We start from the raw sequence: 72,089 nt of genomic DNA on the forward strand, positions 1-72,089 counted from the left end.
AACATGGTATAATACAGCAAATAGCAATAAAAAACACAGTAATCACCCTCACGATTTACCTTTGAGAAATAAACTTGCAAGCTATATGGGGATTTTCAGTCTGTGCTTACCCTTTTTCAAAAGAGAAAATAAGAGAGAAAACAAATAGCTGTATGATTTATTGGTGCCCTCACATATTTAAAATTCTAAGATGTTGCCTTGTCCAAAACTTTCAAAGCTCCCCTGGCTATATCACTCATCCTCCCATCCCTCCCTCCCTCCCTCCCTCCCTCCGTCCCTCCATCCCTCCGTCCCTCCATCCCTCCAACCATCCATCCATCCATCCATCCATCCATCCATCCATCCATCCATCCATCCATCCATCCATCCATCCATCCATCCATCCATCCATCCATCATCCATCATGTTACTCCTATTATGTGCATTTCTTCCTGTTTGCTTTTCTAGTTGTGAGGCTACAGCAGGTGACTGTTCATACATCCTAGGTCCATTAGTCTTTAGCCTTCACAAAATAAGCATTCAAAGTACAACAAAGGGAGAGTACCTTTCCTGCAGGTAGACAGTGACAAAATGACAGTCTTTTTTCCCAGGGCTCAGGTCACATTGTATGTGAGCAACCTGTAGCTGTGGTGAGGATACTGAGTACTTGTGGGAGGAATGGCACACCCTACACTCTCATTTCCCTACTTTATATATCCTAACCTTGGTTTCTAGATCTCAGGGCAGAAGGGGAACTGGGCCCTGGCTGTCCAGCAAAGAACACATTGTGGCAGAGTTGACGGCGTGTTCGCCCTTTGGTATGAAAACCATACGCTCTTAAAATATCAAGAAAACATCCTAAAGAAGGTTCCAATTAGAGGCTATTTTTGCACAGATTTATTGGCCCTGGAGGAGCACCACTAAATCCTAAACCAACAACGTCGTGCAGACGGGGTGAGGCCAAGAAATTCAAGAAGATGAAAACATTTTATTCTTAGAATTAAAAATGTGTTCTTTATTCAAATCTCATTGGAGCTGATGTGTAAAACAATAGGAAGAAATACAGTGGAGCACTTTTCATAGACCCATGTGTGCAAATGATCAGTCATGGGTATAAGACAGGAAACTCTGGGGATCTGAGTGCAGAAAGAAGAGATTTTATAGAGAAAATAATTGTGGTCTTGTCAAGGTAACATCAGCCTGATTCAGGAGGAGGGGAGCCCACTTCTTACAACTGCAAGCAGTAGAAGTTATTAAACATGCATTTGCACTTCATTAATCTTACAGATTTCGTAATGGGCAGCTTTTTTTTTTTTGGTTTGATTACATGTTTGCTTAATTTCAAATGGGAAATTTGATCAGGAATGGCAATTGTAAGCAATTAAATAGCTGAGGTTTTACAGGGTGTAGTTCTTGGAGTAACTTCATGTCAGTAAACTCCAGAGCACAGAAAATAGAATTGGAGTTCATTACAATTAGAGAAGGAGCCCTGGTAGCGCCATGGTTAAAGTGCTCAGCTGCTAAACAAAATGTAAGTGGTTAGAGCCCACCAGCCGCTCTGCAAGAGAAAGATGTGGCAGTCTGCTTCTGTAAAGATTTACAGCCTTGGAAACTCCATGAGGCAGTTCTACTCTGAGTCAGAATCGTTATGGGTCACTACGAGTGGGAATTGACTGGACAACAGTGGATACCATGAGAAAGGATGCATTTACAGCAGTCTGAGACCTAAATCCCTCAAGGTCCTTCAGACTTTTTAGGTTGCCTTCCTCTTTCCCTTGGAGCATTAGTGGCGAAGTGGTTAAGAGTTCAGCTGTTAAACAAAAGGTTGGCAGTTTGAATCCACCAGCCACTGCTTGGAAATCCTATCAGGCAGTTCTACTCTGCCCTATAGGGTTGCTAAGAGTCAGAATCAACTGGACGGCAGTGGGTTTGTTTTGGTTTCGGTTAGTAGCAGAGTGCTTAACCATTGTACCACCATGGCTCCTGCAGTGATAGTAGATATTACAGGGGTATTTTATATCTCTCCTGGGAGGGACTGAAATGTTCAGAGTCAAGATGGTTTTATGTTTATCTCTGCATCTTCAGAATCAAGATCAGGGTTGGGCACATAGTGACCTCCTAAGAAGACTTGACCTTCTGTGGTCTCAGCAGTATGTCCCACATCCACCCATTAGTTGTGAGTGGTCTGCTCCTGGCTGTTTCAACTTCCTCCATGCTTGGGAATTGCTCCTTCTCTAGTCCTTCTTTTGCCTAATGGCAGAGATGCTGTCCCTGGCTGAGTCCTTGCTTGTGTCTTCCTGGCTTCTCGTGATTGGCCTTTCTGGACACCAGAACTTCTGGCCATGCTTTCTCATCAGAACTACTTCCTGCTCTTCCTCCTAGTCACTAGAGAGGACTCTGCTCAATGCCAAGTGGGGGAGTGAACAAGGGTATCCTCTACAAGGTGAATTGTCTGGTAATGGAAATGAAAGCTGGTGTAGTGTATGTTTTTTTAAGAACCTGAATGGTTTGTGAGCAGCAAAAGTCACTGCACAATCTACTATGATGGCTCACTCTTCAAAAAGTGAAACAGTTCCAGCAATGACCACTTCCAGAGACTGACGTGCATTAACTTTGAGCCAACCAGGGAAATCTTATCATGAGCAACATTTATGGAGCAACTACTAGGCCCCAGGCAGCATACATGTAAAATTGCCCCTCATTTAATCCTCTAAACAACCATGTGAGATAGGTATAGGTGTAGGTGTACATATACGTGTAGGTGTAGGAGATGTCTTTTTTTTTTAATTTAACTCTTTGTGAAAATATACACAGCAAAAATATTCCATTTCAATAAATTCTACATGTACAGTTCAGTGACATTGTTGGCATTCTTTATGTTGTATAACTATTCTCTCATTCCTTTCCAAATTTTGCTACCACCATCAACATGTAGTCACTGCCTCTAAGCTTCTCATCTAGCCTTCCAAGTTGGCAAGTTGATCCCACATAGGTAAATCTTTGAAAGATCACAACACTCAAGGCAGACATACTTTACTAATTAAGCTAAACTGTCATTTGGTTCAAAGCAGACTTCTGGGAAAAGTTTTGGTTTGAGGTTTAAGGCTTAAAGATTATCTCAGGGCAGAAATTTTGAGTGTTCATCCAGCCTCAATGGCTCCAGAAGTTTTGGATTCCATTGAGAATTTAAAAAATCTGCTCTATTCCCACCCCCTGGCCTTTTTTTCAATCAGGATTCTTCTATAGAATCTTAGATCAAAACATTTAGTAAATACTGTATGATCTCACTTATATAAAATGACACCTGTTAAACTCATTGTCATTGAGTTGATTCCAACTCATAGAGAAAAAAAAACCAACTCATAGAGACCCTATATAACAGAATAGAACTGAGCTATAGGGTTTGCAAGGCTCTAATCTTTATGGAAGCAGGCTGCCACATCTTTCTCCCCTAGAATCACTAGTGAGTTGGAACCGCTGACCTTTCGATTAGAAGCCAAGCTCTTAACCACTGTGCCACCGGGGCTCCTTTTACAAAATGACAAGAATACGCAAATACACAGAGACCACAGTCTATTGGTGGTTACCAGGGGTGGGAAAGAAGGCAGAAGCGGAGCCATGACTTGAAGTTTATTTTGATGGAGGACCTTGTACAAATAAGAAATGGCATCATTAAGTGTGGGAAAGTGAGAAATATATCTCCCCATGCCCATGACACAAGCCCACTACAGAAACATAATTTCTCTCATTACAATAAAAGGCTCGTATCAACTTGGTTAACAAGTTAGTCCTTACAAGTGACCAATTTCCTCGAACTGGCTGAAAATCAGTTAGCCTCTATTTTATTTGCTCATTACTGGGATATTTTCCTAACATCACCTGACTTTGTTCATGAGTACTAATTTTGTTGTTGTTGGTATTTTCTTCTTATTTGTTAACAATTTATGAAAGCTAGGGGCCAAGATAACACTGTTACCCACATAGTGTAGTAAAGTAGAAGCTGAAATACTCTTAAAATTAGTCATAAATTATAGATGCTTCTAGAATACAAAGCTAGAAGAGAAGTTATTTCCCATTGGCCTCTGACTCTTGCTGTAAATGCTGGTGTTTAACAAACTCCTTGTAATTTATATAGTGGGAGCAATTTTAATGCAAGACGATATGTAATTTTGAAGCCAAAATTGTCTGAAGACTTGTGAATAACCTTTTGTTCAGAATGAAAAATTGCTATTCTACTCTGCTATATGGGTGGTCAAAATTAAAATAAAAAATATTCAGTTTAAAGCTTGTAATGGAACATTAAATATTGTTTTTAACAGAGCTGTGCTAAATTTATACTTTTTGGCCATTTACATTTTAATGTTTTTAATAATTCTTAATAATATGAATTTTTAGTGACTCAAATCACTCATTACGAGCATATAGGGCATCCCTCCTATATTTAATTCTAAAGCACACTTTAATGTTTTCATGTTTCTGAGCGTGAAGAACCTGTTGTACTCAATCCATTTCACATTTCTCATTTTTCCTAAAGAACTATTGTTAACTGAGCATTGAAATCAAATGATACATGGGATACTTTTCCTTGTGAATACAGCTGATGAGATCTGCACTAATTTTTAACAATTTTAGCACGTTTACTTTACACCTAAATGATATTGCTGTAGTTAAATGCCATTGAGTTGGCCCTGACTCATGGCGAATGCTGACTCATGATGACACCATACACAATGGAACAATATGCTGCCCAGTCCTGTGCCATCCTCATAATCAGTTACAAATTGGACCACAGGGATCCATAAAGTTTCACTGTCTGATTCAGAAATAGACCACAAAACCTTTCTTCCTAGTCCATCTTAGTCTGGAAGTTCCTCTGAAGCCTGTTCAGCATCACAGCAACACCCAAGCCTTCACTGACGGACAGGTGGCTTTTGTACATTAGGTGCATTGGTTGGGAATCAAACCTTGGTCTCCGCATAAAGGCATGAATTCTACCACTGAATCACCACTGCCCCCCTGAATTAGTACATATTATAAAAAAGCTGTGTAGTTGTATGTCATTGTGTAATACATCTCTGCTGTTCTAGAGTAACTATTCATGCTCATTATAAAATAGGATAGGCTCAATATTTCTGCAGCTAATTCTATAAAATTAATTATTATTCTAACAATAATTTCATGTAATTATTGAAATTTTTTATCAATAATTCCACCAGGTCATATGATCATTTTCAGGTTAACTATCAGGAGAGAAGAGAAAGCAAGGAAAGAGCTGCTAGCTTTCTATTCGTTGGTTTAAAAACTCCAAGATAGGTTTATGAAGAGAGAGCTTTGGGGGTGGTCAAGAAACCCCTAATCAAAAAGGGGCTCAAATGAATAGCCAGTGAAAGGAAGCAGGGACAGCTGGCAGAACTGAGACTTGTTTTTACAGACAAGTGCCTGTACATTAAGCACCTGAGGAGGGGAGTAGAAATCTAAATGGAAAAAAAAGCCCAGCTGAGTAACTTCGTTACAGGTAGTCCCCAACTTAAGGATGTATTTGAGTTATGAGGAAGTGCTTACAACTGTCAGTGTACCTGGAATATTGCATCTTCTTGGAGTTTTTCTTTTTTTTCTTTTAACTAAATCAGGGACTTCCTGCTGAAAACCCTCTGCCATCAAGTCAGTTCCGACTCATAGCGACCCTATAGGACAGAGTAGAACTGCCCCATAGGGTTTCCAAGGGGCGCCTGGTGTATTTGAACTGTCTGCTCTCGTAGCTCTTAACCACTACACCACCAGCTTTTCCTCAGGGACTTCAGATGCTTGAAAATATGGACACAAACACAGATCTCTTTGCCTTCTTTTATGCTACAACATGGCAAAAAAAATTGCAGGTGGGCAACTGTCTTAGTCATTTAGTGCTGTCTTAGTCATCTAGTGCTGCTGTAACAGAAATACTACAAGTGGATGGCTTTAACAAAGAGAAATTTATTTTCTCACAGTCTAGTGGGTTACAAGCCCAAATTCAGGGTGTCAGCTCCTGGGGAAGGCTCTCTCTCTCTGTCGGCTCTGGAAGAAGGTCCTTGTCCTCAATCTTCCCCAGGTTGAGGAGCTTCTCAGGCACAGGGATCCTGTGTCCAAAGGATATGCCCTGCTTCTGATTCTAGTTTCTTGGTGGTGTGAAGTCCCTAACTCTCTGCTTGCTTCCTTTTCATTTTATGTCTTGAGAGATAAAAGCTCGTGCAGGCTGCACCCCAGGGAAACTCCCTTTACCTTGGATTAGGGAGGTGACCTGAGTAAGGGTGGTGTTACAATCCTACTCTAATCCTCTCAACATAAGATTACCATCACAAAATGGTGGATAACCACACAATACTGGGAATAATGGCCTAACAAAGCTGACATATTTTTGGGAGGACACAATTCAATCCATGACAGCAACGTAAAACAAGTGTCCACTGGAGTCAACTAATAACTGCCTTGGTATTTATGCTAGAAACACCCTTTTTCCTCCCACTTCATTGGAGCTTTGTCCCTGGGTGTTATTTTGTTTGCTTTAAAAGAAGGAGGAGGAGTAGGAAGAGAAGAAAAAGAAGAAGTCATCATCTCAGGCTGCTCTTTAGATTTCACTCATAATGCAATTCTTCCAATGTAATGGGGAAAAAGCTCTGGCCATTTATAGCATCGTTTGAAGAGTACATTTCAACCAAGGTGCATATGTCACAAAAGGCTTTCATTTCAGCATTTATCAGTCCCACCTGGTTTCACACCTTTGACATTCTCCACAACAACCCCTTAAGTCATAGCAAACAATGGGGATATTCTCAGGAGAGATGAAACAACATACCTTGAGCCATTCCTTCTAGTTTGGAGATCTCACATAATTATTTTCTTCTTTGAGTCCTTACCATCTGTGATAGATGATGTTCTCATCTTCAATTTCTTAATCCTTTCCTGTATCTGAGCCTTTTTCTATGTAATTTTGCAGTGGTTAAGCATTTGGCTGCTAACCAAAAGGTCAGTGGTTTGAACCCTTTAGCTGCTCAGCCAAAAAGGATGTGTCAATCTGCTTCCATAAAGATCACAGCACTGAAAATCCTACAGGGGAGCCCTACTCTGTCCTATAGGGTCACTCTTAGCTGGAGTTGACTCAGAGGCAATGGGTTTTGTTTTTCTCCCCATAGAAATAAACCTCTCTGCCTTTTGGATTCTTGCATATGACTTACTTTGGGCAGTATAATGCGATAGAAATGACCTTGGTTCAGTTTTAACCTTTGGCCTGAAGAGAATTTCCATGTTTCTGCTTACTGTTTTGTGCTCTGACATCACCATGAGAAGACATGCCTGTGCTAGTACATTCATTCCAGGAGAAGGATGGGAGCTGCATGGAGTTTAGTCAAACTCCACCAAGCCCAGTGTAGATAAGCTAATGCCCAGATCACTCAGACATATAAGGAAGCCAGCAAATTCCAGCAGAACTGTCCACCCAAGCCCAGCACAGATCAGCCAACACTGAAGAGCCTGCAGACTTGGGAGATAAATGGATACTTATTGTTGCTTGTTGCTGAGGTTTTTTGTGATTACTGCACAGTATTATCGTGGTGGTGGGTAGTACAGCATCACGTAATGCTCACCTTTCATCCATGCACATGGAGGAATGACCAGATCATCCAGGCTTTACTCAGCTATTTGCCCTGTGAGTTTGGCTTGACCCTTTCTCCTTATCCAGCATTAAACAATTGAAAAGAAAATTGTGTTAGTTTTCTATTGCCGTATAACAATTGACATAAATTTAGTGGCTTAAAACAACACCCGTTTATTAGCTCACAGTCCTCTCCATCAGATATTTGAGCATAATGTGGCTGGTTTCTGAAGTCAAGGTGTAAGCTGAGCTGAAGTCTTTCTCCAACTTACTCCAGCTCATACTGACATTTCCTTTCTGGAGTCTTGGAGGAAGATTTTATTTCCAGGGTATTTCACGTTGTTGGCTGAATTTGATTCCATGTGGTTGTAGGACCGAGGTTTATGTTTTCTTGCTTGTTGTCAGCTGAGGGCCACTTTCAGCTCATTGAGGCCACCCACATTCCTTGTCACATGGTCCCCTCCATCTTCAGAGTCAGCTGTGGAGGATATCCGTAGCATCAAACCACTCTCATGCTTTAAAATACTTTTTGCCAGAAAGAGATCAGTTTCCCTTAAGGTTTCACATGATTATGTCAGGTCCACCAATAATAATCTCCCTTTCTTAAAGTCAACAGATTTGGGTCCTTAATGTTGTCTTAAAAAAATATTTCACTGCAGTACCTGGATTAGTAATGAGTCCTGGTTGTGCAACAGTTAAGCACTGGACTGCTAACTAAAAAAAAGTTGGTGGTTCAAACCCACCCAGAAGTTCTATAGGAGAAAGACCTGGTGATATATACTCCCATAAAGACTGTTGTTGTTGTTGTTAGGTGCCGTCGAGTCAGTTCCGACTCATAGCGACCCTGTGCTCAACAGAATGAAACACTGCCCGGTCCTGCACCATCCTTACAATCGTTATTATGCTTGAGCCCATTGTTGCAGCCACTGTGTCAATCCACCTCGTTGAGGGTCTTCCTCTTTTCTGCTGACCCTGTACTTTGCCGAGCATGATATCCTTCTCCAGAGACTGATCCCTCCTGACAATATGCCCAAAGTAGGTAAGACGCAGTCTTGCCATTCTTGCTTCTAAGGAGCATTCTGGTTGTACTTCTTCCAAGACAGATTTGTTTGTTCTTTTGGCAGTCCATGGTATATTCAATATTCTTCGCCAGCATCACAATTCAAAGGCATCAATTCTTCTTCGGTCTTTCTTATTCATTGTCCAGCTTTCACATGCATATGATGTGATTGAAAATACCATGGCTTGGGTCAGGCACACCTTAGTCTTCAAGGTGAGATATTTGCTCTTCAACACTTTAAAGAGGTCCTTTGCAGCAGATTTACCCATAAAGACTACATCCTTCAAAACACTGTGGGGCAGTCTGCTCTGTCAAGTGGGGTTTCTATGAGTTGAAATCAATTTAATGGCACCCAACAACAATGACAACACTTAGATGAGTGCTTGACTGTATAACTGGGAGAGGGTGTGTATACACTAGGGGTCATCTCATAATTCTACCTGCAACAAAAAGCAAATATTACCCCCAAATTTACACACCCATCACTTCATTTTGTAGTTGTGTTGTTTGGTGTCATCAAGTTGCTTCTAACTCATATCGACTCCTTGTACAACACAATGAATTGCTTCCCAGGCCTAAGCTATCCTCACAATTCTTGTTATGCTTGAGCCCATTGTTGCAGCCACTGTGTCAGTTCATCTCACTGAGGGTCTTCTGCTTTTTCGCTGACCCTCTACCAAGAATGATGTCCTTCTTTGGGGATTGATCCCTCCTAATAACATGTCTGAAATATGTTAGACGTAGTCTCACCACCCTTGCTTCTGAGGAGCATCCTGGTAGTACTTCTTCCAAGACAGATTTGTTCATTCTTTTGGCAGTCCATGGTATATTCAATATTCTTTGCCAAAAACACAATTCAAAGGCATCAATTCTTCTTTGGTTTTTCTTATTCATTGCCCAGCTTTCCTAAGCATATGATACAATTGAAAATACCATGGCTTGGGTCAGGCACACCTTAGTCTTCAAGGTGACATCTTTGCTTTTCAACACTTTAAAGAGGTCTTTTGCAGTATATTTGTCCAAATCAATGAACATTGGTTGCGGATCCAAATAAAATTAAATCTTTGACAACTTCAATTTTTTCTCCATTTATCATGACATTGCTTATTGGTCCAGTTGTGAGGATTTTTGTTTTCTTTATGTTGAGGTGTAATCCATGCTGAAGGCTGTGGTCTTTGATCTTCATTAGTAAGTGCTTCAAGTCCTCTCACTTTCAGCAAGCAAGGTTGTACCATCTAGGTAACTCAGGTTGTTAATGAATCTTCCTCCAACCCTTCTTCATAGAGTTCAGCTTCTCAGGTTATTTGCTCAGCATATAGATTGAATATGTGTGGTGAAAGAATACAACCCTGTTGCATGCCTTTCCTGACCTTAAACCATGCAGTATCCCCTTGTTACGTTCATACAACTGCCTCTTGATCTATGTACAGGTTCCTCAAGAGCACAATTCAGTGTGCTGGGGTTCTCATTCTTCGCAACGTCATCCATATTTGTTATGACCCACACAGTTGAATGCCTTTGCATAGTCAATAAGACACATGTAAATGTCTTTCTGGTATTTTCTGCTTTCAGCCAGGATCCATCTGACATCAGCAATGATATCCCTGGTTCCACATCCTCTTCTGAATCTGGCTTGAATTTCTGACAGTTCCTTGTCAATGTACTGCTGTAGCCACTTTTGAATGATCTTTAGCAAAATTTTATTTACCTGTGATATTAATGTTATTGTTCAATAATTTCCACATTCAGTGGGATCACCTTTCTTGGGAATAGGCATAACTTTGGATATCTTTCAGTCATTTGGCCTGGTAGCTGTCTTCCAAATTTCTTGACATAGAAGAATGAGCACTTCCAGTGCTGCATCCGTTTGTTGAAACATCTCAAGTGGTATTCCATCAATTCCTGGAGCCTTGTTTTCCATCGAGGCCCTCAGTGTGGTTAAGACTTCCTCCTTCAATACCATTGGTTCCTGATCATATGCTACTTCCTGAAATGGTAGAACTTTGACCATTTCTTTTTGGTATAGTGATTCTGCATATTCTTCCATCTTCTTTTGATGCTTCCTGCATTGTTTAATATTTTCCCTTTAGAATTCTTCAATATTACAACTTCAGGTTTGAATTTTTTTCCTCAGTTCTTTCAGCTTGAGAAGTGCTGAGCTTATTCTTACCTTTTGGTTTTCTATCTCTATGTCTTTGCACATGTCATTATAATACTTTGTCATCTTAAGCCGCCCTTTGAAACCTTCTCTTCTGCTCTTTTACTTCATCATTTCATCCTTTTGCTTTAGCTATTTGACTTTCAAGAGCAAGTTTTCAGGATCTCTTCTGACATCCATTTTAGTCATTTCTTTCTTTCCTTTCATTTTAATGATCTCTCTTTCTGCCTGTATGATATCCTTGATGTCATTCCACAACTTTCCTGGTCTTCTATCATTAGTGTTCAATGTGTAAAATCTATGCTTGAGATGCTCTCTAAATTCAGGTGGGGTACACTCAAAGTCATATTTTGACTCTTGTTGACTTGTTCTAGTTTTCTTCAGTTTCAACTTGAACTTGCATATGAACGATTGATGGTTTGTTGCACAGTTGGCCCCGACCTTGTTCTGACTGGTGATATTAAGCTTTTCCATAGTTGCTTTTCGCAGATGTAGTCGATTTGATTCCTGTGTATTCCATCTTGCAGGATCTATGCATGTAGTCACCTTTTATGTAAGCATTTACAATGAAGAAGTCACTGGTCTTACAGAATTCTACCACGTGATCTCTGGCATTGTTTCTATCACCAAGGCCCTATTTTCCAACCTCTGATCTTTCTTAGTTTCCAACTTTCACATTACAATCACCAGAAATTATCAATGCATCCTAAATGCATGTTCAGTCAATTTCAGACTGCAGATGTTGGCAAAAATCTTCAATTTCTTCATCTTTGGCCTCAGTGATTAGTGGGTAAATTTGAATAATAATCATATAACTGGTCTTCCTTGCAGGCATATGGATATTTTCCTGTCACTGATGGCATTATACTTCAGGACAGGTCTTGAAATGTTCTTTTTGATTATGAATGCAGTACCATTACTCTTCAAGTTGTCATCCCCAGCATAGTACACCTTATGATTGTGAGATTTAAAAAGGCCAATATCAGCCTATTTCATTAATGTCTAGAATATCAATGTTTGTGTGTTCCATCTCATTTTTTGCCTGTGAAAGAAAAATATTTCTCTTCGTTAAAACCATCCACTTGTGGTATTTCTGTTACAGCAGCACTAGGTGCCTAAGACAGAATTTGGAACCGAGACAGTGGGGTGTTACTCTAAAAGATACCTAAAATGTGTAAGCAGTTTTGGAACTGTGAATGGATAGAAGACTCAGAAGGAAGAGAGGAGAACTGTTAACACCAAAGATGGCACAGATGATGAGAAGCAGCAGCAGAAATACAGCAGCAGCAGAGGACCAGAAACAGCAGAGAACAGGCAACAGCAAAGAACTGGCAGCAGTAGAAGCAAGAGACCAGCACCAGAGAGTGCTGGAGCTGACCAAAGGAGTGAGAGAGAGCTGAGTGCCTTTGAGTAGGAGGCTTCCTGGAGAAGTGTGGTGCCTCCAGGGACTATCAGTGGGGCTAGGCTTGCCAATCCACAGAGCAAGACAGCTGAGTGCTTTCTGGCTAAAGTTTACTTGTGGAGTGGAGTGCCTCCAGGCACTTGCTGGTGGAGCTACAGAGCTTTGGAAAACTTGACCCAGTAGGGCAGATATGGTTGGAGAGTCCCAAGAGAAAGAGGCCAAGGAACCAGAAAGCAGAAGTTGAAGAGACAAAGAAAACAGGAAGCTGAGCTGCCTCAGTCTGAAAGGGTATGGCCATGATCTTTGGGGTTTCAAAGGGTGGAGTTATGGCCTCTGGTGTTTCTAAGGGTGGAGTCACCACTCAGAGAGACCAGGAGAATGATACGCCTAAAGCCAAGGGAGCAGAGTTGCCCTCACAGTGGACCTGGAAAGTGGAGCTGAAGCCCAGAGCTAGGGGCCTCCACCCGGAATCCAGAGAGTTTGGCCAATACCTAAAGCCTAGTTTAGAGGGCAAGGCCATTGTGGAAATGGTCTCAGAGAACAGAGGATTATTTTTAAGCCTTGATGGCTAATGTAATGTGTTCTGCTGACTTGCATGGTGCCTCTTATACCTTCTTTCCTTCCAGATTCTCCCATTTGTAAAGGAAATGTCTAGCTTGTGCCTGTTCCACCATTGTAATTTGGAAGCAGATAATTTGTATTCTAAATTTCACAGATGAAGAGGAAGTCTTGAATTTTGGACTTGATTTAAGACTTTTGCTATGATATGATGGGGTGAATATGTTTTCTATGTGACAAGAATGTGAATTTTGGGGGACCCAAGGATGGAATGTCATGGATTGAATTGTGTCTCCCAAAAAGTATATGTATCAATTTGGCTAGGCCATGATTTCCAGGGTTGAGTGACTGTCCACCATTCGTCATCTGATGTGATTAATGAGGTAGGATAGGCAGCAGATATGTTAGTGAGGCAGTACTCAATCCACAAGATTGGATTGTGTCTTGAGCCAATCTCTTTTGAGATACAAAAGAGAGAAGCGAGCTGAGAGACATGGGAATCTCATACCACCAAGAAAGCACTGGGAGCATAGCGTGTCCTTTGGAATGAAGGTTCCTGAGCTGAGAAGCTCCCAGACCAAGGGAAGATTGATGACAAGGACCTTACCCCAGACCCAACAGAGAGAGAAAGACTTCCCCTGGAGCAGATGCCCTAAATTTGGACTACTAGACTGTGAGATAACAAATTTCTTTGTTAAAGGCATGCACTTGTGGTATTTCTCTTACAGCAGAACCAGATGACTAAGACATTTGGAATAGGCATAAATATGTATCTCTTCCAGTCATTTGGCCAGGTTGCTGTCTTCCAAATTTCTTGGCTTAGATGAGTGAACACTTCCAGTGCTGCATCCATTTGTTCAAACACTTCAGTTGGTATTCTGTCAATTTGTGGAACTTTATTTTTGCTGATGCCTTTAGAGCAGCTTCAACCTCTTCCTTCATTTAGTATATATTTATTATCTACCATATACACACCGTAAGACAGATTTATTAAAGCTTCTTGAACTCAAAGTATTGTATAAGTAAGGAACATGCAAACACAATAATTAAGCAGTGTGATGAATGATATACTCTACATAGTATGGAAACCCTCGTGGCATAGTGGTTAAGTGCTACAGCTGCTAACCAAGAGGTCAGCAGTTCGAATACGCCAGGCGCCCCTTGGAAACACTATGGGGCAGTTCTACTCTGTCCTATATGGTTGCTATGAGTCAGAATCGACATGACGGTGGTGGGTTTGGTTTGGTTTTTCTGCAAAGTATACTCATTAAGTAGTAGGAGTCCCTGGATGGTGCAAATAGCTAATGCACTTGACTCCTAACCAAAAGGTAGGAGGTTCCTGTCCACAAAGAGGTGCCTCAGAAGAAAGGCCTAGTGACTTCTGAAAAATCAGCCACAGAAAACCCCATGGAGCACAGTTCTTCTCTGACACACACTGGGTCGCCATGAGTTGGAGTCAGCTGGACGGCAATTGTTTATTTATACTGGGTTAGCAGAAACAAAATTGGTGTAACCTGACCCATAAGACATTAATAAAGCCAAAGCAATATCACTTGGTGATTAAGGAAAGGAAAGGGAGGCATTTATGATTCTGACCATTAACTAGAAGCCTGTATCTAAGAATCAAGCCCATAAAATGTAATGAGAGTGCAGAATGAAGATGGATTTGGGGCAAAATAATCAATTTGGCATGCTAATTTGAAACACCAAGGGGACATGCAGGGACATATTTTCTGCAGGTACCCTTAGCCCTCAAGAGTGACTTGGACTGTAAGATGTTGGTGTCATTATCCTAGAGACAGGGATAGAATGATGGGTTAGAATGAGATAACTCATCTAGAGGGGATGTGTTGGAAAAGAACAGACAAGGGTCAACAAAATTTCAGGCAACACCAGCATTTTTCGTGAAACATGAATATTCATGGCTGTTAGTTTTAGCCTCCAATTTGAAACTTCTTTCAGCTCATTCTATCATGCTATTTGTTTCTTTTCCAATCCCCTCCAGTTTATGCCATACCTCAAGCAGTGATTGGCCTTCAGTAGCTACTCAGTGACTGTTTGTTGATGGGTTAAGGATAGACTTGTAAATCAGAGTTCCCAGATGGTTCTTGATGCTGCACAACAGTGCCAAATCCTTGGGCCAGATGAGATAATGTATTTGAAAACATTGTAAAGTCAAAAGTGCTCCAGTAGTTCAAGTTATTGTAAATAGTGGAAGTACATGCAAACAGTTCAGACAATATGATAAAAGTAAGTGCAGGAAGGCTGTGAGGCTGACAAGGGTGTTACTGGTTATGGCACCAATTTAAAAACAAGAACAGGTTGGGAAATAATTGCCAGTCGAATTGTAGAGTTGGGGGCGTATTAGTTTGCTAGGACTGCTGTAGCAAAATATCACAAACTGAGAGACATAAGAACAGAAATTTGTCATCCTACAGTTCTGGTGGCTAGGGGTCTGAAATCAGGATGTTGGCTGATTCGATTCCATCTTAAGGCTCTGAGGGAGAATCTGTTCCATTCTTCTTTTGTACTTTCTGGCGCTGGCTGGCAATCCTTGGCATTCCTTGCCTTGCAGATGCGTTTTCACATGGTTGTCATTTCCATCCCTACTCTCTTCTCTGTTATAAGAATGCCAATCATACAGGATTAGGGTCCACTCTTCTCCAGTTTGCCTTCGTGTTAACCTAACTGACAACATCTTCAAAGACCCTATTTCCAAACAGGGCCACATTCATAGGTACATGGGTTAGTACTTCAACATACCTTTTGGGGAACACGATTAAATTCATAGCAGATAGCATTACAGATGCAAGGGGTAAAAGCTAGTAAGAATCATGACCCCACTGTTGTTGTTAGGTGCTGTTGAGCCAGTTCCAGCTCATAGCCACCCCATGCACAACAGAATGAAACACTGCCTGGTCCTGAGCCATCCTTACAATCATTATGCTTGAGCCCATTGTTGCGGCCACTGTGTCAATCCACCTCGTTGAGGGTCTTCCTCTTTTCTGCTGACCCTGTACTTTGCCAAGCATGATGTCCTTCTCTAGAGACTGATCCTTCCTGACAACATGTCCAAAGTATGTAAGATGCAGTCTCTCCATCCTTGCTTTTAAGGAGCACTCTGGTTGTATTTCTTCCAAGACAGATTTATTCGTTCTTCAGGCAGCCCATGGTATATTCAATATTCTTCACCAACACCACAACTCAAAGGCATGAATTCTTTTTTGGTCTTCCTTATTCATTGTCCAGCTTTCACATGCATATGATGTGATTGAAAATACCATGGCTTGGTTCAGGTGCACCTTAGTTTTCAAGGTGACATCTTTGCTCTTCAACACTTTAAAGAGGTCCTTTGCAGCAGATTTGCCCAATGCAATGCGTGTTTTGATTTCTTGACTGCTACTTCCATGGCTGTTGATTGTGGATCCAAGTATAATAAAATCCTTGACAACTTTAATCTTTTCTCCATTTATCATGATGTTCCTCATTGGTCCAGTTGTGAGGATTTTTGTTTTCTTTATGTTGAGGTGTAATCCATACTGAAGGCTGTGGTCTTTGATCTTCATCAGTAAGTGCTTCAAGTCCTCTTCACTTTCAGCAAGCAAGGTTGTGTCATCTGTATAAGCAGGTTGTTAATGAGTCTTCCTCCAAATCCTCATGCCCCGTTCTTCTTCATATAGTCCAGCTTCTCATATTATTTGCTCAGCATACAGATTGAATAGGTATGGTGAAAGAATACCACCCTGGCCCACACCTTTCCTGACTTTAAACCAATCAGTATCCCCTTGTTCTGTCCGAACAACTGCCTCTTGATCTATGTAAAGGTTCCTCATGAGCACAATGAAGTGTTCTGGAATTCCCATTCTTCGCAATGTTAATGACCCCTTAGAGAAGAAACTCTTTGGGTGCAGTGCAGTTTTCCATTCATTGCAGTCCTCCGGACTGTTCTGGTGTCTAGAGCCTGCACAGGAATTTTCAAACAAAATTAGAAGCTTCATGGGGTTCTAGAATTTTCCTGTCTATTAAGCATTGGTTAAAGTGCTTGGCTGCTAATCAAAAGATTGGCTGTTCGAGTCCACCCAGAGGTTCCCTGGAAGAAAGGCTGCTGGTATGTGCCCAGAAAATAAGTCATTTAAAACTCTGTGAAACATAGTTCTACTCTGACACACATAGGGCTGTCACGAGTCAGAATCTACTCAATGGCACCTGGTTGTTGTTGTTGTAATTATTATTGGAAATAACCTAAATTCAGATCTAAAATAAGCTTCACATCAGGTTGGTCTTCCAAGGTACTAAGTTTTGCCACTTGGAAAATGTCCCTCTTCTCGTGCAGTTACCACATTGATGTTCAGCTCCATGCAAAAGTCCTTCCTCAGGAGGACTCTGAAACCTTGAATTGCTTCTTGATCAATTGCCAGATGTTCTTCAAGTAAACCTTCAGCAAGTCTTTCCTATCCCCAAGGGATCTCACCTTATGTCTGTAGAGCTTGAGCACTGGTTTGCCAACCCTGGACTGAGTCTTACAGGGCAGATGATTCAGTCAACTGAATATTTAGCATGTTTTTTGCATATGTGTTTCCTTTAATTTTATTTTTAATCTCGTGCAATTTTGTGGATTTCACAAGCCCTATCAACACTTTTAACGCTTTAAGTAGCCCTGCTGGTGTAGTGGTTAAAGCACTCGGCTGCTAAATGGAAGGTCAGCACTTCAAACCCACCGGCTGCTCCACAGGAGAAACGTGTCGGCCTGCTTCCATGAAGAGTTACACCCTTGGAAGCCCTGTGGGGAAGTTCTATTCTGAATTGAAATCGACTCAGCAGCACTGGATTGCTTTTTGGTTTATCACTTTGGGGGCATTTGGTGGTTCTCTGGTAGAATTCTTGCCTTCTATATGTGAGACCTAGGTTGTGTATTACTGTGATGCTGAACAGATTTCTTCAGAGCCACCAAGTTAAGATAGACCAGAAAAAAGGACTGGCTATCAAATTCTGAAAATCAGCCAGTGAAAACCCTACAGGATCCCAATGATCTAATCTGCCACGAATCATGGGGATGGAACAGGCAGGACTGGGCAACATTTTTTTTTCTGCTTTGCATAGGGTAGCCACGAGTCTGGGAACAACTAGCCAGTAGCTAACAACAGCAACAACACAATCACTTCCAAAAGAAAAAAAAAAATAGTGTCAAATTTGGAGAGGTCCCTGAACATCAAGGGGTCTCAGTCAGGAGAAGAGAAGGGGAGTGCAGGCAACAATCTATCTCAGGCAACATATGATTCACATTCGAGGCACACTTGGTTAAAGTTTAGTAGAAAATAGTTTGGATAGTCTATACATAAAATGACAGAGTCATTATACCCAAAAGAATTGGTTGACATTTGACCATTTCAAGAGGTAGCATATGCTCAGGAAATGATGGTACTGAAGGAAGAAGTCCAAGCTGCACTGAAGGCATTGGCAAAACACAAGGCTAAAAGAATTGACAGAATATCAACTGAGATGTCTCAACAAATGGTTGCCCGTATGGAAGTACTCATTCATCTATGTCAAGAAATTTGGAAGACAGCTACCTGGCCAAACGACTGGAAGAGATCCATATTTGTGCCTATTCCCAAGAAAGGTGATCTAACTGAATGCAGAAATTATTGAACAATATCATTAATATCACATGCAAGCAAAATTTTGCTGAAGATCATTCAAAAGCAGCTACAGCAGTATATTGACAGGAAACTGCCAGAAATTCAGGCCAGAATCAGAAGAGGACGTGGAACCACGGATATCATTGCTGATGTCAGATGGATCCTGACTGAAAGCAGAGACGACTAGAAGGATAGTTACCTGTATTTTATTGATTATGCAAAGGCATTCAACTGTGAGAATCATAACAAATTATGGATAACACTATGAAGAATGGAAATTCCAGAACACTTCATTGTGCTCATAAGGAATCTGTACATAGATCAAGAGGTAGTTGGTTCAGGCAGAAAAAGGGAATACCACATGATTTAAAGTCTGAAATGTGTGCATCAGGGTTGTATCATTTCACCATACTTGTTCAACCTGTATGCTGAGCAAATAATCCCAGAAGCTGGACTATATAAAGAAGAACAGGACATCAGGATTGGAGGAAGACTCATTAACAACCTGTGTTATGCAGATGACATAAGCTTGCTTGCTGAAAGTGACAAGGACTTGAAGCACTTACTGGTGAAGATCAAAGATCACAGCCTTCAGTATGGGTTACACCTCAACATAAAACAAAAATCCTCACAACTGGACCAATAATCAACATCATGACAAATGGAGAAAAGATTGAAGTAGTCCAGGCTTTCATTTTATTTAGATCCACAGTCAACAACCATGGAAGCAGCAGTCAAGAAAACAATAGATGGATTGCATTGAGCAAATCTGCTGCAAAGGACCGCTTTAAAGTGGTGAAAAGCAGAGAGTTGACCTTGAAGATTAAGGTGCACCTGACCCAAACCATGGTATTTTCAATCACATCATGTGCATGCCAAAGTTAGACAATGATATAATGAAGACAAAAGAAGAATTGATGTCTTTGAATTGTGGCATTGGCAAAGAATATTGAATATGCCATGGACTGCCAAAAGAACGAATAAATCTGTCTTAGAAGTATAACCACAATGGTCCTTAGAAGCAAGGATGGCAAGACTGGGTCTTACATACTTTGGACACGTTGTCAGGAGGGATTAGTCCCTGGAGAAGGACATCATGCTTGGTAGAGGGTCAGTGAAAATGAGGAAGACCCTCAAAGAGATGGATTGACACAGTGGCTGCAACAATGGGCTCAAGCATAACAATGATTGTTAGCATGGTGCAGGACCAGGCATTGTTTTGTTCTGTGGTACATATGGTCTCTATGAGTCAGAACCAACCTGACGGCACCTAACAACAGCAACGACAACAAACATTTTAATGATAGGAGCCTTGGTAGCACAGTGGTTAAGTGCTCAGCTGCTAACCTAAACATCTGCGGTTTGAACCCTCTAGCTGCTCTATGGGAGACCGATGTGGCTGTCTGCTTCTGTAAAAGATTACAGCCTTGGAAACCCTATGTGGCATTTCTACACTGTCCTCCAGGCTTGCTATGAGTTTTTATACATTTTAAGAAGGGAGTCTTTGGGTAATGCAAAAGGTTAAACACTTGACTACTAACTGAAAGATTAGAGATTTGCATCCATGCAGTAACACCTCAGAAGAAAGGCCTGGCAATCTATTTCTCAAAGGTCACAACCTTGAAAATCCTGTGGAGTGCAGTTCTACCTTGAAATACATGGGGTCTCCATGAGTCAGAATCAACTCAGCACTGTTTTTTTGTTGTTGTATATATTTAAATTAATACAATCCAGAAACTTCTCTATTATGTGTTTATGTAAGGGCTTTTTATGTTTGGTTCTAAATTATATTATTATGAGTACTTGGATTAGAATGGGCAAATCCACATACCCAAGTCTCATTCAACGGAAGATAAAAATGGTCTGTGAAAAGTCATATGGCTTCTGCTCTTTTTTCTGCCAAGACAAGCTAAACCCTGTTTTCCTTTTACTTCATTATCAGACCTGTCACCAGCTATTGCTGATTCTACCTTCCAGGTTTCCTCCAGATCTGTTTCTCTTCCTCTCTTGCTGCTGCCATCACCCCAGGTCAGTCCTCATCACCACCTCATGTCTGGATGTCACTGACAGAAGGACAGAGATGCCCGCAGTGAAGAGGATAATTTAAATACAGCACTAAATAATGCATGGGATGGTTATAAGACCTCTTACTTCTTTTCTTTCTCATTCCTTCTCTCTCTATCCTTTTTCTCCCTCTCTTTTTTCTTTTCTTCATTCCTTCCTTTCTTCTTTTATCATATCTATGTCTATGTCGATGTCTGTGTCTGTGTCTATGTGTCTATGCCTGTGTCTATGCCTGTGTCTATGCCTGTGTCTGTGTCTGTGTCTGTGTCTATGCCTGTGTCTATGCCTGTGTCTATGCCTGTGTCTGTGTCTGTGTCTATGCCTGTGTCTATGCCTGTGTCTGTGTCTATGTCTGTGTCTGTATCTATCTCTATATCTCTCTCTATCCCTATCTCTGTCTATATACCATCTATATCTATATCTATGTTGTTGTTGTTAGGTGTAGTCGAGTCGGTTCCAACTCATAGTGACCCTATGCACAACAGAATGAAACACTGCCCATTCCTGCGCCATCCTTACAATTGTTGTTATGCTTGAGCTCATAGTTGCAGCCACTGTCAATCCACTTCATTGAGGGTCTTCTTCTTTTCTGCTGACCCTGTACTCTGCCAAGCATGATGTCCTTCTCCAGGGACTGATCCCTCCTGACAACATGTCCAAAGTATGTAAGACACAGTCTCGCCATCCTTGCCTCTAAGGAGCATTCTGGCCTCACTTCTTCCAAGACAGATTTGTTCATTCTTTTGGCAGTCCGTGGTATATTCAATATTCTTCGCCAACACCACAATTCAAAGGTGTCAACTCTTCTTCGGTCTTCCTTATTCATTGTCCAGCTTTCACATGCATATGATGTGATTGAAAATACCATGGCTTGAGTCAGGCGCACCTTAGTCTTCAGGGTGACATCTTTGCTCTTCAACACTTTCAGGAGGTCCTTTGCAGCAGATTTACCCAATGCAACGCATCTTTTAATTTCTTGACTACTGCTTCCATGGCTGTTGATTGTGGATCCAAGTAAAATGAAATCCTTGACAACTTTAATCTTTTCTCTGTTTTTCATGATGTAGCTCATTGGTTCAGTTGTGAGGATTTTTGTTTTCTTTATGTTGAGGTGTAATCCACACTGAAGGCTGTGGTCTTTGATCTTCATCAGTAAGTGCTTCAAGTCCTCTTCACTTTCAGCAAGCAAGGTTGTGTCATCTGCATAATACAGGTTGTTAATGAGCCTTCCTCCAATTCTGATGCTCCGTTCTTCTTCATATAATCCAGCTTCTCGTATTATTTTTTCAGCATACAGATTAAATAGGTATGGTGAAAGAATACAACCCTGACGTACACCTGTCCTGACTTTAAACCAATCAGTATCCCCTTGTTCTGTCCAAACAACTGCCTCTTGATCTATGTAAAGGTTCCTCATGAGCACAATGAAGTGTTCTGGAATTCCCATCCTTCGCAGTGTTATCCATAGTTTGTTATGAGCCACACAGTTGAATGCCTTTGCATAGTCAATAAAACACAGGTAAACATCCTTCTGGTATTCTCTGCTTTCAGCCAGGATCCATATGACATCAGCAATGATATCCCTGGTTCCATGTCATCTTCTGAAACTGGCCTGAATTTCTGGCAATTCCCTGTTGATATACTGCTGCAGCCATTTTTGAATGATCTTCAGCAAAATTTTGCTTGTGTGTGATATTAACGATATTGTTCTATAATTTCCACAGTTGGATCACCTTTCTTGGGAATAGGCATAAATATGGATCTCTTCCAGTCAGTTGGCCAGGAAGCTGTCTTCCATATTTCTTGGCATAGACAAGTGAGCACCTCCAGTGCTGTATCTGTTTGTTGAAACATCTCAATTGATATTCCATCAATTCCTGGAGCCTTGTTTTTCGCCAGTGCCTTATCTATATCTATCTCTCTATCATCTATATCATCTATTCATCTATCTATATCATCTATATCTATCTATATCATCTATCTATATCATCTATATCTATCTATATCATCTATCTCTGTCTCTAACTCTAACTCTATCTCTATCTATCTCTAGCTCATCTATATCTATATCATCTACATCTATATCATCTACATCTGTATCATCTATATCTATATCATCTATGTCTATCTATATCTATCTATATCATCTATATCTATCTCTATCTCTGTCTCTGTTTCTATCTATACCAAAACCAATGCTGTCACTATAGCTATGTCTGTATCTATCTCTAGCTATATCATCTATATCTAACTATATCATCTTTATACATATCTATATCATCTTTATCTATATATCCTCTTTATCTCTATCTCTATCATCTCTGTCTCTATATCTATCTATCTATATATCTATCTATCTATAGAGAGAGAGAGAGAGTGAGGGGAGTCCTGGTAGTACCATGGTTAAGAGTCCAGCCTTGGAAACCCTATGGGGCAGCTATACCCTGTCCTATATATAGGGTCACTATGAGTTGGAATCAAATCAATAGCAATGGGTTTTATATATATATAAAATATACATAATATATATATAATATTTCTACCTATCATCTACAGATATGTATGTATATATACACACAAATATATATACATAAATAAAAGTGGAAGACCCTCAATGAGTTGGATTGACAGAGTGGCTGCAACAATGGGCTCAAGTATAACAAAAATTGTGAGGATGGTGCAGGGCCAGGCAGTGTTTTGTTCTGTTGTGTGTAAAAACCCACTGTTGTGCAAATGTGGCTATGAATTGGAACCGACTTGATGGCACCTAACAATGACAACAAATATACCAAAACCAAAACCAAACCCACATGTATATATGCATATACATATAAAATCAATCCAAACCCATTGCCATCAAGTCAATTTTGACTCATAGCGACCCTATAGGACAGAATAGAACTGTTCCATAGGGTTTCCAAGAAGCTTCTGTTGGATTCAAATTGCAGACCTTTTGGTTAGCAGCCAAGCTCTTAACCACTGTACCACCAGAACTCCTGGTATATAGTGACCCCATAGGATTTCCAAGGCTGTAAATATCTATGGAATCAGACTGCCACATCTTTCTCTTGGGGAGCTGCTGGTGGTTTCAAACCACCAAGCTTTTCATTAGCAGCCAATTGCTTTAACCACTGCACCACCAGGGCTCCTTCTATATATATGTAATTATCCAGGCACTGAGTTCACAGAGATAAACAGAAAGTGACTATAGAATGTTGTCACAAATGCTATGGCAGAGAAAAGGGAAACCATCCCCTTGGGTGGGTTGTGGAGACCTTCCTAAAAGAGGAGTTGTCAACAGAGCTGAGTGTTAAAGAATGAATGGCTGGTGAACAATGGAGAAGGAGGAGGACTCCACTCTAGTCCTGGAAGTAGCAACAGCACTGAAAAGTTCAGAAGAGAACGCAGAACATTTAGAGAAAAATATATGCCTTCCAGAATGACTTGAGAATTTGATTCAAGAGAAAGTGGTGAAATAGGGCATGCAGAGGGAGGCAGGGGTGAGGTCCTGATTGGAACTTCTGTCCCACACTAAGGAGTTTGGATTTCTTCCTAAACGAAATGATACATGGCTGAAAGGTGTAGAACAAGGGGAATATGAGGAGATTCCTTCCTTCTTGCTTGTTCATTCCACTAAGAGGTAGGATTCTAAACAGCAAAAAGCTTGTTTGTTCCTGGAATCAAGTAGGATGTCTGCACGTAGCAGACAATGATGGATATCTGTTGAATAAATCAATGGATATATATTTTAAATAGCATCAAGTGTGAAGAACTACTACGGCCAAGTCCTTTTGCAGATTCTGGATAGTAATGCAAATAATAAGGTGAGTAGAACTGTAATAAAACAGTTATGCAATTATATTACAACTGACTTTGTAATTAATCTAGATATATACTCAGATAGTAAGATATGCAGCATGATGTAGTCTTCTTTAGCCACTAATGGGACCTTCCAATGACATTTTGGAAAGCTGCTGGAATGAATGACCACCACTGAGGGCCTTCGGGAGTGAGGCAGAAAGGTCTCTAACTCCGTAGAGAAGAAGAGTAAGGTGTGGAAGATATATCACTCTGCATGACATATGGTAGGACCTTTGACTTCCATTACCCGTATTATACACAATGGAAAAAGGAGACTCATGGTCTCAGGCTGCCTCAGATGTAATCACGCCAGTCCACTGTAATAGTCCCCCAGGATGTCTTTCTGGTTCTTGTCTCTACTCCCACACTTCTAGTCCAACCAACCTGCACTCTATCAGACTAATCCTCCCCAAGCTCTCATTTTATCATGACATTCCCCAGGTCAAATGGTTACAGCCTAGACAGCATTCATCTAAGAAATATTTATCATTTGGCAGTCTGGGTTGCTGGGCTCAGCAAAGCAAATCTGAGTATGCCATTTGCACTGTCCTTACAGTGGAAGGCTGGAGGCTGAGGAATCACAGTGTTTAGGTTCTCAGGCCCCTGCTCTGGTTATAGCTAGGCTCTCATCCTCCTTGGATGTGTGAATTTGGGCAGGTGGTTCTGTCCTGGGTGCTCCAGCTTTCTCTACTGCCAAATGGGCATCAGGACTGTTGCCTTTTGTTAGGTAGGATTACATGAGTAAAGCACACAAAGAATGATCGACCAACAAGCGTTCAGTAAATGTCCAAAGTGGTGGCAACTGAGTCATCCACCTTTCATTTAGGACAAGTTTTTTCTGACTCTTGCTTATCTTGACAACTTTTTTTCTGACTATTCCAAACAAATATCACTCCTACTCCAGGTAGCTATTTTCACCTCTCTACTTAATTTCTTTCAAATTTTAACCAAAGAAGTTATGTATCTGCTAAAAGAAACAGAGAAGGTCACAGGGTGCCAAATGAGTTGGTTTGTTTCTCTCTCACATCTCCCTTGCTCAAGAGCTAGTTCTAACCACAAGTATGAGATCAACCTACCATAGAGATTCAACTGAATTTAATTCCATCCCAATTACTTGGGGGTGCAGTGCAGAGAGTAATATACAAATAAATGAAATTGAATTCCACTTACACTGACCGAGCACGTTATTATCACTGCTGAACATTTTCCACATATTTATTTTAACTGTCATGTCAACCTAAGAAATTTTGGTTATCTTAGCAATTTTGGATAAGGCAACTGAGACTCAAAGAGGTGAAATGACTTGTCCCTGGTCACTCAACTAGTAAGTGCTAGAGTCATGCTTCACATCGTTGCCTCCAAAACTCAAACTTGCTCCCTTGGATCATACTGGCTCTTGGTAGAAAAGAACATATGAACAATTTTTGATTGGCTCCTTGGGTCAGTCTAGAGGCTGGTTCTCTCAAGCTTGCCCAAGAGCATTTCAGAATTCTAGTGATGAGACAAGCCTTCTCTGGGGTAGCTAATTGTCCCTTTAGTAGAATGGTCTGCACATCTTGCAAAGCCCCGGCAAGCAGGGCAACAGGCATTGCTTACAAAGTGATTTCAAGTAGAACCAGTCTGCTAGTTATTAAGTGTCTGTGAGCCATTTCCCAGTTTTTAAGTAGCCAGGATTTCTGCTAATGCAGTGAGAGTCAGCATTACACCCACCGCTCATAAACGACTTACTAAGTAAGAGGCAAGACATGTTGTGACTTGGCTATCTTTTATTCATTGGAGATAAGGTAAAAGTTCTTAGTAACGAGACATGAAAACAAACGTTACAATTATTTAACATACGTTACAAGTAAATAATTGGAGAACACACAATTTCCTTCTTTTTCCCTATCTTTTATTATTTCCTTTGAACTAACACATTCCTCCAGCTGTCAAGCACATGCCTTTCGGTCGATGGAGTCATTGGGAGGGGCAGATCCCGCACAGTTCTCTACAGTTCCCATGCCCAATGCTTTAGTGCTAAATGGATGAGATTATGTTTACACAGTGCCTGTGTATCAAAAAAAAAAAAAGTTCTTCCATGCTGTAAACATTAATTCTGTTCAAGCAGTTCTGGTTGTTACTTACCATAGCACAAGTGAAATGTGTCTTTTCCAGATTGGCACATGATATAGTCAGTTAATGACAGGTCCTTTGCTTTTTGAAAGATCAGAATCCTGTAATTTTGGAGGACAAGCTCTTCATGAAAGGCAGAAGTGCATTGTAGATATAAACATGCACTCTGCAACTGGAATAGAATAAATCCAGTTTGTGGATAAATCCTAGTTCCAATATCACCTAATTGACTACCTGGAAAGTGATGTAATCTCTCTGTGTCTCAATTTCCTTATCCCAAAAATGGGGATAATAAAGGGATATACCTCACCACCGCTATTTATAAGGTTTTCACTGGCTAATTCTTTTCAGAAGTAGACTGCCAGGTCCTTCTTCCTAGGGTCAGTGGAAAAGAAGAAGACTCTCAATGAGATGGATTGACACAGTGGCTGCAACAATGGACTCAAGCATAGCAACAATTGTAAGGATGGTGCAGGACTGGGCAGTATTTGTCCTCTTGTAAGTAGATAGGGTCGCTATGAGTCAGAGCCAACGTGATGGCACCTAACAACAACAGCGTACCTCACCGGGTGTTAGAAGGGATTAATAGGATGAGTAATGTAAATCTCTGAGAGCAGTGTCTGACACAGTCAAGCATTATGAAATGTTTGCTATGATGGTGATGTTGACGGTGGTGATATTGATGGTGACAGTGATGATGGTGATGGCCAGATTATGCAGAAAATCTTTGAACAAAGTGAATGACTAGGAGTGCATTAATCACACTGGCAGCAGAAGTAACCCCCAAAAAGAATTAAGATGATTGTACAGTTACTTTATTTATTTATAACATTTCTGTGAGTCTAATGAGCCTCGCAAGAAATACAAAACATCATTTTTTTACTTGCCACGTCAGTTTGGAAGAAAAAACTATTTCGGTTGAAAATTACATATTATGATTCAGATGTGAAAAGATATAATCTTTTTTTTTAAGTAATCAAATCCAATGTTTCTGTGAGTCTCTTTCTAATAAGGAGATTAAATATTCAATATTTTTATCCCATTTAAGAACCTCTTCTGGTTAACCTCAGTCTTTCTAGGGATAAGCATCCAGTCTTTCAGAGGTATCTCCTTTAGTTTTTTAAAATAAATGTTTTGTTTTAGAACAGTTCTATGCTTACAGAACAAACTGAACATTGTACCTGTTGCCATCGAGTTGATTCTGACTCATAGCGACCCTATAAGACAGAGTAGCACTGTCCCACAGGGTTTCCAAGGAGAGGCTGGTGGATTCAAACTGCTGACCTTTTTGCTTAGCAGCTGTAACCGGCCATAGCTCGTACCCACTGCACCACCAAGGCTCCTGAACATAGTACAGAATGGACATATACCTAGCATCTAGTTTCCCCTTTTATTAATATCTAATATTAGTATGATTCATTCACTACAATTAAGAAACCAATGTTGATGTATTATTAACTAAAATGTGTACCTTATCCACATTTTCTTGTTTTTCCCTAATGTCCTTTTTCTGTCCCAGAGTCCCATTCAGGACACCACATAACATTTAATAGTCATGTCTCTTTAGGTTCCTCTTGGCTGTGACAGTTTCATAACCCGATGTGGGTAGGTCATGCCCAATGTGACCCCTGACGACACCAGGCCTTTGAGAAAGTGGACTTTATTGCAAGCCAGTCAAGCAAGGAGCTCGAAGACTAAGTCTCAAATCAAGCTTCCCAAGGTTGGGGATTCTAGGGCAGTTATAGCATTCGGGATAGGGAACTTATGCATAATTTATGAAGTTTCTGGGAATAGGTGGGCAAGATCAGGAGATAATTAACATGTATGGGGATCCAATATGGTGGCTGAGGGAATGTGTTTTTTGAGGAGTATGGCGCATGAATTTTATCTAAGGACAGCTTTACGGCTTATTGTTTATGGCTGAGTGGAGGGAGTGGTGATGGGTAGTGAAGTGTCCTTGAGCAGAGGAGCAGTAAGATAACTTTGGCTGTTATACAGAATGCCTTTTCAGGAACTCACAGAGCCTGGGTGTGATGGGAGGAGGGGGAATAGTTTAACCCTGTTGGTTACATTTCAGAGTTTAATCCTGTTGGTTACAGTTTCTCAGACTTTCCTTGTTTTTGACGATGGGTCAGGTATTTAGCAGAATGGGTCAGGTATTTAGCAGAATACTCCTCAAATGGAAAGGGAGGCCGAGGGGTAACTTTATAGTTGATAAACATGACAAACACTCCATCAGCCAGGAGATCAAAGTCAACATTAACACTGATAAGTAACAGTGATAGGAAGTAATGATGATAACATGTGATGGAAACGTTTTACTTCCATGGTCATCTTCCCCAAAACCCATATGTCCAGTCCAGTCATTAAAAAAAAAAAAATTAGTCTTAGTTTCTCAGAGCTGCTATAACAGAAATACCACAAATTAGTGGCCTTAACAAACAGAAATTTATTTTCTCACAATTTAGGAGGCTAGAAGTACAAATTCAGGGAGCTGACTCTAGGGGAAGGCTTTCTCTCTCTCTCTGCCTGCTCTCAGAGAAAGTCCTTGTCTCTTCAGCTTCTGTTCCTGGGTTCTTTGGCAATCTTCACATGGCAAATGCATTCCCCTCTGTTTGTATTTCCTTCTCTGTGCCTAATATGCTCTTTTTGTATCTCAGAAGTGATGGTCTTAAAATACACCCCACACTAATATGGTCTCATTAACATAACAAAGAAAGTTCTATTCAAAAATGAGATTACATCCACAGGTATAGAGGTCTAGTTTTTATAACACATACATTTTGGGGGCACTATTTAATCTGTAAAATTATCAGACAAATAAAAATAAGGGTGGTGGTAAGCAAGGGTCCTAGTACTAAAATCCTGTGGCTCAGTCCCCCTGGCAGTGCATGAAGTGAAAGGGAGTGTGAGCAGCTCGCTTTTGTTCTCTGTGCCTCCTGAAGAGATGTTTGCTGCTGAGTCCAATGTGCTTATTGAAATTACATTCTTCCCACACCCCACATACTTGACAACTGTCTGGGCCAGCAGCGACACAGCAGCATCCCTCAGGACTGAATACAACCAGTAGGGGCTGCTGAGAGAATGCAGCCACAGGTTCCTCTGCTTCTCCGAGAAGCTAGGGCTCATGGATTCTGGCTCAGGCTCTGAAACAAGGCTTATATCCTTGGAAACGCAGTGTTTCTCTGATCCTATGAAACCACTGGGGCATCTTAAGAAGAGAATGAAAATGCAACCAATAGGCACAGGACTCCCTGTTGCTATTATACATCCTGTTTTCCCTAGTATTGAAACCAAAAACCCATTGCCGACGTGTCTATTCCAACACATAGCGACCCGATAGGACATAGTAGAACTGCCCCCATAGAGTTTCCAAGGAGTGGCTGGCGGATTCAAACTGCCAACCTTTTGATTAATAGTCATATCTTGCCATAGCTCTTAACCACTGTGCCACCAGGGCTCCTCCCTAGTAGTGGACAGGCACAAGCTAAGAGGGAAAACATAGACCTAAAGGAATCTACCGTATCCACAATCCATGTTCACTTACCGATGGGCTCCGCATCCTGCCCTTGCCCACTATCCTTCTCTGCCATACCGCCCCAGCCATGCTTGGTTGGGCATCTGTCGCCCAAGCAACCTGATGATGGGAATCTGGAGAGATGTTGGGTTCCATATTGTTGTTGTTGTTGGGTGCCATTGAGTCTATTCAGACTCATAGCAACCTCATGTGACAGAACAGAGCTGCCCCACAAGTTTTCTAGGCTGTAATTTTCATAGAAGCAGATCACCAGGTCTTTCTCCCACTAGGCTGTTAGGTGGGTTCAAACTGCCAACCTTTCAGTTAGCCGCTGAGTGCTTAACCATGGTGCCACCAGGTCTCCTTGCTTTCATATTGAGTGACCTCTTTTATCTGTTCCAGACTTGCAGGCTTCGTACTGCACTCCAAACTACTGAAAGCTGGTTGTGACCATTCCCACAACATTAACCTCCAGTATTAGATCCATCCTGCTACTCAAGTATCCCTAGTAAAGCAACGGTCAAGTCCAAGTGCAGATAAATTGAACAGATATGAATTGATGTGCATTAAAAATTCAAGAAAGTTCTCTGGGCTGCATCTAACACTTCAGTCAGTGAGCTCCATTTATGGAGAACAAAACTGGAATGAAAATCCAAAATTTTAAAATGTAGATAGTTTCTTAAATGGATTTTTAAAACTTAAGTCCAAATAGCATCATCTTTCTACCTTCCTGGTCTGAGTCGGACTTGCTGGGATATCCTTTGTAGTTTAAGGACTGAGTTGTTTCTGATGTGGTAGCTGGCTCTACATAGGGAAGGTGTTTCCCACACTGTGTTCGGGACCCCGAAGGATCCACGAAGGCTGTCCTCAGTGTCCCTGGCATTTGATGCTTGAGCTGTTGTATGGGTCTTGATAATGTATGTGAACTTAGGACAGGCCACTTTCCCTCCAGACTTACTTTACTCACCAGATCAGTGGTCTGAGCAGGGCTGGGCAGCAAATTTCCCCAAGTGATTCTTTTAAAAGTCATGGTTACAAAACCTGCTTCAGTTTTATGGAACCAGGATCCGGCAGTTTGAGAAAGTGCTGACAGCTTTGGCATCAACATCCTATCTTACCTCTTGTCCCCTTCAGGATTTTGGGCAATGGAGTAGTACAAAAAGCACTGATCCCGAAGAAGTAAGATGAACATTATCAGCTTTTTAATAGTACCACTGCCTTGGAGAATGCAGTCTGGCCCAGGAGAGAAAAAAATGCTGCTTCTTATTTCTTCCACCCTGAACCCAACTTCCCAGCCAGGTGAATGCTCACCAAGTAGGGTGTTATGTGGCCTCCAATGGAAGAATAATGGGTGTGGGAGAGCCGTATTCTTCTCAACTGACCACCACCTGGGGGATGCAGAGAGGAGAGTGCCCTGTAGGACAGGCAGATCCAGAAGAGTTCACAAACTGAAGGAGGTCAAGCCCAGGTTCATCACTCTGACCTTCACACAAATCTCAAGAGTCAGCCAAAAGAGGTCAAGCCCAGTTTCATCACTTTGACCTTCACTCCAATCTTAAGAGTCAGTCAACACTTATCCTTGGGAGGCATGAGCAACAGGAGTTAACAGAGGACTAGACATGTTCTTCTCACACTGGGACTAGAAGAGGAAACTCTCCATTAATGAAGATACGGCGGAACCAGTGACAATAGTCCCTCCACTAACACCAACATTCCATTTTCCAGTATACCCTGTCCACTTTTTACTCTCCAGGTGGGACCTCATACATGATACAAGAATTCAACCAGGACCCCCCCACCCCTGGCCCGTGAAATCTCAGCTCCTTTGCTTGCTTGCTGCAAGCCTGTTGTAGAAGCAATTTTATTTTAATTGTTTGGCTATCTGACCCCTTCACTCAGGGACAGTGGGGCAGGTGAGTGTGGTTAGAGAAATCACACGCATCCATGCATTTTAATTTTTTTTTTTTAATCTATTAGGTCCTTAAAACCGAGCATTGATTTCTTCAATGTGTTTTCCTTGTCAGTTTCCTCTTCCATTCATCTAAATAATCATTTCCAGTATTCACTAGTTCTTTAACTCTTGCTGATTCTTGAATGTGACCTTTCTTCTTCCTTCATGGAGAATGCAGAAGTGCTCAGGAGGGAATCTCCTTCCTGCCATCTCATATTCTTTGCTTGTGCCCCATCACCTTCTACTCATCCTCAGAGGTTTTCCTACAAAGCTCCAGGCTTCCCCTTGTCCCCAGGTTTGTTTATCTTCCTCCCCTCTTCAGACAGTCCTTCCTCATTATTTTCTTTCCCATAAAAATGTACTCACATCTAAATTACAAAGAATTAACTTACAAAACCACCCAAACCCTGTCTTGGATCCTAGTCCTTCTTCAGATAATCGTGATGGTTCTCCTTTTCTTGATTGTGTTTCTAGAAAAACAACCCTATATTTGTTGATGCTGATTCTTTACCTTTGATTAAATATACCCCTACCCTAGGTGGTCTGGCTGCTACCCCACACTCTACTGAAACTCTTCTCTGCAAGGTTCCCAGAGAGTAACCAGCAAGCTAACCAATTGGGCTTATTCAGCCTTTGCTGGTATCATGGTGACATTCGATACGGTGGACTTTGAAATATTCTCCATCTTTGTTGTTGTTAGGTGCTGTCAAGTTGGTACCAACTCTTTGTGACCCTATGCACAACAGAACGAAACACTGCCTGGTCCTGTACCATACTCACAATTGTTGTCATGCTTGAACCCGTTGTTCAGCCACTGTGTCAATCCATCTTGTTGAGAGTCTTCCTCTTTTTCACTTAGCCTGTACTTTACCAAGCATGATGTCCTTCTCCAAGGACTGGTTCCTCCTGATAACATGTCCCAAGTATGTGAAACAAAGTCTCACCATGCTTGGTTCTAGGGAGCATTCTGGCTGTACTTCTTGCAAGATAGATTTGTTTGTTCTTCTGGCAGTCCTTGGGGTATTCAACATTCTTCACCAACATCATAATTCAAAGGCATCAATTCTTCTTCAATCTTCCTTATTCATTGTCTAGATTTCACATGCATAACGAGGTGATTGAAAACACCATGGCTTGGGTCAAGTGCACTTTAGTCCTTAACATGACAATCTTTGCTTTTTAAAACTTTAAAGAGATCTTTTGTAGCAAATTTGCCCAATGCAATGAGTCCTTTGATTTCTTGACTGCTGCTTCCATGGGCATTGATTGTGGATCCAAGTAAAACAAAATCCTTTACAACTTCAATATTTTCTTCATTTATCATGATGTTTTTTGTTGGTTTAATTGTGAGGATTTTCGTTTTCTTTATTTTGAGGTGTAATCCATAGTGAAGGCTGTAGTCTTTGATCTTCATCAGTAAGTGCTTCAAGTCCTCTTCACTTTCAGCAAGCAAGGTTGTGTCATCTGCATATCATATAGTTTTTATCACCTTAATTTCTGGTGTGTGTGTGAGTATGTTTGTGTGGGTTTCACTCTCCAGGTTCCTACTTCTTCTCTGGTGTCTCCTTGTTGGTCCTCTTTGCAGATTCCTCTCACCCTCTCCATATATTAAATGTTGGTGGTCCTTCAGTCCCTGCCCTTGACTGTCTGTTCATCTTGCACACACTCCTAGACGGTGTAATCTGTTGCTTGAACTACCACCTGTAATCTAATTTCCTTCATCTCTTCATTATTTTTCTTTGTCTGCACTCAGCTGTCCTTTTGTTCTTAGAACTTATTTATCTAATTAGATAACAAATATCTCTTAGCCTTTCACTCGTCTGATCTTCAGTCATTAATGTTCAATTAAAGGGTCAGTGAAAAAGAGGAAGACCCTCAATGAGGTGGATTGACACAGTGGCTGCAAAAACGGGCTTAAGCTTAACAACGATTCTGAGGATGGGGCAATGCCAGGTAGTGTTTTGTTCTGTTTTACGTAGGGTAGCTATGATTCAGAATCAACTGGACAGCACCTGACGACAACAACAGCAAGTCTTTCACTTACTCTTTACCTGTTGCCATCAAGTTGATTCCAACTCATAGCAACCCTACAGGACAGAGTAGAACTGTTCCATAGGATTTCTAGGTATTTGTCCATTTCCTCTGGGTTTTCAAATTTCTTGGAGTATAATTTTTTGTAGTATTCTATTATGATCCTTTTTAGTTCCGTTCGTTCTGTTCTGATGTTTCTCATCTCATTTCTTATTGGGTTATTTGCATGTTCTCCTTTTTTTCTTTTGTCATTTTGGCCAGTGGTTTGTCAGTTTTATTGATCCTTAAAAGAACAAGGTTCCAGTCTTGTTGATTGTTTTGATTTTTTTTCTGTTTTTCATTTATTTCTGCTCTAATCTTCATTATGTCCTTTCTTCTGGCAGCTGCGAATTTCTTTGCCACTCTTTTTCTATTTGTTTTAGTTGTAGGGTTAAGGTATTGATTTCGGCTCTTTCTTCTTTTTTGATGTGTATGTTTATTGCTATAAATTGGCCTCTGAGCACTTCTTTTGTACCCATAAAGTTTCCAAGGCTGTGATCTTTATGGAACCAGACTACCACATCTTTCTCTGGCAGAGCAGCTGTGGGTTTGAACTGCCAACCTTTCAGTTAGCAGTCAAGTGCTTAACCAGAGCACCACCGTGGCTCCTTGTCTTTCAGTTAAGCTCCTTTAAATGAGCCCATTCCCTCCCCTGCTCCCAGACTTGCTTACCCTTTTATAGCCCTCAATTGGAAACAGCACCTTCTCCATCTAGCTGCCCATGATAAACTATGTACACTGGCTCCTTAAGAGTTCTTGCTCTTCCTACCGCACAATCCTGCCTTTCCCATGGTCACCTCAGCTGTATCCAGGGCCATGGACATTTACTTGATTCTGCCTCACCCTCCACAAGGGATCAATCACTATGTGTTAGCCATCTGCCTGCTGAATGTCACTCTGAGGTTTTATACCTTCTGTCTCACTGTTACTGGCCTAGTGGAGTACTCACGGTGTCATAATTAAACACTAGTAGCTTTCCGTGTAAAAAGTTAACCTGTTTGGCTTCTAACTTAAAGATTGGGGGCTCAAGTTCATCCAAAGGGGTCTCAGAATTAAAGCCTAGTGATTTACTTCAAAAAAAAAACAGCCACTGAATATCCTGCAGAGCATGGTTCTAGTCTGACACACATGGGGTGGCCATGAGTTGGATCTGACTCGACAGCAAAGAGTAGTAACTTCGTTACTGATCTCCTAATTCTAGGTCTAACCCTTTACTATTCATGTTTCATCTTGTCAACAGAATGAACTTTCTCCCCAAAATGAGATCTTCTTAGTTCTTGCCTCAAAAATTTTAATATATCATTATTTCTAACTACAATAGTTTAACAGTCTTTCATTTTATAGGTCATTGTCTTAGGCTAGGCTCTCTCGAGAAGCAAAAGCAGTAAAGGGTATAAACATATATACATAGGGAGAAAGATTCATATCAAGGAAACAGCTCACAAGATTGTAGAGGCTGGAACGGCCCAAGTCTGTGGATCACGATAACAGCTTCTCCTCATTCATGTAGTCACTGTGGCTGACAAACCCAAGACTGGCAGGACAGAGAGCAGGTCTTTTGCTCACAGTCTGTGAAAGCTGATGAATTTCAAGATCGGCAGGTAAGCTGCTAACTCAAGTCCCAAGAACTGGAGGTCAGATGAACAAGAGGCAGCTGGAGAATCCGGAACAAGCGAAAAGCCTTAGCAAGGTGAGCAGAAAGAAAGTAGGTGGTGGGGGGTGGGGAGATGAAGGTGGGGTAGGTGAGCCACCACAGGCCCCACCCCTGCCAGTACCACTTGGCAGATTCCATCATGGGGGATATCACATATCAAATTTCAACAGTGAAGTGATCACAACATTGCACAACTGCAAAAAACACTGAGTGAGAATCATGGCCCAGCCAAGTCGACATACAATCTTAACCATTACAGTCATGAAAATGTTTCCTCGTGTAAAACCATATATACCAGCTTAAGATATTAAGGAAGAGAAAGATCTAGCTGTATATGAAGTTGTTATGGGGGTCAGAGCCCAACAATTTGGGGTTGTTCGCTTGCTAGCATCCCTCTTATCAGTTCATAAGACAGCTCCAGGGATTTCCCAGGTCAGGCTGACGAAGACTGTTTGAAAAACACTTCTTTACATGGAGTTATTGACCTTCAGTGGACAGGCCAGTGATCTTCCCAAAGTCTCCTCCAGGATTTCAAACCAGTTTGTTCCTGTTTGAACATGTGGTGAGAATTTTCATTTCCACCCTAGGTACATTGAATCAGAATCTACATTTTAAAAAGATTCCTAGGTGATTCTACGTGTAATAAATTTTGAGAACCACTGCTCTACTAGTGGTTCTCAGAATTGGGCCCAAACCAGCAGTATTAGCATCACCTGGGAACTTGTTAGAAATGCACATTCTCAGCAGGGTTACCAACAGGAACGAACCGGTTAGAAGCCCTGGTCCCTTCCTTGTGAGGAAGGTTGTGTGTGCGTATCAGGGAACCCTAAGAAATCTGGCAGCAGCACTGGGCATTCAGTTCCATTCTGCAATGTTTTTCCTGAGTCCATTCTGCCTGATGTCATGGGTTGATGCCCATGCACCTGCCTTGTAAGTCACTATTGTCACCTCAGTAGATATTCTTACTCTACAGCCCATGATGCTGACTGTGACAATCTGTACCAGGTGGAAGACATATCCATTTGTGTGTAAACCCAAGTAGGAACCTAGGCTACTACAAGTATACCTGGAAACCTACTTGGTCCAGCTGATAATTGCTCATTGCATTGCAAATTTAGCCACTGAAATTAACCTAAAATTCCCACTTCATTATTTTGATGGTGGGAAATGGAATTAGCAGGCTCAGCCATAAGCTCTGATACAGCCTGTCTGGCTTGGGAGCCCCATCTGTAGCTTGGATGTGAATGTATGCAGCACTGTCAGACTCTTCCTGAGGGGCTTATTTGTAGTGCCTTGGCTCCAATTATTTGTTTATTGTGTTGTAGTTTTTGTTTTCTCCCTTGTTATTCTGATTGCTTTTTTGTTTTCTCCCTTGTTTTCTTTTGAGTATAGCTCTTTTATTCCCATAATTTTCAATAATCTCCTGAATACTTCTAGGCTCTAACTGGATTGCATTCATCCTGTTTTCCAGAACTTCTGTGAAGTTATGATATATTAGGTTGATGTTGTAAACACAATGTTGTACGAAAAAGTCTGGTTAACAAAATATAATAGAGGCCACATATGTCAAATATTAAGTATGAAGGCTTCATAGTTGTTGTTGTAGTCAGCTCAGATCCATGACCATCTTGTGTATAAGAGAATAAAATGTTGCCCAGTCCTGCACTGTTTGTATAATCATTGGTATGCTTGAGTCCAATGTTGCAGCTGCTATGTCCAATCCATTTTTCATTGAGTGTTTTCTTCATTTTCACTGACCCTTTACTTTACCAACTATGATGTCCTTTGCTAGCAATTGGTTTCCTGAAGACATGTCCAAATAAGTAAGCTGAAGTTTTGTCATATTTGCTTCTAAGAAATATTCTAGTTGCATTTCTTCTGAGGCTGCACGGAGACAGATAATACTTAGCCAGACTCCAAGACCCATTTCATCATGAAGTTTTTTTCTTTTCCCAGCTGATGTGAGAGAACCTGGGGCTTGCTCACTGTTGAGTTCAGATGTCCACCTTCCCACTTCCTTAGAGAAATGCCTCTCAGAACCCAGGGCACTTACCGAAAGCCATCCTTGGTTGCCCCCACAGAGGAGGTCTCTAACTCTTCCTGTTGGGAACCCACCACCCATGTGGTTTTGCCTGGTGCTCAACGCCATCCTCTCTGTACCTTTGGAGAAGATGGGGGACTCCATTTTCTGATGGCCACTGCTGAATATCCTTCTATATTTACCAGTGTCCTCTCTTCTTGTGTTCTCCCCTAAAAGTTATTTCCGAGCTTCCCTTGGACACTTCTTCCATCTGGTTCCCAAAGGATCATGTCTCTTTAATTTACTTCCTACACAGCTAGATTAGATCTGTGCTTTGTGATCTACTGTAGAGCACATTCTGGCTTCAAATGCCCTGGATTTCCAGCAGATCTAATTTGCACACTTGGAAACTGGATCTAGCTGTATTCATTCTATTAGTACCATCACCAATTTACGTTAAATCTCACATATCTTAAACTTGCTGTGACGCAAACATGAGTAGCCAGTAGGAATTCTAAAAAGTACTCTGGAAATTTTAAAGTATTTTTCTGCATCTGGACTTTCACTTTGAATCATCTGGCTGTACTTTATCAGATTAGGTAATGCCCAAGAGGAAAACCATCTCCACCTCTAAAAGCATACCTCGAGGGCTTTGTTTGTGGAGAAAGGAGCATTTGCTAAATGAAATACATTTGTGTTTTTTAACCAATGACTGCATTAAAATTGGGTAATTAGAGGAATCAGAATGAAAAATTGTGCATCATGCAATTCAATCTCCCTTGTGAGTCTGAGCAATTGGAAACGAATCTAGCAACTTGATTAATTGAATAAAATGCATCCATCAGGGCTATCAGTGTTATCAGTGATTTACACTTAAAGTAGCAAAATATTACAGATGACATTTGGGATCATTTAAAAAAAAAAAAAAACTAAAAGCAAATAACCACATCTGAATGGGCAGTACATTTCTGTAAGACCAGGTTCACTTCCCTTGATAATTCACATTTTCCATTTTACTACATGAGTCATTGCTATCTTTTCCTCCCCTCTCCTCTCTTCTTCTCCTTCCCCTCCCCTCCCCTCGCCTTCCCCCCTTCCCTTTCCTCTCTTCTTTTTTCTTTTTCTCTCCTCTCCCCTCCTTTTCCTTCTCTTTCTCTCCCCCTCTTCCTCTCTCTCTTTTTGGAATAGAATAAAATTCCATCAGCTTTTAGGAAAAAATCACATTTTGAAGACACTTTTAATTTTGATTACTGTTTCACTTTGTTTTTCACCTGAGATTTGTCTACTCTTCACCACTCTGACTACACTTTTTATGACCCGTGGTGTACATTCCATCCTATCAGCATATTTCATCTAAGGCAGTTTTTTGTTGTACTTTAGATGAAGGCTCACAGAGCAAATTAATTTCTCATTAAACAATTAATACACATATTGCTTTGTGACATTGGTTGCCACCCCAAAAATATGTCAACACCCTCCTCTTTTCAACTTTGAATTCCCCATTTCCAACTTTCCCTTTCCCGCCTGTCTTTTCTTCCTTGCCCCTGAACTGGTGTGCCCATTTAGCCTCGTTTTGTTTTACGGGACTGTTTAATCTTTGGCTGAAGGTTGAATCTCTGCAGTGATTTCAGTACTGAGTTAAAAGGAAGTCTGGGGGCCATACTCTTGGGGTTTCTCCAATCTCTGTCAGACCAGTAACTCTGGTCTTGTGTGTGAGTGTGTGTGTGTGAGTTAGAATTTTGTTCTACATTTTTCTGCAGCTCTGTCCAGGGCCCTCTATTGTGATCCCTATCAGAGCAGTTGGTGGTTGTGGCCAGGCACCATCTAGATGTTCTGGACTAAGTCTGATGGGAGTTGTGGTAGTTGTGGCCCATTAGTCCTTTGGACTAATATTTCCTTTGTGTCTTTGATTTTCTTCATTCGCTCTTGCTCCAGACATTGTGAGACCAGTGGAGTATCTTAGATGGCCTCTCACAAGATTTTAAGGCCCCAGATGCTACTCGTCAAAGTTGAATGTAGAACATATTCTCTATAAACTGTGTTATGCCATTTGAGCTAGATGTTCCCAGAGACCATGGTTCCCAGCCCTCAGCCCAGTAACTTGGACCCCCAGAGAGTTTGAATGTGTCTATGAAGCTTCAGTGACTTTGCTTTGGTCAAGTCGTGGTGGCTTCCCCAGTATTGTGTGTACTGTCTTATTACCCTTCACTAAAGTCACCACTTATCTATTGTGTACAGTTTTTCCCTCCCCACTCTTCCCTTCCCTTGCAACCATCAAAGATTGTTTCTTTTTGTGTGTAAACCTGTTCATGAGTTTTTATTTTATTCAGTATTTATCCTTTTGTGATTGACTTATTTCATTCAGCATAATGCCCTACAGATTCATCCATGTTGTGAGATGCTTCACAGATTCATCATTGTTCTTTATTGTTGTGTAGTATTCCATTGTGTATATGTACCATTGTTTGTTTATCAAGTCATCTGTTGATGAGCACTTAGGTTGTTTCCATATTTTTGCTCTTGTGAGTAATGCTGCAATGAACTTGAGTGTACATATGTCGATTTATGTGATGAATCTTATATCTCTAGGATATAGTTCTAGGAATGGGATTGCTGGACCATATGGTATTTCTATTTCTAGCTTTTTAAGGAAGTGCCATATCATTTCCCAAAATGGTTGTATTATTTTGCATTCCCACCCACAGTTCCTAAGAGTTTCAACCTCTCTGCAGCCTCTCCAACATTTCTTATTTTCTGTTTTACTGATTTGTGTCAACAATGTCAGGGTAAGATAGTATCTCATTATGGTTTTGATTTGCATTTGTGATCGTGAGCATTTCCTCATGTTTCTGTTAGCCACCTGAATATGATTTTTGACAAAGGCCCAAAGTCCATCAAATGGGGAAAAGAAAGTCTTTTTAACAAATGGTGCTAGCAAAACTGAATGTCCATCTGCAAAAAAAAAGAAACAGGACCCATACCTCATACCACACACAAAAGCTAATTCACAATGGATCAAAGACCTAAGTATAAAGCCCCAAACAATAAAGATCACAGAAGAAAAACTAGGGTCAATACTAGAGGCCCTAATACATGGCATAAACAGGATATAAACCGTAACTAGCAATTTACAAACACCAGAAGATAAGGTAGATACCTGGGATCTTCTAAAAATTAAACACTTATACTCATCAAAAAACTTCATTGAAAGAGTAAAAAGAGAATCTACAGACTGGGGAAAAATTTTTGGCTATGACAGATCCAACAAAGGTCTAATCTCTAAAATCCACCAGAAAATCTAACACATTGCCTTAGTCATCTAGTGCTGCTATACATAAATATCACAAGTGGATAGCTTTAACAAAGAGAAATTTATTTCCTCTCAGTAAAGCAGGCTAAAAGTCCAAATTTAGGGTGTCAGCTCCAGGGGAAGGCTGTCTGTCTCTGTTGGCCTTCTAATCACTCTTCCCCTGAACTAGGAGCTTCTCTGCGTAGGGACCTAGAATTCAAAGGATGTGCTCTGCGCTTGGCACTTTCTTGGTGGTATGAGGTCCCCCGTCTCTCTGCTTAATTTCTCTCTTTTATATCTCTAAAAAGATTGCCTCAAAACACAATCTAATCTTGCAGATCCAGTCCTGCCTTACTAACACAACTACCCCCCCCCCCCCCCCGCTCATTTACATCATAGAGGCAGGATTTACAACATACAGGAAAATCACATAATACCGGGAATCATGGCCTGGGCAAATTGACACACATATTTTGTGCAGGGTATGATTCAATCCATGACACACCTCTACAACAAAAAGGCAAATAATCCAATTAAAAAATAGGTGAAGGATATGATCACCTAGGGTATTTTAACAACAATATGATTTTTAGCTACCAATGACATCTAAAATTGAATTATGCAGATTTCTTTCCAAAGCACAACAAAATAGCTCTTTATTTTTGCAGCCATATATCTGGGCACATCCCCATATGCACATGTAGACAGTGTGGAAGGTTCAAATGCATCACCAAAGGGTGGGAGGGAGCTGACTGAATATGCTATTAGGAGGCATTGAAGCTAGTTCATTCATACCATTACTCAAAACAGATCCGTAGGACACAACACGCATCCTAACAGTGGCACAAAGGGAATGATGGTGTTTCCTGCCTGTAATAAAATATACACCTCTTGAGAAAAACTGAAATTCAACACATGAGAAAAACATCAAGTAAATGAAAGGTTTCGAAGAATTTCTTGTTCCCATGCTTCATGTCTTCAGCATCTGCATATTGGGAAGGGTGGTAGTCTGTTTAGGTTTTGTGAACACAAAAAATGGATAGTGTCTGAGACAGTCTGGAAGCAGAAAAAGAACCCACAAGAATATATTTTCTGTCACTGTATTGCAATCAGATGGGTAGAACATGAGTATTAAAAATATGTTTGTTTTGTAATGCCATTACTTTGCGCGAGATAGATGCAAAAACCACCTGAAAGCAGTACCTTTCTTTATTTTAATTAAAAATACATTACAAAACCCCTTTAAGTAATTAGTAACCGTAATTAGATGTGCATGTTCACTGCCAAGTGTAATAAAACAAAATAGAAGTGTGTTCCAGAAACTTGCATGGACGTTGCTTGAAGTATGAGCCTTCTTGCCTCATTTTCTGGTCTTTGAAATGCAAAATTTTATTTTGAATAACATTGTACATACATGGAGCCCTGGTCCATTTGTTTAGTGCTAGAATCCACCAGCCACTCCTTGGAAATCCTATGGTACAGTTCTATTCTGTCCTATAGGGTGGCTGTGAGTCTAAACCGACTCTACGGCAACCAGTTTTATTGATACTTAAAGTATTACAACTAAAAGTCCTCTCAATTAGCAATGTCACTGTTGTTGCCAGTGAGTCCAAAGTACCAATTCTCACTCCTTCTTGGCTCTGCACTTTCTGAATCATCCCATTCCCAAGTCATCAAATTTCTCTGCCTCATTAAACCCAAAGGGTCATTGCCACCACATGACCATGGGCTGTTCTTCCTCCTCATACAGGCATAAAACTCAGTACTTATTATTATTATTAATCAAAATACTCCTTTGTTTCGTCTCAACACAATGTTTTTAATCATAAACCAAAGGACAGTTGTCTTTGCTTGTTCATTTGTGTTTACTGGTTGTGGCAATACTTTAAATCTTTTCTTCTAGGTGACTTATGAAATGTAGGTGGGTGACCTACACTTCTGCCATTGATATTGAAGCCCGAGGCCAGGAGAAGTTGGCCTGCAGCTTCTCCTCATGGTTAATGCCCCAATGAATGTACAGCCAAGAAATAGTTTGGAAATTGCAGGTGCACAGGGATCTTACTACAACATTTTAGAAGATGATGTACTTAAGCACTAAATTTAAGAGTTTAATGAAAAAAAATAAGGTTATATGTTCTAATACCACCTATTCACTGGAATGGTTAAGAATGGTTATGATTAAAGGATTACAAATTGAAGGATGGCTTTGACAGCTCAATAACAAGACTTGAAAAGCCCAAGGGAACCTTTAACAATTCTTAAACACAGACTACAAAACTCAGATCTGTGTTCTAATTAAAACAGGGATTCAAAAACATTGTAGAAAAGCATGCAACTATTCATTTTAGCCATTGCATTATTTAGAAGGCTTTCATCTTTATTTAGCTTGTTTTGAATAAGACCATCTAGCTATTTGGGGAAGAGGTTTATTTCTAAAAACTCTCTAGATTATGCCCTTGATATACCAAAACAACAGCAAGAATTCTGGGATAATTTCATGTAATCAGCTCAGGCTTAGATGAGAAAGTCTTAGAAATTCTCGGACTTTTCCCGATTCATAAAGTTTTCATTTCACTAAACACGCTGGAAAGTTTAGACCAACTGTTACAATAAAAAAAATTATACTTGACAGCTACTTTTTCTCAGCGAATTTCTCTTACATTTACTATTTGTAATACTATACACTGGAAGCCAGTGGATATTCTTCCCTGTCAAGAATGTCCATTGTTTTATCCTTTGACACCTCCAAAAGTGTTGTGAGTGACATTTCTTCATACATACATGGATAATAAAAAATAATAATAATTCCAGTTACAAATAGTTTAATTTTATTGTTTTGTAGACATAGGGGAAATGAGCAATAGATGAGAAAATATTATAAGTGAACTATGTGAAAAAATGTTGTTGTTAGTTGCCATTGAGTCAACTCTGACTCATGGTGACCTTAACTATAACAGGACAAAACTTTGCCTGGTTCTGTGCCATCTTCATGATCGTTGGTACGTGTGGACCCATTGTTGCGGCTATTGTGTCAATCCATCTCTTTGAGGATTTCCCTCGTTGTCTCTGTTGTTGTTAGGTGCTGTCCAGTCAGTTCCGACTCATAGCGACCCTATGCACAACAGAACGAAATACTGCCCAGTCCTGCGCCATCCTTACAATCATTGTTATGCTTGAACCCATTGTTGCAGCCACTGTGTCAATCCACCTCAATGGGGGCCTTCCTCTTTTCCACTGACCCTATACTCTGCCAAGAACGATGTCCTTCTCCAGGGACTGATCCCTCCTGACAACATGTCCAAATTATGTAAGATGCAGTCTCACCATCCTTGCCTCTCAGGAGCATTCTGGCCGCACTTCTTCCAAGACAGATTTGTTCGTTCTTTTGGCAGTCCATGGTATATTCAGTATTCTTTGCCAACACCACAACTCAAAAGCATCAGTTCTTCTTTGGTCTTCCTTATTCATTGTCCAGCTTTCACATGCATCTGATGAGATTGGAAATACCATGGCTTGGGTCAGGTGCACTTTAGTCTTAAGGGTGATATCTTTGCTCTTCAACACTTTGAAGAGGTCCTTTGCAGCAGATTTGCCCAATGCAATGCGTCTTTTGATTTCTTGACTGCTGCTTCAAGGGCTGTTGATTATGGATCCAAGTAAAATGAAATCCTTGACAACTTCAATCTTTTCTCCATTTATCATGATGTTGCTCATTGGTCCAGTTGTGAAGATTTTTGTTTTCTTTATGTTGAGGTGTAATCCATACTGAAGGCTGTGGTCTTTGATCCTCATTCGTAAGTGCTTCAAGTCCTCTTCACTTTCAGCAAGCAAGGTGGTGTCATCTGCATAATGCAGGTTGTTAATGAGTCTTCCTCCAATCCTGATGCTCTGTTCTTCTTCATATACTCCAGCTTCTCATATTATTTGTTCAGCATACAGATTAAATAGGTATGGTGAAAGAATACAACCCTGCCGCACACCTTTCCTGACTGTAAACCAATCAGTATCCCTTTGCTCTGTACGAACAACCTCCTCTTGATCTATGTAAAGGTTCCTCATTAGCGCAATTATGTGTTCTGGAATTCACATTCTCCACAGTGTTATCCATAGCTTGTTATAATCCACACAGTCGAATGCTTTTGCATGGTCAATAAAACACAGGTAAGCATCCTTCTTGAATTCTCTGCTTTCAGCCAGGATCCATCTGACATCAGCAATGATATCCCTGGTTCTACGTCCTCTTCTGAAACCAGCCTGAATTTCTGGCAGTTCCCTGTCGATATACTGCTGCAGCCATTTTTGAATGATCTTCAGCAAAATTTTGCTTGCATGTAATATTAATGATATTGTTCTATAATTTCCACATTTGGTTGGATTACCTTTCTTGGGAATAGGCATAAATATGGATCTCTTCCAGTCAGTTGGCCAGGGAGCTGTCTTCCATATTTCTTGGCATAGACGAGTGATCACCTCCAGTGCTGCATCTGTTTGTTGAAACATCTCAATTGATATTCCATCAATTCCTGGAGCCTTGTTTTTGTCAATGCCTTCAGAGCAGCTTGGATTTCTTCCTTCAGTACTATCAGTTCCTGATCATATGCCACCTCTTGAAATGGTTGAATATCGACTAATTCTTTTTAGTATAATGACTCTCTGTATTCCTTCCATCTTCTTTCGATGCTTCCTGCGTCGTTTAATATTTTCCCCATGGAATCCTTCAGTATTGCAACTCGAGGCTTGAATTTTTTCTTCAGTTCTTTCAGCTTGAGAAACGCTGAGCGTGTTCTCCCCTTTTCGTTTTCTATCTCCAGTTCTTAGCACACGTCATCATAATACTTTACTTTGTCTTCTCGAGCCGCCCTTCGAAATCCTCAGTTCTTTCACTTCATCAATTCTTCCTTTTGCTTTGGCTCCTCGACATTCGAAAGCAAGTTTCAGAGTCTCCTCTGACATCCATCTTGGTCTTTTCTTTCTTTCCTGTCTTTTCAATGACTTCTTGCTTTCTTCATGTATGATGTCCTTGATGTCATTCCACAACTCATCAGGTCTTTGGTCACCAATGTTCAATGCATCAAATCTATTCTTGAGATTGTCTCTAAATTCAGGTGGGATATACTCAAAGTCATATATTGGCTCTCGTGGACTTGCTCTGATTTTCTTCAGTTTCAGCTTGAACTTGTGTATGAGCAGTTGATGGTCTGTTCCACCATTGGCCCCTGGCCTTGTTCTGACTGATGATATTGAGCTTTTCCATTGTCTCTACTTTTCCATTTTATTGTCCAGCTTTTACATGTACGTGAGGTGACTGAAAAGACCATGGGTTGGGTACAGCACACCTTAGTCATCAAAATAACAAGGTGAAAAATACCTTTTGATCTAGGTAAGCACTGTCACATCCTTTAGTGCCTTCTCTTTTCCAGCCTCAGCTTCCTCAGTTGTTCCATTGATTCCTCACATGCTGTGGTTCCAGACTATTCACAATTCTAGTCATTGTAAATATTCCTGCCTATTCATGTTCCATCTTATACAGGATATCCCAGAACTGGACAGATTCTAAGTGTGCTCACTTACATAAAGAACATCATTCTCATCATGTTTTTGGAAGGATGGTACTAGGGATGTGCTAAAGAGCTTGCAAGGATCATATTTATTGATAGAAATTATGGCCATTTGCTAGGTTTATTACTGTATTTAATAAGTGAATGCATCAATTAAGATATCATGAGTCCCATGAAATCAACAAAACATTTTTTAAAAGCCTGAAATGTACCCTTTAAGTGAGAAGAAATAGAAGTTGTTGTACTGATGGGAAAGGTCTCTGTGTTAGTCCTAGTCACCTTCTCTCTGTGAATAACTTGTCAAAGGCAACACTTTGGACTTTGTCCGGAAAGGCAGGAAGATATGACCACCTCAGATTTAAAAAAAAAAAAAAAAATTTTTTTTTTTTTTTTTTAAGCAGTGGTTAATTTTAATACCAACCCTCAGTGGGGGAAAATAAATGTCACTCCCAGAGGAATATTTTCCTATGATTATATCTCCATGAATAAGTATCAGCTACTAGAGGCCTCACCCCTTTTCCCCTGAACAATTTTCATGACATCCCAGAATTGCTGGTGATATTTTGATCTGTTCTTCTGATGTTTACAGAAGATACCATACCCCAGAATGGTAAATCAGCAGCCTAGTGAAAGACCAAGTCTCTCCCTTATTCAATCGCACACTGGTACTGGACTGATAATCAACGTACTTATAGGATGTTTGCAAAGATGTCTAAGACCCCCAAAGATGACCGTCGATCAACACCAGGCTCTCGCATGCCAAGAGCTAAACACAAAGAAAAATACAACAGAGCTTCTTCCTCCAAGGAGATTGCTCTTGAAAATACAATAGATATCCATGACCTAGGGGCATTGGTGGTTGAGTGGTAGGATTCTTGCCTTTCATGCAGGATATCTGAGTTTGATTTCCAGCCGATGCACCTCTGCCCTCCTGCACAGCTATTATCTTTCTACCATTGGAGGCTTGTGTGTCACTATCATGCTGAATTGCCTTCAACAGAGCTTCCAGATGAAGGTGGACTAGGAAGAAGTACATGGTGATATACTTTCAAAAATCAGCTAAGGAAAACCATGTGGATTGTAAGGGTCTGAGCCACAACTGATTATGGGGATGACAGCGACCAGGGAGAGTTCTGTTTTGTTGTTCGTGGAGTCACCATGTGTAAGAGCAGACTCAGTGGCAGCTAACAGCAACAGTACAATATCCATAATGTAATTTGAGATGAGTTAGCCTAAGTAACTATTTCAGGATCTTGGAATGTCTCATCAGTCCTCAATTTCCAGAAAAAAAAAGAAACAAAAATTGTTCAAACTCTTGGAGTGGGTCATTGGAAAAACCTCAATTCTCCAAGCTGGCAGTCTGAGCTTCCTATTTAAGCTAAGAAATAGCCAGCCCTTGTGTCCTTAGCATAGGTCTGACATGTCAGAGTTAGTGGTAGCGAGCCCACATTCCTATAGCAGGGAAGGAACACTGAAGATGGGTCGTCCCAAAAAAGCATTGAAGATGCATTTGAAAAGAACTTTCTCTGAACATCTTCTCTCAGCTGCTGTACACATGTCAAGTGTATCCATCCTTTGGGGCCACCTGGCTCCAATCTATGACATGTCAGCTCTTGCTAGTTTCTCTGTCCACCTATGAGATGGGGCCATTGAGCTTCACAGCTGTTGTTGTTCTTTCATTGGTGCTTTCATTTTTCTCATGTAATTACTTTGTTGCTCTTGTTGTTGTTGTTTGATGTCATCTAGTCAGCCTCCAACTCATGGCGACCCCATGCAAGTGGAATCAGACCACTGGGATCCACAGGGTCTTTACTGGTTGGTTTTTAGAAGTAAGTCAGCAGGCCTTTCTTTTTCATCCATCTTGGTCTGGAACCTACACTGAAACCTGCTCAGTATTGTGATAACACTCAAGCTTCCACTGACACACTGGTGGTGGTTGTACAAGTGATGCATTGGCCAGGAATTGAACCCAGGTATCCTGCATTTTGGATGGGACAATCATATAGTCTATTATGCTGGGAATGACAACTTGCATTCATCATCAAATGGAACGTTTCAAGATCTATCCTAAAGTACAATGCTGTCAGTGATAGGATAATATCCATACGCCTACGAGGAAGACTAGTTAATACAACTATTATTCAAAATTATGTACCAACCACTAAGGTCAAAGATGAAGAAATAGAAGATTTTTATCAGCTGCTGCAGTCTGAAATTGATCAAACATGCAATCAAGATGCATTGATAATTACTGGCAATTGGAATGGGAAAGGTGGAAACAAAGAAGAAGGATCAGGAGTTGGAAAATATGGCCTTGGTGATAGAAACAATGCTGGAGATCGAATGATAGAGTTTTGCAAGACCAACGACTTCTTCATTGCAAATACCTTCTTTCGCCAACATAAACGGCGACTGTACACATGGACCTCACCAGTTGGAATACATAGAAATCAAATTGACTACATCTGTGGAAAGAGACGATGGAAAAGCTCAAAATCATCAGTCAGAACAAGACCTGGAATGACTGTGGAAGAGACCATCAATTGCTCATATGCAAGTTCAAGCTGAAACTGAAGAAAATCAGAGCAAGTCCACAAGAGGCAAAATATGACCTTGAGCACATCCCACCTGAATTTAGAGACCATCTGAAGAATAGATTTGACACATTGAACACTAGTGACTGAAGACCAGACGAGTTGTGGAATGACATCAAGGGCATCATCCATGAAGAAAGCAAGAGGTCACCGAAAAGACAGGAAGAAAGAAAAGACTAAGATGGATGTCAGAGAAGACTCTGAAACTTGCTCTTGAGCATCGAGCAGCTAAAGCAAAAGGAAGAATTCATGAAGTAAAAGAACTGAACAGAAGATTTCAAAGGGCCTCTCGAGAAGACAAAGTAAAGTATTACAGTGACATGTGAAAAGAACAGGAGATAGAAAAACAAATGGGAAGAACAACCTTGGCTTTTCTCAAGCTGAAAGAACTGAAGAAAAAATTCAAGCCTCAAGTTGCAATACTGAAGGATTCTATGGGGAAAATATTAAACAAAGCAGGAAGCATCAAAAGAAGATGGAAGGAATACACAGTCATTATACCAAAAAGAATTAGTAGACATTCAAGCATTTCAAGAGGTGGCATATGATCAGGAACCGATGGTATTGAAGGAAGAAGTCCAAGCTGCTCTGAAGGCATTGGTGAAAAACAAGGCTCCAGGAATTGATGGAATATCAATTGAGATGTTTCAACAAACAGATGCAGCACTGGAGGTGATCACTCGTCTATGCCAAGAAATATGGAAGACAGCTCCCTGGCCAACTGACTGGAAGAGATCCATATTTATCCCTATTCCCAAGAAGGGTGATCCAACCAAATGTGGAAATTATAGAACAATATCATTAATATTACATGCAAGCAAAATTTTGCTAAAGATCATTCAAAAATGGCTGCAGCAGTATATTCATAGGGAACTGCCAGAAATTCAGGCTGGTTTCAGAAGAGGATGTTGAACCAGGGATATCATTGCTGAAGTCAGATTGATCCTGGCTGAAAGCAGAGAATACCAGAAGGGTGTTTACCCATGTTTTATTTACTATGCAAAGGCATTTAACTGTATAGATCATAACAAATTATGGGTAACATTGTGAAGAATGGGAATTCCAAAACAATTGTGCTCATGAGGAACATTACATAGATCAAGAGGCAGTTATTCGGACAGTACAAGTGATACTGATTGGTTTAATGTCGGGAATGGTGTGCTTCAGGGTTGTATTCTTTCACCATAGCTATTCAATCTGTATGCTGAGCAAATAATCCGAGAAGTTGGACTATATGAAGAACAGGGCATCAGAATTGGAGGAAGGTTCATTAACAACCTGCATTATGCAGATGGCACAACCTTGCTTGCTGAAAGTGAAGAGGACTTGAAGCACTTACGAATGAAGATCAAAGACCACAGCCTTCAGTATGGATTACACCTCAACATAAAGAAAACAAAAATCCTCACAGCTGGTCCAATGAGCAACATCATGATCAATGGAGAAAAGATTAAAGTTGTCTAGGATTTCATTTTACTTGGATTCAGAATCAACAGCCCTTGAAGCAGCAGTCAAGAAATCAAAAGACGCATTATATTGGGTGAATCTACTGCAAAGGACCTTTTGAAAGTGTTGAAGAGCAAAGACGTCACCCTGAAGATTAAGGTGCACCTGACCCAAGCCATGGTATTTTCAATCTCATCAGATGCATGTGAACGCTGGACAATGAATAAGGAAGAGTGAAGAAGAATTGATGCCTTTGAATTGTGGTGTTGGCAAAGAATATTGAATATACCATGGACTGCCAAAACACAGAAAACCAAACCAAACCCACTGCCATCGAGTCGATTCTGACTCATAGCGACCCTATAGGACACAGTAGAACTGCCCCATAGAGTTTCCAAAGAGCACCCAGCGGATTTGAACTCCTGACCCTTTGGTTAGCAGCCGTACCACTTAACCACTGTGCCACCAGGGTTTAAAAGAATGAACAAATCTGTCTTAGAAGAAGTACAACCAGAATATTCCTTAGAAGCAAGGATGGCGAGACTGCGTCTTACATACTTTGGACATGTTGTCAGGAGGGATCATTTCCTGGAGAAGAACATCATGCTTGGCAGAGTACAGGGTCAGTGGAAAAGAGAAAGACTCATTGAAGTAGATTGACACAGTGGCTGCAACAATGAGCTCAAGCATACCAACGATTTGTGGGGATGGCTCAGGACCAGGCAGTGTTTCGTCCAGTTGTGCATAGGGTCACTATGAGTTGGAACCTAACAACAACAACAACACCCTGTATGGAAGTTGTCATGGGTTGTGGCTTTTAGGGTGTGTGTCAGCTTGGTTAGGCCATGATTCCCAGTATAGTGTGGTTTTCCTCCATTTTGTGATTGTAATTTTATGTTGAGAGGATTAAGGTAGGATTGTAATACCATCCTTACTCAGGTCACCTCCCTGATCCAAGGTAAAGGGAGTTTCCCTAGGGTGTGGCCTGCACAACCTTTCATCTCTAAAGAGATAAAAAGAAAGGGAAACAAGGAGGGAGTTGAAGACCTCATACCACCAGGAAAGCAGCATCAGGAGCAGAGCGTGTCCTTTGGACGTGGGCTCCCTACGCCTGGGAAGCTGCTTGACTGAGGGAAGGTTGAGGATAAGGACCTTCCTTTAGAGTCGACAGAGAGAGGAAGCTTTCCCCTGGAGCCAACACCCTGAATTTGGACTTACAACCTGCTAGACTGTGAGACAATAAATTTCTCTTTATTAAAGCCATCCACTTATGGTATTTCTTTTATGGCAGCACTAGATGACTAAGACAGGAGGTGAAAATTCTACCACTGTGCTTTCACATATTTTATATGGTAACAATATGTTCACCTTCTGCCTCATGCCTAGAATAAAATGGTGTGTCTCCCTTCTTTGCACTGGTTGGGATGTATCAAGAATATTATGCCCAGTTGTAGGAAGACCGTTACTCTCTGGGAGACAGATTGTGTATTCATCAAGGTAAGGTTCTTCCCATGTACTCATTCCTTCGACTCCAGTGGGCACAGGCATATTTGATGTCTTTCTTACCTCATTTTTTCAGGATACAAAACATACTTTCACTTTGTATTTTGTTTGTTGTTAGCTGCCATTGAGTCAGTGTACAACAGACACCATGCACAATGGAACAAAATGCTGCCATAGCCCATTCCTATGATCAGTCGAAGACTGGGCTGATGTAATCCATAGGGTTTTCATTGACTTGAGTTTTAGAAGCAGATCTCCAGAGCTTCCTTCCTAGTCTGTCTTAGTTTGGAAGCTCTGCTGAAACCTGTTCAACATCATAGCAACACACAAGCCTCCACTATCGGATGGGTGGTGGCTTTGCCTGAAGCGCGTTGGCTGGAAATCAAACCTGGTTCTCCCCCATGGAAGGAGAGAATTCTACTACTGGACTGCCAATGTACCTATCTATATTTTGTTTAATAAAATTTTCTGAGATGTGGAATACAAAGAGCTCTATTTTGAACCAAGTTTCAGTTTCTTTCTTTCTAAAAGGAAGATGATAGAAACTCTGCATTACAGCGCATGGCAACTGAATAATCATGTAAGTGAAAGTGCTTATAAGCCACAGGGCTGTAAGACAGCACTCGTGCCTTTTTCTATTGTACGCCATGATGATTTCTTGTCCTGGATTCCTCTTCTAGAAGCTATGGGACCTGCTAAGTTCTTGCCTGATCAATTCTAAATCAAACCTGTTTTCTTCGAGTTGATTTCGACTCAGTGCAACCCTATGGGACACAGTAGAACTGCCCCATAGGGTGTCAAAATTGTAATCTTTATGGAAACAGACTGCCACATCTTTTTCCCATGGAGTGGCTGGTGTGTTTGAACTGCCAAACTTTCAATTAGCAGCCGAGTACTTAACCATTATGCCACCAGAACTCCTTGATCCAATTCTGGGTCCCCACAATCACTGGTCCAGTGTTGGGTATATGGAATCACCTACATCAGTCGTGATGCCTTGACTGATTCCTTCCAGGCCCCGTCTGGCCCATTTGATTCATCTAGGTTCAACTCCTAAATAGACAGGGCCAATGATAGGCTATTTTAAATATAGGGGAAAAAAAAAAAAAAAAAGGAGTGCCAGGTCAGTCTATTCCTAGTTGACTAAAGGCTGTTGAGCTTTCTGAAAAGTGATGTTGTTCTGTAAAATGTAAAGTCAACAGGCTGAAAGAATCAAGATTCTGTTCTAATCTTTAGTCCTGGTTTGTCTTAAAGCCCAGTCACATCTTTGTCCTTCTTGGGGTTGGATGAAAATGTGCCTGGGACTCTGTGAGCCAAAACCCCCCGTTAGTGATCGAATTGTGTCACCCAAAAATATGTGTCAACTTAGCTAGGCCATGATTCCCAGTATTGTGTGATTGTCAGCCATTTTGTGATCTAATGTGATTTTTCTATGTGTTGTAATCCTACCTCTGTGATGTTAATGAGATGGGGTAGCAGCAGTTATGTTAATGAGGCAGGACTCTATATAAGATTAGGTTGTATCTTAAATCAATCTCTTTTGAGATATAAAAGAGAGAACCAAGCAGTGAGATATGGGGACCTCATACCTACCATCAAGAAAGCAGTGCCAGGAGAAGAGCACATCCTTTGGACCAGGGTCCCTGCACTGAGAAGCTCCTAGTCCAGGGGAAGATTGGTGACAAGGGCCTTCCTCCAGAGCCCACAGAGAAAGACTTCCCTTGCAAATGATGCCCTGAATTTGGACTTGTAGCCTACTAGACTGTGAGATGAAACCCTGGCGGCATGGTGGTTAACAGTTCAGCTACTAACCAAAAGGTGGGCAATTTGAATCTACCATGTGCTCCTTGGAAATGCTGTGGGGCAGTCTACTCTGTCTTGACTTGCCGACAATGGGTAAATGGGTAGACTGTGAGAGAATAAACTTCTGTTTGTTGAATCCATCTACCTATGGTATTTCTGTTATAGCAGCACTAGACACCCTTTGCATAAATTGTTTGAATTATTATATTTCATTGATTTTCTGTCCAGAATTCCTGTTCTAGGAAATACCATACGATCTACTCAGTTCTTCCCTGGTCCAACCCCACCTAGCCACAGTGAGTTGTGTGAGTCAGAACTGTGTCACTTACCACCAAAACCTAACACAGTAAAAATATTGAATCTCAGAAGCCACTGCTGCCTGGCAAAGAGATTAATTTTGAACCATTTTTATTGTTTCATAAGTACCCAGAGTTTTTAGTTGAGTTGTAGGCTTCTGTGATATTATTACTACTTCTTGCATATTCACACAATTGAAGGATGACTTCATCACCATTTCTGTATGGTTGAATATATTGTAATTCAGAGCCCATGGAGGTAATAATTCTAAGTATTGTTTAGGATCTCGATCACATAGTTAGTATATAATTGTTTAATTCAGTGGAGAGCCATCTAGCCTATGGATTATATATCATGGGAGTGTTGGCTATATTTATTGAGGGAATTTATTATTCTAACGGATATTTTCCCCTCCCATCCTCTAATTCGGCCACCCACCTATGGCTCTCTAGTGCATTTATTGAGAAGATTCTAGAAGAGTGTATAAACCATATAGGCGTTGTGTTCCTAACCAACTAAGAGTTAATGTATTCCAGGAAATCAAATGGCAGAGAGCTCTGAGTTATGAAGAAAAAGGCAGCCTAGTGTTTTATCACACGTCTGCATTGAATTCCTGACAAGTGTCTAAATTAAGTCTTTGACTCGCTCCTTGTAAATTAAAATATTTTAAAAGGCAACACCTCATCATGCCGAATACATTATTCTTGGCAACCAAATGTTTTGTGCTTTCAAAGGAGAAGAACTCGAACTCGATGTCACTGTGGACAGGTCCCAGATGCTGGCTGTCCTGGAACAATCCTGACTATCTCATGTAATTCGAGCTCATGATGTTAAAATGCATTGTCATTTCTTCATTAAGCATATGAAAAATATTAAGAAATGTGCTTTGGAATTGAACCTCATTGTTTCTCTCTGGGAACTCATTGAGATGAGTCGGCAGTTTTGGCCCTGGGAATAATATATTAAAATACTGCTTTGGCTCTTGGCCTTTCAGAAGTCAGAGCACAAACACAAAAATACAGAGGATCCAGTTGTTCCTCATGAAAAAAACCTATATTTTAAATCAGATTATCCAGAGCCAAAAAAAAAAAAAATCATTTTAATAGTTAGAAATGTAAGATTCTTGGTAGTTCAAGTAGGGGTCTTGAGGCTTGGAGGCTGAAGTTGTTACTGGGGCAGGGGAAGTGTGGGCTCATTGAGGCTTTATCCTATCTCGAGAAATAAGGGAAATCAAGATGGACCTCGTGGTCCTTTGGCCTGGGAATGGGAGTGTGTGTTGAGGCAGAGGGAAGGGGTATGTTCTTGTAGTGTAACAAAGCCATAGTATCTGTTCAAAATGTATGGTAGCATTGGAGATTAGAGAGACTAACTTCTCATGTCTTACACATGCACGCACACACACATACACAAAATAAATAAATAATTATATATGTAATCCTTGAAGAGATGATGCAATTTATTTTAGATTTTTTATGAGAAAGAACTGCAGTCTGGAAGGGAAGACCACTCCCCGCCCTCAGGCCTTGTCAGAGGACTTTGAGAACAGCATTCACACCTGGCCTCCACCTACCACAGAACATTCTTCCACAGGCAGTGGCTTCTGGGGTGTGGTCCTGTGACATTGGCGTTGTGGAAGAGTTTGGGACCTGATCCCTGTTACTTGGAAAGGAGAAGTGGGAGGCTGAGGGAGGAACCCTAGGGAAGGGTTTAGGAAGGAAGATGTAAAAGAGAGGGACGATTAGAAAGGGGGGGCAAGGAGATGGTCCACACTCAATACTCCTGGGACTAACTCACAGAGGGCTGAGCAGGAGGCTTCATCCCATCAGGGGAAGGAGCCTGGAACCTGGCCTTCCTGGACCCTAGGTGTCCAGTGTGGACTTGCTGTTCAACAGTCATGTGATATCGTACTTGGAAAAGATGGAGAGTTTCTCCTTTCTCCCCTGGGCAGAGGCTGACTCTCCAATTGTCCAGCTGGAGAAACAACAGGATCCATGCCCTGAATCCGATCCTGCTTCCCACAGGACAACAGGAATGCAGCCCGTGAGGGAGGGACAGGGGAAACTGCAGGGCAGCTGTTCTAGCTGCTGCCAAGTTGGCCCCGACTCATGGCGACCCCACGCACAACAGAACAAAACACTGCCTGGTCCTGTGCCATCCCCACCATCTGTTGCAGATCAAGTATTTTTGATCCATGGGGCTTTCATTGGCTGATTTTGGGGCACAGATGGCCAGGCCTTTCTTCCTAGTCTGTTTCAGTCTGGAAGCTCCACTGAAACCTGTCCAGAATCATAGAAACACACAAGCCTCCACTGACAGATGAGTGATAGCTCTGCATGAGGTGCATTGGCCAGGAATCGAACCCAGGTCTTGCACATGGAAGGCAACAATTCCACCACTGAACCACCCACGTCCCCTTGTGGGGTAGCTAGACCCTTACTAATCAGCACTTTAGTACCAACTAGAAACCTCAGAGAGAAATGATAACACTGAAATATTAAGAGGGAAAAGCAAATCCCAACAAAAAGCAAACCAAAACAAACCAAATAGATACACAAACATAGGTAGATTTATCCTCCAAAGATGCCCAGTTTGTCATTCTGTGGTGGTGTTGGTGTTGCTATGTTGCTGGAAGCTATGTCACCAGTATTTCAAATACCAGCAGGGTCACCCATGGTGGACAGGTTTCAGTGGAGCTTCTAGACTGAGATTAGAAAGAAGGGCCTGGCACTTCTACTTCTAAAAAAAATTGGCCAGTGAAAAATTGACAGTGTTGTGTCCTATTGTACATAGGGTCACTATGAGTTAGAACAGACTTGATGGCACCTACCAACAACAACTACCACCTTCTTCATGGACAATCTCACAGGTTATGGGATTAGAGGGCAAGCACAGCATCAGATTTCTGTCCCCACTGCATGAAGATAGGTTTGTGGCATTAGCCAAAATATTAATTTCCTTGGGCCAATTGCATTCTTAGTTGTTTGGGAACAATGATGGCATCTCATGCAGATATTAAAGACACTGCATAAGCTACAAACTTAACTATGATGAAGATATTGTACAACCGAATCTGAATTCACTGAACATACTAATGTTTAGTGAATATTTACTGTGTGCTAGATATTTTGCCAAACTTTTAATCCTCACAAAAATTTCATGGAGTATGTTCTATCATTTCCTCTGATTAATATAAGAGCAGATTTAGACACAGAGAGGTTAACTGACTTAGCCAAAGTCACACAGTACATGAAAGAGCTAAGATCTTTGAATTATCAACAAAAAAAGGAATTTTATCCATTTGTTAAGATTACAAATTCTACAAATATCCTCTGAAGGGATAGAGATAGCTGAATCTTTCTGTTAACTAATTTTTTTAAGTCAGTTAGCAACCTGGCCGTTTCCCCACACATTCTGGCTAAGCAACATTTTCCCACTTATCGAGAACTGTGGTGCCTCTGACCAGGGATTTATGCAGCTCAGGTTCGTGTTTAAGGGCATGGACTTGGAGGTAGGTGGCTGGTATCAACCTCAGACTCTATCCCAAGGGCATCTGGCAAGCTACCTGACCACTCTATGCTTCAGCTCCGTCATACCTAAAACAGAGACAATAATCACATCTACCATGTGGGTTTGTGGGGATGAAATGTGTTAACAATTGGTAAGTGCTTGGATCAGGCACATAGCACTCAATAAACGTTAGCTGTGATTATATGCCAGGCACTGAAAGCCACATAAATTGAGCACTTACCATTCTGAAAATAGCAAGCAAATCTTGTTTAAAAGAAGAAAGTAATAAGCACTGTTTGGGAATAGGCGAAAAGATCAGTGGGACAGGAAACCCTTTAGAGTTCCATGTATATCTTGGTCTTTAGCATGTGATCAAGGTGGCAAGCCAAGCAAACGTGAAAAGAGTAGGTCATTCAACAAAGTGTTCTGCATAGAAGTCTGGAACAAAAATCCATCCACATGCTTACTTCACACCATGTAGAAATACCAGAAATGCCAGATGGTTTAAAGATCTAAATATAATAGGACAAAATGACAAGATGTTGTTCATTATTGGCAATCTTGAAGTGAAGATAGCTTTTTTTTTTTAATAGAAAGAAATAAATTCCAGAAGCCATCAAAGACAGAACTAAAATAAAGGCTGTAAAATTCAAGCAGCAGGCTAGATAAAACTATTTGCCATGATATCCATAAATATAAAGAGATCTTGCAAACCAAGAAGAAAAACAGCAAAGACCACTAGGAAAGTAGGCGAAAGCCTGAACCAGCAAGGCAGAGAAATGAGAGGGATATAGCCCGTCACATGCAGAAAGACGCTTTTCTGATATCCAGGGAGATGCAGGGAGGACAAAGGGGGTCTCATTAGCCACGTGGTAAATCCCTAAAATCAGAAGGATTGAAGATTGCCAGAAGAGAAAGGAATGATGGCACTCACGTGTGGGGTTGACATGAGAGAACATCTTTACCTGCTTTGGTAGGTCGTTTGTTATTAACTATCAAAAATAAAGTGCACACATGCTTTAGCTGGAAATTGCACTACAAGAAAAGCACTTCTCAGAAACGCTCACACATATACGTATGTATACGTGTGTGTACTTGCCATGTGTGCCTTCCAAATCTGTCTTGGAAGAAGTACAACCAGATTGATCCTTAGAAGCAAGGATGGAGAGACTACATCTCACATACTTTGGACATGTTATCAGGAGGGATCGGTCCCTGGAGAAGGGCACCATGCTTGGTAAACTAGACCATCAGCAAAAGAGAGGAAGACCACTTTTTCAAGGAGGTGGATTGACACAGCGGCTGCAACAATGGGCTGAAGCATAACAGTGACCGTGAGGATGGCGAGGACCAGGCAGTGTTTCGTTCTGTTGTGCATGGGTTGCTATGAGTTGAAAACAACGTGATGGCACCTAACGACAACACACACAGCTGTAACGGTGGGTTCACACATATCAATGATCGTGAAGATGGCACAGAACTAGGCAACGTTGTGTTCTGTTGGACACGAGGTTGCTACGAGTCAGAGTTGACTTGATGGCAACTAACAACAAAGACAAAATATACACACACACACACGTGTGTGTATATATATATGTAAATCATACATGTGAATTTCATCATTCTTTTTTCTTTCTGGCAAGTTCAACCCTTCTGATTTTGGGGATTTACTATGTGGCAAATGACAGCTCCCTGCATCTCCCTGAATACCAGAGAAGGAGGGTCTTATATACATATATATATACAAATTTATATGTTTTGGCAGTTCAGGGGAGTGTAAGTATATGCATATGTGTGCATATGTGTGTATGTAGGTATATATACAAAACATTGCAGCACTATATGTAGTAATGAATAAAGGGAAGTAAGTGCCCCACAAAAAAACAAACCGGTCGCCGTCAGGTTGATTCTGACTCATGGCAACCCCATGTACGTCAGAGTGGAACTATGTTTCATAGGATTTTCAAAGATTGATTTTTCAAAAGAAGCTCTCAAGGCTTTTCTTTCAAGGTGTCTCTGAGTGGACTTAAACTTCCAACTTTTCAGTGAGCAGCCAAGTCCCTAACCCCTGAACAGGGAAAGGTTAAATAATAGGCTTTCTTTGTCTGCCCTCTGGAGCACCAGAAGGAGGGAAAAGCAAGGAGCCTGAGCCTTGGGAAAGGGTGGGGAGCACAGGCTTTTTGGGAAACTGTGGCTATAGTCCATTAATATTCTTGGGTCCCATGACTCTTCAGATAAAGAAAGTCGTATAATTGGTTACAATTGTCAGCATTGCTTTCCATGTTGGTTGCAACCAAGTAAAAAAAAAAAACACTGATGGAAAATGCAACCATCGTTACTGTTGTTCTTGTGTTGACTCATCTCTTCCCCTGACAAGTGGATTATAACCTTCATAAAACCTGAAAAATCAAACTTATTGCCATCAAGTTGATTTCAACTCATAGTGACCCTATAAGACAGAGTACAACTGCCCCATAGTGTATCCTAGGCTGCAATTTTATTTATTTTTTTTTGATCACCATGTCTTTTCCCTCACAGAGCAGCTGGTGGGTTCGAACTGCTAACCTTTAGGTTAGCCACCAAGCTCTTAAACACTTCGCCACCAGAGCTCATAACTGTAAGTTTCATAGAGGTGGAAATAAATAACATCCACCTTTTCTATCACTTTTAGCACAGTGCAGATATTCAGACACATTTTTGATTGACTCCTTTATCTCCAGTGACTTAATTTGGGATGTACATTTTATTGTCTTGGTAAGTGAGCACCCATCCTTTAAGTCTGAACTCCCTAGAATGTGGAATCTTCTCCCAAGGGACCAGTTGTGTCCTGCCTACAATTTCTCTCATGCTGTCTTCAGATCCAGGAGCCCTGGCACCGTAGTGGTTAAGAGCTTAGCTGCTAACCAAAAGGTCAGCAGTTTAATCCACCAGCTGCTGCTTGGAAACCCTATGGAACAGTTGTACTCTGTCCTATAGGGTCCCTATGAATTGAAGTAGACTCAATGGCAACAGGTTTGGTTTTTGTGGTTTGGTCCTCAGATCGAGAAGCCCAACCCTGCTTAGAAGACTCCGTGACTGCCCAGTGCCAAGGCTCGTCTGCTTGGAGCCTGGCCATTTGAGGCTGGCAGTCTGGGCGCCACTCAGAGTTTCTGACCCCTGGCTCTACCGTGCAATATTCCTGTAGCCTTGGGTGTGCACACACTGCCCATGTGCAAGCCCCAGGATGATCCGCCTCTTGCTGTGACTTGCTGAGCTGCTTACTAGTGTTTCTCATGGAAGCTCTCAATTCACCTCTCCTCTACAGCTTCCTCTGCTTTTGCAAGTCAGCTGGGATCCTCCGGAGCTGGCTTCTGGGTCATGGATGAGCTTCTAGCCACACTCTAGCCCCCCACGGTCCCCATGGGTAGTGGCTCTGCAGGGCAATCTTGAAAACACCAATCTGGTTGTGTGAGGGGGCCCGGGGTAGCTGCTAACCCTTCTAGGGTCATGGGCCAGATACAGTCAGTGGACAGCTGGCTGGGCACTGTGCTGACAGCTCTCCCCAACTCTCACACACAGATGCCACAGGCTTATCCTGATCCTTGTGCTGCCCAGTGTCAATGTTTGTTAGTGGCTGTAAAAACAGGAGATGCTCTGGCAGGGGGAAAAGCTGACAGACAAGTGGATTCTTCAAAATGAGTGGGTTTGAGTGTCTACTTTTAGATAACAGGAAAAAATTGTTGGCATTTTGGGACCATGGAGGATATTGACCCGCAGCAGGTAGTGACGTCCCCTAGGTGGCAGTATAGCACCTATTGGCTCCATGGACAGAAGCCACCTTGTCAGGAAGGCCAGTTGGACATCGCCAGGCATTGTGCCTGGCTAGGCAGCCATGTGGGCAGGATGTGTATGACCCAGAAAGGCAGAGAGGGCTCCAGGGTAACTGTAGCCAAAGTCTCTGGAGTGGGCTAAAGCCCAGGGGGAGTGGTAGACCTTTGTAGAAACAGGCACTGGAGTGGGGATTGAAACTGTGCGTAGGACCAGAAAAAGAACTCAAGGAGGCCACCCAGGAGACGTCAGCCCCCAGAGGTCTCAGTGCTCCAATGAGGGACCACAGGCTCAATCAGGGATGAGCAGGGCTGAGGTCAGGTATGGAGGAATTGGCCAGATTGGGGCTTGGCAAGAGTCTTGGTGAGGTCAGGGGGTCACTGAGCCATAAATGCCTGCCCATGGTGGGCTCCCCTGAACCTGATGTGGAAAAAGGGCCAGGCAGTCTTCAGGAAGAAGAGTAAGTTGTCATTGACAACCTTGGGGGTCGACTCAAACCGTAATCACAATTTACAGTACATGCAACTCTGCCGTTAATTGAGGCGTCACAGTTTGAGCTATCTGTTCCCAAAGGAGCAGGTTGTTAGTTTGGCTCAGTGTTACCTTTAGAGAACATGGTTAAAAGTGTCATCCCCCATACTGAAATGGTGGTGCCTGATATCATCACTTTTAAGAACATTATGAAGCATATAGATTGACTTTTAAAGAGACATGAGAGAAAACGCGTTGTTGCCACTGCGTGCCAAGTCAATAAAGCCTGGAAACGTTTATTTCATGCACGATATATTTCAGAGAAGAGTACTCATCTCTATTCCTTGGCATTCTAATCAGTTGTGCAGGATCTGTCCTGCCTCAGTTTTGCTGTTTATCCTGGACCTCACAGCACTTGGCTTAGCAGCTGTACAAGAAATGACGTCTATAAATGGTTCTTAAATTGAGCTGAAGCTGACTCTGGGAGTCACTAACTTTTCAAATACTCACTGTGTCACTGACCTGAAAACCTTATTGCTGAACCCCTCCCACCATTCTCACCTCTGCCCTCAGCTCTGCGGCAGAGGACATTGTTGGGAGGATTTGGAGTGAAGGGGGGGAGGAGGCCAGGTTGGAGAGAAGAATGTGTGAATAAGTGTCTAGGGCAGAGTCATGAAAGAGCAAGAAACTCGGGCACACATATCATGGTTTGTGTGTCAGCTCTTCTGCTTATGAAGCCTGGGACACACAAACCTATCATGTATCTCCAACTCTCAACATCCATGTTTGCAAAAGTTAAGGATCCTTCATGGCACAAATGATTAAGTGGTCAGCTGCTAACTGAAAGGTCAGCGCTTCGAACCCACCCACAAGCTCCTTGGGAGAAAAGACCTGTCCATCAATGCTCACAGATATCAAAACCTAGAAACCCTGTGGAGCAGTTCACAGGGGGTCACTATGTGTCGGAATCAACTCAACGGTACACAACAGCAACATAGTCTATGCAAGCTGCTAAAAAACTCTACCCCAAAGGGGGCTGTCTCTCTCCTGTGATCCACTTTTGACAGTATTTCTCCCTCCTTAACTTGCAACCCCTGGTCCAAATTGAGGGGATACTGCACACAAAGAAGATGGAGAAATCCAGTTGCCTAGTTCTAGTAAACCACTTACAGAATTCACATATTGCATGTCCGAGTTTCCCTTCATGGGCAAGCCTACGGACGAGTTTTAAAAGGATGGAAAAGGATTTAAGACTTACGCCAGTCAGGTCCCTAACTTTTTAATAAAGTCTTTGGGATCGTTTTCACTTTGTTATTGATAGATTGTTTTTTCTAATTTAAATTTATCATTTTTTTGTTGTTGTGACAAAAAATTGAGACTGATTTCGTCCGTAAACATTACAAATAAGAAAACAGTGCAAATAATGGCAGTGAACTTAAGAAAGTAAATTAGGTTACAGTGTATCTCCTATGGCCACGTGCTCAAAGGATCTAGCAAATACATTGATTATCTCATTAAAAAAAAACTTATAATTTGTATAATCATAGCACTTTTCTTTAGACATGTTCTAAAAACACCATGAGCCCTTGTAAAAGTTCTGGAATGATTTCACTAGAGTTTCAATGCACCAATGCGTTTGGAGTGATGTAAAGGAAATTAGTAGTCCTTCCCTGATAAACAATATCCCAGGAAATCTTCTTAGAACCAAACAATAGCTTAACTATTAAAAAAAAGTATCTGCCTTAAGCATCATGCTCTTTTAAGAACTATCTACAAGGGATCAAACTGACACCAGCAACTCCCAAGCTTAGACAGGAAACTGAGCGGGCAGTAAGTTTATGGTAATGGAAAGGAACAATTTGGAAAAAGAGGGAGAGAACGGTTGCACAACTCAAAGGATAGAATCAGCGTCACTGAATGGTACATGTAAAAACTGTTGAATTGTGTATGTTTTGCTGTGTATATTCTCAACAACAGCAAAATAAATACAATTAAAAAAAATGCCCCTCCCTGGGTGGTGCAAATGGTTAACACTCTTGGTTGGTAACTAAAAGGTTGGAGGTTCAAGTCCACCCGCAGGCATCTTGGAAGAAAGGCCTGGCAATCTGCTTCCAAAAAATCAGCCATTGAAAACCCTGTGGTGCAGAGCTGTACCATGGAGCACAGGTGTACCCTGATATGCATGAAGTCACCACGTGTCGGAGTCGACCGGATGACAACTGGGAAAATTCTTTTCCTAAAGAAGCTTATAAACTGCAACTAATGTTTGCATTTAATAGGTTTCACATGTATAAATGTTTTAGTTATCAAGAAATGTAATTTCCCTTGCTACCTTGCCCTGGGGGGGAGACACTAATATAAAGGGAGGTAAGCACGCCTGTACCCTGCTCAGGGAAAAGACAATTTATCTGCCTTCCAAGACTGCTCACCATATAAATATTCTTGAAAAGGTAGTCTGGAACAAAAGGCAGCCAGCGATGCTGTTTGCAAGACGTGCAGAAACACAAGGGACCCATGGAGAATGGCCTCAGCTCTCTTCAAGTCCAAAGTGCCTATAAGAGTCCCTAGCACGTACAAGACAACTGTTAAATATTTTTGAGTATGTGCACAAACGAATTAGAGGACAGAGATGGTCGAGCTCCATGACAGCAGCCCGACAAGCCCCTTCGTACATTCACTTTACAGCTGAGAATTGCATTCCAGAGATTTACTCGTGGTTCAGCTGTTCGGGCATCTGACTACTTCTATGCACAGGGCGTTGACACGCTTGGTGTGCCACAGTTGGAGAGTGCCTGTGCACAGATGCGCAAGGTATTTTTAGCCCCAGCTGGTGGCATCACCTTGGCCCCCAGCTCCTGGTTCCAGGTCACACCAGCTGTGGAGGGGTTTGTCACATCAGGGCTGTCCAACATTTAGGGGCTGAGTTATTTCATTTAATTTGCTGTGCCCAATGGAGACTTGATAAGGAATGCTGGTTTAGACCCTCCAAGCAAAGGAAGATTGGAGACACGTGCTTTGGAAAGAGACAAGTTTAAGCATGCCCTGCCACCGCTTCTTTCCTTCTTCTTTGCTTTGTTGTTGTCGCTAGGTGCCATCGGCTCATAGTTCCAACTCACAGCCACCCTACGTACAACAAAACTAAACACAGCTCTGTCCTGCACCATCCTCATAAGAGTTGTCATGCTTCCATTGTTGCAGCCACTGTGTTAATCCATCTCGTCGAGGGTCTTCCTCTTTTTTGCTGATCCTCTACTTTTTTTCTACTTTACCAAGCATGATGTCCTTCTTCAGGGACTGGTTCCTCCTGACAACGTGCCCAAAGTATTTAAGATGAGTTGTGCCATCCTTGCTTCTGAGGAGCATTCTGGCTGTATTTCTTCCAAGACAGATTTGTTCATTCTTCTGGCAGCCCACGGTATATCCAATATTCCTTGCCAATACCATAATTCAAAGGTGTCAATTCTTCTTTGGTCTTACTTATTCATTGTCCAGCATTTCCTGCATATGAGGCGATTGAAAATACCATGGCTTGGGTCAGGTGCACCTTAATCCTTAAAGTGACATTTTTGTTTTTTATTTTTAATCGTGCTTTATGTGAAAGTTCACAGCTCAGATTAACTTCTCATACAAAAATTTATACACATATTGTTATGTAACACTAGTTTCAATCCCTATAATGTTGACAGCACACTCCCCCTTTCCACTCCCAGGTTTCCTGTGTTCATCCAACCAGCTCCTGTCCATTCTTGTCTTCTCATCCTGCCTCCAGACAGGAGCTGCCCATTTCGTCTTGTGTATCCACTAAAACTAAGAAGCACACTCTGTACAAGCATCATTTTTGTTTTCTAGTCCAGTCTAATCTTTGAAGAGTGTGCCTCGGAAATGGTTTTAGTTCTGGGTTAACTGAGCGTCCGGAGGCCATGTCTTTGAGGGTTCCTCCAGTCTCAGTTGCACCATTAAGTCTGGTCTTTTTATGTGAATTTGAGCTGCTCTACACTTGTCTCCTGCTGCACCAGGGATTCTCTGTTGTGTTCCCTGTCAGGGCAGTCATTGGTGGTGGCTGGGCACCATCTAGTTCTTCTGGTCTCAGGCTATGGAATCTCTGGTTGACGTGGCACTTTTGTCTCTTGGGCTAACATTTTCCTTGTGTCCTTGATATTCTTCATTGTCCTTTACTCCAAGTGGGTTGGGACCAACTGATGCATCTTAGGTGGCCACTTACAAGTTTTTAAGACCCCAAACACCTCTCGGCAAAGTAGAACACAGGACATTTTCTTAATAAGCTTTTTTTTTTCTTGTCAATTGGCCTAGATGTCCCACAAAACCATGGTCCCCAGACCCCAGCCCCTGCTACTCTGTCCCTCCAAGTGTTTGGTTGTGTTCAGGAAACTTCTTAGCTTTTGGTTCAGTCCAGATGTGCTGACTTCCTGTGTATTGTGTGTTGTCCTTTCCTTCACCTAAGAGGATTCTTGTCTATTATCTAGTTAATGAATACCTCTCTTCTTCCTTCTCCACCCTCGTAACCATCAAAGAACGTTTTCTTCTGTGTTTCAACCCTTTATAGAGTTCTTATAATAGTGATCTCACACAATATTTGTCCATTTGCGACTCATTTCACTGAGCACAATGCTGTCCAGATTCATCTATGCTGTGAAATGTTTCACAGATTCATCACCGTTCCTTATCATTGTGTAGTATTCCATCGTGTGCATGTACAATAATTGGCTTATCCATTTTTCTGTTGATGGGCACCTAAGTTGTTTCTTTTTGCTATTTTGAACAGTGCTGCAGTGAACATGGGTGTGCATATATCTGTTCACGTAAAGGCTCTTATTTCTCTAGGATATATTCCAGGGAGTGGGATGCTGGGTGGTATGGTACTTCTATTTCTAGCTTTTTAAGGAAGTACCAAATTGATTTCCAAAGTGGTTGTACCATTTATAATCCCACCAACAGTGCATAAGTGTTCCAGTCTCTCCACAATCTCTCCAACATTTATTATTTTGTGTTTTTTTGATTAGTGCCAGCCTTGTTGGAATGAGATGGTATCTCATTGTAGTTTTGATTTGCATTTCTCTAATGACTAATGATTGTGAGCATTTCCTTGTGTATCTGTTAGCCAGCTATATGTCTTCTTTGGTGAAGTGTCTGTTCAAATACTTCACCCATTTTTAAATTGGGTTATTTGTCTTTCTCTAGTTGAGGTGTTGCAGTATTTCGTAGATTTTAGAGATTAGACCATTATCAGATATGTCGTAGCCAAATTTTTTTTCCCAGTCTGTAGGCTGTCTTTTTATTCTTTTGGTGAAATCTTTTGATGAGCATAAGTGTATTATTTTTAGAAGACCCAAGTTATCTAGTTTCTTTTCTGATGCTTGTGCATTGTTAGTTGTGTTTTGTATTCTGTTTATGCCATGTATTAGGGCTCCTACTGTTGTCCCTATTTTTTCATTTCAGACTTTATATGTAAGTGTTTGATCCATTTCAAGTTAATTTTTGTACATGGTGTGAGGTATAGGTCTTGTTTCATTTTTTTGCAGGTGGATATCCAGTTATGCCAGCACCATTTGTTAAAGAAACTATTTTTTCCCCATTTAACAGGTTTTGGGCCTTTGTCAAATATCAGCTGTTCTTAGGTGAATGAATTTACATTTGTATTCTCAATTCTGTTCCATTGGTCTATGTATCTGTTATTGTACCAGTACCAGGCTGTTATGACTACTCTGGCAGTATAAACCAAAAAAACAAACCCATTGCCCTCGAGTCGATTCTGACTCATAGCAACCCAATAGGACAGAATAGAACTGCCTCATAGGGTTTCCAAAGAGTGGATGATGGATTCGAACTGACAACCATTTAGTTAGCAGCCATAGCACTTAATCACTGGGCTCTATACCCTCATGGTATAATACGTCCTAAAATCAGGTAGCATGAGGCCTCCCACTTTGTTCTTCTTCTTCAGTAATACTTTGCTTTTCTGGGCCCTCTTCTGTTTCCGTAAGAAGTTGTTGATTTGTTCCTCCACCTCATTAAAAAATGTCTTTGGAATTTGAATCAGGATTGCATTGTATCTCTAAATCAATTCAGGTAGAATTGACATTTTCACAATGTTGAGTCTTCCTACCCATGAGCATGTATGTTTTTTAACTTATACATGTCTCTTTTGGTTTCTTGCAGTAGTGTCTTGTAGTTTTCTTTGTATAGGTCTTTTACATCTCTGCTTAGATTTATTCCTAAGTTTATTCATTTGTTTATTTGTTCCGGCCCCAAAGTCAGGAAGCTGGCTTGGGTGTGAAGGGTCCCATTTTCAGCCTACTGGGCAGGGCAACCCCTGAACACTGATGGACTGGGACCAGAGCAAAGCGGTGAGTGGGGACAGGGGGGTGGAAGAGAGGCACTTCCCAGAGGGGGAAGAGTTATTTTGATCCCTTTTTCTGAGGGTTGCACTTAACTTTTACACATCTAGTGCAGCTTTCCCCTGGCTCCAGAGGCTTGTGCAGACTCTCCGATGCTCAGTTTCTCCGATGTAGAAAACGAATACTGAATGCTATGGCTTGCCTCTGCCCATGTATGCCAGCTGATTCAGCTTTCAGAGTTCTGGTCAGGTCAGGTCTGGCACTTCCTCTCTGCTTCTGAACTGTCTCTCCCTCCCCCTCCCACTCAGTCCTTCTCTCAACTTTGTCTTTGATATTCAGGGCTTCTAGTTGGTGTAGATTGTCATATTTAATCAATTCACTTGTTTTTTGGCGTCTTTGTCGTAAATGGGACCACAGAAAACTTTTGACTATTTCACCATCTTGGCCCTGCCTCCACCTTTGCTTTTTAACACTATAAAGAAGTTTTTCTTGCAGCTGATTTTCCCAGTGCAATAAGTTGTTTGATTTCTTGACTGTTGCTTCCATGCTTTAAGTAGCTGTAAACAAAAAACCAATGTTTCCATCTAGTCGATTTCAACTCATGGCCACCCTCATAGGGTCACATAGGGTTTTGTTGGCCGTGATTTTAATGCAAAGAGAACATCAGGTCTTTGTTCTGCTTCATGGCTTGGTGGGTTTGAACCACTTATCTTTTGGTTAGAAGTTGACTGCAAGCCAAAGGGTCTTAAGTAGCTGAGAAATAAATGCCTCTCCATGGCAGTTTTCAGGCCACACCTTACAATAGTGGTGATGCTCCTGAATGAAGGTTCTAACACCTTCGGATTTCTGTTGTTACTTACGTAGAAACATGTCATTTTACAGAGAAGGAGTTTGTCTTACAGGGTTCATCCAGTGTGGCCTCATGCTATCACACTACTTTGCACATAAAGTGACAAATGCTAGCCAATTGACATGATACTTTAAGTAACAAAGGCCACTTCTTTCCCATGCTTTTATACTTTGGGATGGCACCAATTACTAGAAGATCCTTCCCGAGAGTGACTTAAACACTCCTGAATCTTTGAACTCAAAGAGTACTCTTCAGTAGGGGTTTGAAGAAATTCTCCCCTATTTTGTTCTGAAATCCCATTTTGGAGTTCCCCCCCACTACCCCAGGAAGTCGTGTGCTGAGACACAAAGGATGCGGACATTTGCCTCTATGTTTATATACACTGTTCTGAAAACAGTTCCTTCACTGACCCCCTCTAATACATACATGAATAAGCATTTTTGATTTGTGCAAAATAAGACCATAACACCAGGCTAGATAATTCTGCTTGGACTTTTGAGAGTCTGATTTCACAGAAAACAGTAGTCTTCTGCTACTTCTGAAGAGTCTTAGCACATACACCCTTAAGCATTGTGGAAATCAGCTCGGAAGGATGGTTTACATAATTTTGGAAGGCTGAGTGGCAATGAATTACCTGTTAAGAGATAACATGGCATTTATGTGATAGAAAACTATGAATCTGCCAAATGCCACCTTTCTTTTTCATTTATTTAGTCAACCATCTTAAACATTTTCAGTGGGAACAAAGCAATGTTGTTGACAGATGAGGTTCTTATGTGAGGATATAGCTCATTGGAGGGATTCAAAAGGCTAATTGGTGATTGGACACAGGGCGATAAGTAAATCTAAGTGGAAGTGCAGCCTGTTGCTGGAGCAGAAACGATGTTCCTAACTAAGATCTCATGGACCAAGGAGGACTGTGATGTTCAAACTAAGATTGAAGAAGAAGAGGTCACTGGGTGGTGAAAACATTTAATGTGCTCACTGCTAACCAAAAGGTTGGTGGTTTGAGCCCACCCAGCCAGTGACATTTTGACTTGACCATCTACTTCTGAAAAATCAGCCATTGAACACCCTGTGAAGCACAGCACCATTCTGATACAAGTGAGCTCACCATGACTGGGAAGTGACTTGACGGCAACTGTTTTGGTTATGTGTTCCTAAAATAACGATAATTATTAAAATGTAGAGGCACACTGATAGCATCATTGACTATGTGTTCTATTGAGTATGCAAAGGCTTTAGACTGGGTGGATCATAACAAGTTATGGATAACATTGTGATGAATGCGAATTCCAAAACACTTAATTGTGCTCGTGAAGAACCTGCATATAGACCAAGAAGCGGTTCTTAGAAAGGAACAAAGGGATACTTTGTGGTTTGAAGTCAGGAAATATATGTATGACGGTTAACTCCTTTCACCATACTTATTTAAACTGTATGCTGAGCAAATAATCCAGGAAGCTGGACTATATGAAGAAAAACATGGAATCAAGATTGGAGGAAGACTGATTAACAATCTGTGTTATACAGATGACACAAACTTGCTTGCTGAAAGTGAAGAGAATTTGAAGTACTCAATGATGAAGATCAAAGACGACAGACTTCAGTACGGATTGTACCTAAACATAAAGAAAACAAAAATCCTCACAACTGGACCAATGAAGCAACATCATGATAAACAGAGAAAAGATTGAAGTTGTTGAGGGTTTCATTTTACTTGGATCCACAATCAACATCCATGGAAGCAAGCAGCAGTCAGGAAATCAAACGACATATTACATTGGGTAAACTGCTGAGAAAGACCTCATTAAGGAGCTAAAAAGTAAACAGGTCACTTTGCGGACTAAGGTGCATCGATTCAAGCCATAGTATTATCACCCTTCTCACATGCATGTCAAAGCTGGACAGTGAATAAGGAAGAGCAAAGAAAAATTGATGCCTTTGAATTATGGTGTTGGTGAAGAATATTGAATATATCTTGGACTGCCAGAAGAATGAACAAATCTGTCTTGGAAGAAGTACAGCCAGAACGCTCATTGGAAGCAAGAATGGAGAGACTTGGTCTCATAGGCTTTGTATATATTATCAGGAGGGACCAGTCCCTGCAGAAGGACATCATGCTTGGTAAAGTGGAGGGTCAGTGAAGAAGAAGCAGACCTTCAATGAGATGAATTGGCACAGTGGCTGCAGCAGTGGGCTCAAATACAGCAATGGTTGTGAGGATGGCACAGGACCAGGCAGTTTTGACCTGTTGTACCTGGAGTCACTATGAGTACGAACCAACTCGACAGCACCTAACAACAACATAATTCAAAGGCATTGATTCTTCTTCAGTCTTCCGTATTCATTGTCCAAATTTTGTGTGCGTATGAGGAGATTGAAATTATCATGGCTTAGATCAGGCCCCCTTAGTCCTCAAAGAGAAAACTGCATTTCAACACTTTAAAGAGGTCTCTTGCCACAGATTTCCCAATGTGATAAGCCATTTAATTTCTTGACTGCTGCTTCCATGGGTGTTGATTGCGGATTCAAGTAAAATGAAATCCTTGACAACTTCAGTCTTTTCTCCATTCATTGTGATGTTGCTTATTGGTCCAGTTTTATGAATTATGTTTTCTTTATGTTGAGGTATAATCCATACTGAAGTTGTAGTCTTTGATCGTCATCAATAAGTGCTTCAAGCTCTCTTCACTTTCAGCTTTTTTTTTTTTTATGTTGAGGTATAGTCCATACTGAAGTCTGTAGTCTTTGATCGTCATCAATAAGTGCTTCAAGCTCTCTTCACTTTCAGCAAGCAAGGTTGTTTCATGTACATATCTCAGGTTGTTAATGAGTCTGCCTTCAATTCTGATGCCCCATTCTTCTTCATATAATCCAGCTTCTCAGGTTATTTGCTCGGCATACAAATTGAATAAATATGGTGAAGAGATTCAACC

Source organism: Loxodonta africana, chromosome 2, assembly GCF_030014295.1.
Source record: "Loxodonta africana isolate mLoxAfr1 chromosome 2, mLoxAfr1.hap2, whole genome shotgun sequence".
Taxonomy (NCBI): Eukaryota; Metazoa; Chordata; class Mammalia; order Proboscidea; family Elephantidae; genus Loxodonta; species Loxodonta africana.